At 40.7% G+C, this 71,863-nt stretch overlaps 2 protein-coding genes across 2 annotated transcripts; one reads left to right on the forward strand and one right to left on the reverse strand.

The window, feature by feature from the left end:
* Positions 1-3,843: 3,843 nt before the first annotated feature.
* On the forward strand, positions 3,844-36,302 carry SEL1L3 (sel-1 suppressor of lin-12-like 3 (C. elegans)). The gene is made up of 23 exons (XM_008938826.1): positions 3,844-4,399; positions 5,750-5,876; positions 8,442-8,563; positions 9,883-9,998; positions 12,620-12,675; positions 13,682-13,814; positions 14,416-14,548; positions 15,299-15,445; positions 15,873-16,078; positions 17,639-17,818; positions 18,950-19,069; positions 19,704-19,844; positions 20,502-20,564; positions 22,717-22,893; positions 24,475-24,602; positions 26,104-26,187; positions 28,947-29,037; positions 29,143-29,227; positions 31,313-31,422; positions 32,684-32,811; positions 34,528-34,630; positions 34,725-34,797; positions 36,136-36,302. Exons 1-23 carry the CDS (start codon positions 4,129-4,131, stop codon positions 36,300-36,302), a joined length of 2,961 nt encoding a protein of 986 aa, XP_008937074.1. The 5' UTR covers positions 3,844-4,128.
* A 16,314-nt stretch (positions 36,303-52,616) lies between these two features.
* SLC34A2 (solute carrier family 34 (type II sodium/phosphate contransporter), member 2) lies at positions 52,617-70,029 on the reverse strand. The gene is made up of 13 exons (XM_008938825.1): positions 69,931-70,029; positions 64,245-64,359; positions 63,991-64,128; positions 63,285-63,413; positions 62,248-62,391; positions 61,509-61,620; positions 60,218-60,413; positions 59,367-59,462; positions 56,839-56,959; positions 55,961-56,128; positions 55,169-55,285; positions 54,957-55,081; positions 52,617-53,350 (listed from the first exon to the last, which is right to left on the reverse strand). Exons 1-13 carry the CDS (start codon positions 70,027-70,029, stop codon positions 52,775-52,777), a joined length of 2,136 nt encoding a protein of 711 aa, XP_008937073.1. The 3' UTR covers positions 52,617-52,774.
* Between the last annotated feature and the right edge of the window lie 1,834 nt (positions 70,030-71,863).

Raw genomic sequence — 71,863 nt, forward strand, 5'->3', positions numbered from 1 at the left:
CTGTCTTACCGAGCTGGGGAACGTTAGGGCGTCACGTCCAGAGTGAGAAGGCTTCCCGTCGTAGGTGACGTCCAGTTTCGGGGCTTGAGAGAAGGGGGTGCCTTTGGTAGCCAAGCACAGGGGCACGGGTGCGTGCGGTGCTGCACTGGCTTACTGAGATAGATCTATTTTGGAGACATCTGCTACAGTACTTTTTCCTCCGTTATGCTGCTGCACACAAATTCCAGTTGAAGCCATTGTGTGCCTGTATGATATTGATGCTGACTGGGAGAAGATCAACAGCCTTTTTGGCATGTCTGCTTTTCACAGATCTTAAAATCTAGCATGACATGGCAGGCGTTCACAGATAAAGCACCACGGTTATCCTCACTTTGTGCAAGCAGGTGCCGTTCCTTAGGGTTACGTGGAGTTTCAGCAGGGGTGAGCTCAGGGAGGGTCCTGCTGAGATCTTATACTCAGGAGTGAAAGAATGGTTTCTCGTAATTTCTGTAATATTATGCTGCTGAAAATTTTCACATTCTACCGGTGGTTGTGATTGCCTCCCACAGTGGTTTTTACCCCAACACCTGATGCAGTGACATGCGCTAACTCCCTCAGATTCAGCAGGTTTTAAAAAAAAGATCATGGAAAAAAACTTCTACAGCTTTTGTGGTGAAGTTGTTCCATGCAACAAAGCTTCTATGTCTTTCTTATTGAATTCTGTCTAGTTTTTGGTAATGTTTTGAATCCAGTGTGGCTCGCCTCTTTACTGTGAGGAGGAACGGGTCTATTGAAATCCCATAATCACACTCGTGTAATCCTTTCATCCCTGCTGTCTGTAGTCAAAGGTGAATGCACAATTAACTCTGCCTCGTCAGAAATAATGGAGACAGAAGAACTGGGATTTCTCAGGGAGCAGGAGCATGTAGATAGTACACACACTATGAGGTGCACTGGGGAACACTGTGTTGGGGCAGCCAAGTGATAACACAGTCAGCTGTGGCCTGGAAGAGTTTACAGACTGCAGTCTCTGCCATGGCTGCATCAGGGGTCGCTGAGGGGTCTTTGCACCATGCTCCTTACTGGGCGAGCCTCCTGAAGGGTTTGTTAGGTATGGTGTGACAGCAGACCCTGACAGGCTTCATGCATTTTTGCAGGACGTGTCTTAACTAACACCCAGGCACCAAAGAATACAAAGGAAAGTTTCTTGAGTAACATTATGGGAGCTATTTAGTAGAACAGGCACTAAGGGGAAAGGCAGTAAGACTAGCACAGTCGAAGCTAACCTTATGCATCAGCAGTCATGTTACATCCTGTTCTAGGATCATCATGGAGTTTGTTCTACAAGGAACTGGCTTTGGGTTGCAGAACTTCCTACCTTGGAATCCCCACCACAAAATTTCTGCCACTCTGGAAACTGGATGGCCACATCATACACTGCTGCATCTTTATTAGTGCACAGTGGCCAGACACAAGCTGTCTTCGCTGGAGGCCAGCTCCCATGTCTCTGTATTGGCTAAGACCCTGAGAAAATGGAGAACTGGCTGTGTGCATTTTGACAGTAATGTGTGTATGTGGTAAGCACACTGTGGTAGTGGCTACCTGATTGACTTCTGCATTTTGTGATAGCCACGTGGCATTACTTTCATAATATATTACCATCTTCCTCATGACACAGCCCCCATATCGCAACGAGTAAGCTGTTTACAAGTACTCTCTGCTGTAAGATAAAAAAATGTAAAAAATGTGAATGATAACGATCAAGTGGAAGAGATTTAAAATAATTTGTGGCTGCTGCTATGTGCTTTTAATGCTTTTGAAGGTATCTGTAATCGAAGAACTATGTAGCAAATGTGAAATAATAGTGTCTTTGTCAAGTCAAGCTCTGAAAGATATTCAAATCACCATTAAAATCAAGGTTCTCTAATCAACTTTTATATCAGTGTTTTGCACGTGTGTCACTACATGATGTGGTGGTAACTTTTCAAATGGACACCGGCGTCCTATTGCTGTTCCATTTTTAGCCCCTTCAGTACACATCATTCTTCCAGAGTCCATTTTAGAGAATGGGAAATGAGCCAGAGAGGACGGCTGTCACTCTGAAGAGACTGCCTATTGTAGAAAGCCTAGATATGGACATTATGGAGTGTGTTGCATTTTATTTGTTCAAAGTGTATATCTTGGTGCTTGCACACTTGTTTATGAGTGTTCAGCATCACTGCGCTTCTGGCTGCCAGTGTCCTTTGTCGGACACAAGAAGATAAAGAGCACTCAGTGGTTCTTGTGGAAAATGGCTTATTCAGAAAGACCTCAGAACCTTAAATAAATTTAGTTATCTAGAGTTACCCAGGTGCTAGCAATGATAGCCAACTTTCTCATCCAAAAGCTCCCTCATTCCCTTGAGTCTTCCAGCTTCTGCCTTAAATAAAGTCAAGATCTTGGAGTAACTAGTATCCTCTATGCACAGTTGTGTTCCAGTTGCAACCCTAGCACACTTTTGTGCCTTTAAGAAGGCAGAGATCGGGCAAAAAATAGCATCTAATCACATAGTTAAATCGAAAATCCTCATCTATAGGAACAAGGAAGTAGTATAAGTAACATTAGTTCTGAGTTTTCCTAATATTTATGCCCTCACAGGTGTTACTGGCTTGATTTTTTTTCAGTGTAGTCCTCAAGGAGTGTCAACATAAAATGAAAAATAATTTCTTTTGTGAGGGGTTTTTACTGATCTGCATATTGGGTCGTGGGCAAGGTCTTGTCCTCCAGGTGCACAGCACATAATTCAGGTAATTAGGAATGTGCTAATGAGTTGGCCCAAGCTTTTAAATATTTTGAGAATCATAGTGAAAAAGCCATCAATCCAAGGTAGATATTCAAGATATATTTCAGTCTGATTTATTTAAATTTAACAAAGTTAAAAGTCACCCAGGAGAGATCTTCTCATTTTAAGCAATCTTAACAACCAGCTTCCCTGGTAATCCTAAGAGACAATTCTGAATATTTCAGAGGGATCAGGGGACCTGGCAGAAGTGCTGTGCTGGTGGCTGGTCCTCTGAGCTGAGTAATCCTCGGTATCCTTGGCAGTGCATGAAGCTGGACACTGACTGCAGAGCAGACAGAAAAGAAGCTGTTTGAGGCCTTAGTGACAAGAACTTCAGCATGGAGGATAATCCTGGTGTGTGTCCAAGTGCTCACTCTCAAAGTATATTATAATGCACATAACTGTGGAGAGCAAAAGCTGGGCAAATGCCTGCTAGTCTTGCTGCTCAGATTTCTAAGTCCATCTTCAGGACAGGAACATTTCAATAATAGGCTCCTTCACAAACATTCATTCATTCTGAGGAAACCATTATGAGCTGCCACAGTTGTTATTCTGCCCTTCAGGTACCTGCAGGAGAGGTAACAAAATTAGCTAACTTTTTAAACACAGAGAGAAACGTCAGGCTGTGGCAGTGCTAGTGCAGAGCAGTGTGGTGAATAACTGCTGGTACCTTTTCGTGTGTAGCCTTGAGGCCGATGTGTGAACACATGAGGTGTGACCCAGTATCTCAGAGCGGATCCGGCTGGCGGAAGGGCTGGAGGGTGCACCCAGCAAATACGGGCTGTTTGTAGAAGCGTGCGTAACTCCGAGAATTTGATTTAGGGGAGTTGCTGCCATTAAAACCTGGGGTGGCAGCTCTCCCGTAACCCACGGCTGCCTGCTGCGTGAAAGAACTCTGGGATTTTGGAGTTCGAGTGTGGTATATAAACGTTCTGCTCGTGCAGGGCTCTGTTGTTGCTACAAGTATGTTAGTAATCACATAAGCTTAGATTCTCTGGTTAACATATTTTGTGGTTTGGGTTTTTTTCCAGAATTTTGTGCCAGCCTCTGGAAAGGAGACATTTCGGACAACGGCAGTTACTCCACAGTTTGAACAAAACATAAATTATGTGGACTTCATTCATTTAAACATTTTAGAAAAGAAAGTTCTTAATAATTCTGTGGTTTCAGTTCAGTATTTATGTTCTAAGCCTTGTATCATCAACTTGGAAGCTGTAGCTTCCTCTGAGTTCAGGACTGGTGTACCAGTGTATAGAAGGAGATGGAAGGATGAGAAGAACCTTTATGTTAGCAGAACTCGACAAGTACATTTGAAATTTCCAAGCGTCATGGTTTACAGAGATGATTATATCATCAGAAACTCAATAATAGTGCACAGTGTGATATTATATGCATGGATTAGTCACAAATCAGTTAGTGGCTATGATGTGGAGCAGAATGAAGACTACCAGGATGCAGTTGCCAAGAATTACACGTTTTTGGAAGCAGTTCCCCCTTTTGAGCGCCCATATAAGGACCACAAACTTTGTCTTCAGTGGGGTGCTGACTATTTATGGATGCTCCAGGCAAACAGGATACCTCAGTGCCCTCATGAAAGTGGTAGGTATAATGTCATGTTTTTCCCTAAGGAAACTAACATAACATAACATCTTTGTTTTGCAGGTAAAAAGTCCAGACCTGTAGTAATTGGTAAATGTTACATTAGAATGATTTACTGGACAAACACTGTGGGGTTACAGCTGAAAATGAGTGAAGCCATCATGTCCTCAGAGCTGGCTTATTTCACCTGGCCTGGAGATGTGTAGCAGCCTGGCCTTCTCTTCTAAGTGTTTTCAGACAACTTTATTTGAAACCCACTGATGTCAGTAGACATTATTCCTTTGACTTCAGAGAGACTTGTTCAGTCCCTTACTTTGTTATTTCAGGGTCAGTCCTGCAGCTTTTATGTACATAATTCTCACACACCTAGTTGGTCTACTTCTGCTTAAGAGGATGGCCATACACTCAGAAACACATTTTTAAGTCTTTATAGTGCAATAAACTGTATGTTGGGTTTTTTTTCCCCAAATGATTTTTATTTTCAGTGTATGTCTAAAACAGCACCTATAAGGAAAAAGAAAATTTACTTCTAAAGGGTTCTTTGCTAGAAAATCCCATAGTACTAATTGCGTCATTTATTTTGGAACGGGGAAGCAATGGTGCTGTTTCCTTCCAAGGCTTTCCAAAATACTTGTTGGAGACAGCATGTGATCTCTGACAACACTGTGAAACATCTTGTATTATAGACAAAAACAGTGTAACAAGAAATAGGAGGAAATAACATTTAATTTGAATTTATTTTTTAAAATAATCTTACAAGAAATTGCTTGGCTTTTGGGTTTGGTTTAGTTTTGTTTTGGTGGTTTTTCTAGGAAGGCTCATGACACATCATGGCCTTGAAGATGTTTTTCCTGTTTCTTAAAAGGGGCAGCTTTATGAGATTTGTTACAGGGTTATGCATATCAGTTAAGAACAGAATTGGTATCTGTTCATAGATACAGTATAAAATGGAGAGCTGAGAATGGAGAGCAAGTCCAAGAGTGGTGGAGTAGTGTCACATAGGCATAACCAAAGATAGGATGAGATTTAAGTGAGTAACAGAAATGGAAGGTTTGTTCCTTTCTAGCTGGTTCCTTTAACTATCTTGGATTTAAATAAGCCTGTTCCTTCCCTGCTTCTAATACCATCTGGAAGTGGACTCCACTGCACTCCACTTCACTTTCCAGGGGTTATTTGGTCCAAGACTGTAATGTAGTTAATAACAGTGAGTGAAGTTCTTCTTAAGGACTTAATGAAGGTTTGTGTTAATTTTTAATCTTTTGTGTGATTCAAATGTTTGACTGTACGAGTGTGAGCTAATTACTACCAATGCTTGTTGTCTGGCAGATTAAGAAAGATTGTATTTTGCAGATGATGTCCAGATTCTCCACTTTATATATGCTTCCAGTGGGGAGAAAACAGGAATCGTGAAGAAATTTGAACAATTTGAAAACAGAGAACTTGAGACAGTCAGACAACATCAGATTGATTATCCCATGTAAGTATAGGCAACTAATTGAAGTGGGCTGTAATTGATTATTGAAGGCTATAGAATGTACTTAAACTCTTAAGCTATACCACAAGTTAAAAGAATACTGCCTACTAATTTAAGGAAAGGCTCGTGAGGAACTGGTTAGCAATTCCTTCTGTTCTCTGGTGTCATTTTTGGGGAGGCTTAAGCTGAACCTCAGAAAGATACTTGCAGTGGGTGTCAGTGCAGTGCTGTGTCAGAGGTGCCAGTAGCAGGTGTAACTGAGCTGGTTAGGTGCAGTTAGGTGCAGTTAGGTGCAGAGGGTGAGTTAGCAGTTAGGTGCTGTCATGTCTGTCTCATGACTAGCTAGCCCGGGGTTTTCTGCATGACAGAGATCTGCATTTCAAACACGGTTGGCAGACTTAAGTCCAGAGTACAGTTTCTTGCAAGGGCAAGCAATGTGGAGCAGCTTTTTCCTTATAAATTCACACTCTAGTTTATTTTGCATCTGACATGCCATTAGTGATAGAGTCTCCAGCCTAGGTAAGTCTCCCAGCTTGAGCTTACACTGTCTCCTTTCACCATCACTGTGTAAACTGTCCTAGCTGGACTGGAGTAAAGGAGTAAAGCCCCTTAGCCCCTGCATGTTCTTCAGTTACAGAAGCATCACTCTGGGAAGATCATCTTTCTCTGCTCTTCCCTCCCCAGATTGTGACAAGTGTTCTGTCATATTTTGCAACTTTAGAGGAAGAAGTATATAGAGAGATAAATAAATATATCTCCCTTCCACCAGATGCTGTTATCCTGGCAACATTATTATAGAAATAGGAAATGATTGCAGGAACTGGAACTTGCCTGCTCGTTTGTGTTTGGGCTGTGACCACAATGAGTGCCAAAGAAGGCTTGCTAGATAGTCTAGGTTGCATACAAATTATTAGCCCTCAAACTATAGCCCTGAAGTCGTAAGTACAGAGGAATTTTTAGCTCCTGGCCTCTTCTGGATGGGTGAGAGCCTGGTTTGCACAGCCCACTGCTCACCAGCATGCTTGCATTCTGCTTCTGGCATTGAGGCACGCAAACTCTGGTTGAGAATATATGGCATGAATTTATGCAGGTCTTTACCTGCTCCCCACAGTTCCACCTTCTCGTGGCTTTGGGTGGTGTCTCCTGTGTCTAACCCAAAGCATTGCCTGAGTGCTACGGTCGTGTGAGTGGCAGCCTGGGGTAGCTCTGTTAGGAAGAAGAAGAGCGTTTTTGTTCAGTTCTCCGCATGTGGGCAGTGGTTCCCTGGTGCACCAGCAGGCCAATAGATGCAGATGGGTCTAACTCGTTTGATTTCAGTCAGGGATTTGTAAAGAAAGAGGACTGGAGACAGACAGCTGCCGTTTGGGGTAGCTGCCAGCGGGCGGCCCGCAGTAAGGACAGGCTGGGACTGTGAGGGGCGGCTCACGCCGTACAGAATGCATTCTGCAGCAGCAGCTGGGGGAAAGGAGTCAGCATTATCCCAACTCTGCCCCGAGACGTTTGTCCAGAACAAATTATGTGTTCAGACTGGCAATCAAGGCCTAAATGGAGGCTGTGGCATTGAAGCTTGCTGTATTGCCAGAGATGAAAGATGAAAAGAGAGCTACATGAGCATAAGCAGTATTTCTGGAAGCACAGTGTTTGCCTGTAGGTTGTAAGAATCAATAAACAGGTGATTGTGATTTGAAAACCCTTCTACCTCAAGCATGTACCATCTCTGGAGGATATGGAGTTATTAGTTGTTTGAGTTATAGACTCTATTGGGGAAAACTTCACCACCCTTGCATCTTTTTTAAGCAAGAGAGCAGGTCTTAGGCTTTCAGACCTATATTGGTTTAGTTCAGGAAAAGATACAAGGTACTCTGTGTTCAGCAGCTTCTTGAGAGAGAAGCAAGGCAAGCTGACCCAATTCTAAAGCATTATAAACAATTCAAACATTATAAACTGAAATTAATAGGTAGATAGTGTTGTCAGGTCTTCGGGTTTTTATTTTGCACTGCTCCATAGTTTGCACAGGTTCCACCTTTATTTATCCTGTGATGGCTCTGTGACAGCTCTTCATACCTATCTGTACTACCCAGATGCTGGATTAATTTTTAATTGCTTCTCCCGAGCACATTTTCACAGTTGGCATTTAGTGTATAAGACACAGCTTAGTTCTTCCTGGCTTCCACAACCAAGATTACAAGACCATGCATTTGGGGATTTTGTACTGTAGCCTGCATGCAGGGGGGTTGGCTTCAGGTCATCTTGGTCGTGTTTTCAGTTCCCTATTGATGTGGGATCCGGCAGTAGCTCTGACCCAACATTCTGGAATTGATTCAGATAACACTCCCTTACTCTCCTCTCATGTTGTTACCACAAAAGTGCGTGGTTAAAAGGAGATTACAGATCCAAGAGTCTTAAATACTGTTGCTCTGAAGATTTTTCACTGCAGAGGATGTATTCTATTCTGAAGATTACATGTGTGAAACAGGTTTGCTAAATTAAAGTGAAATGCATGCTTTTCAAATTCTATAGGGAGATTTCTCATGAGGAGTGGATTTTTTTTTATTTTTGCCCATGCAGGTTCACCGTTTCAATCTGGCTGTATTTACTCCATCACTGTGAAAAGGATCTATGTGGTATACTCTATTTTATTGATCCAAAAGAAATGTATAGTACTCCTGCTGTATTTCTAAATGAGGAAGGTAAGTGGTGTTATTCATGGCCTTTGGAAGGGGTCTAATATAGTCTTTAAAGATTTGTACTTAAGAATAGCATTTATAAATATATTATCAGACCTATTTTGTGAATCTGACCCCTTGGAAAATGTTCCTTTTTGACTATAGTGTCTCAGGAGGAAAGTAGCTACTAATTAAATAAGGTAAAACTGAGAAATAGTTGCATACCATCTAGTCTTGGCTAATAGACTCAATCTACAGGACAGGAAAACACACAGGTTTTAAAGAGTCTTATCTCAATGAACAACCTTTGCTATTCTTATTAAAATAATATTATTTTAATATTATTCTCAATCCTTCTATAGACACTACATTAAAATCTTTGGAAATTTTAAATAGCCTCAGAAAAAGTCCAAATGATTCAAGATCTTGCCTATATTGCAGTGCTCAAGAAGCACAGTTTGTTTCCCTGATCCATAAAAAAGTTAAGAGGTAGCACTGTCATAGTCTAGCAACACTTGTAGTAGAGGAATGTTCTGCCAGAAGACAGCTCTTCAGCCTCTGATGGAGATTGAAGTTCAGCAGCTGGGGGCTGGCTGGCAGGCTCATAGAGGACGTAAGTGGGCAGATTTGGCTGGCTTTCTCATAAGACATTATTTTTTTCCCCCTTCTTAAGTTTCACAACCAATCTTTTCTTATCTATTATTCTTACTATTTCCATCTTTTTCTGTCTAGATTAATTAATCTAGATTATTAATCTGTCCATTTTAAATTGGATGCTTTTCTTTGAAGAACAAATGGCAACTCTACTGGGAGTTAGCCCCTTGACAAGAGATTTGCTTGAAGAGGTTTTAGGGCCAGTTTTATTCTCAGCGTTAGACTAGAGTATCATAGTAGCCTCTTCTGCTCGTTGGAGCTCGGACCACAAGTGCAGCTTCTGCAAGTCCAAGTAGTGGAGGGTAGTCATTTCATGCTTGATCATTGCATTCTCCTGTGCTAGTGGTTGAGTGTTGAGTAGATACCATTGTCTGCTGTTTGCTGCAAGCCATGTCTGCTTTCTGATGCTTGAGATCAATTGTGGTACCCTCCCTGTTTGCCTTATGTTTAGTGTGTTTATCCTTCCAGCAGCTGGTTTTGAGTCCGTGGTTTCACGTGAGAGTCTGGGCATTAGCATCTGAGATGTGTAACTGAAATGTGGAGTGTTTACCTCATGAGTGCCAAGATCTCTGGTGGTGAAGAAGATGAAGTAGATAGAATCACTGTGAATAATACATTAGGAAGCCCATTTTTAATGTTGATACTTCTGTGGTGTTTATTTCCTTTTTCTCTGTTTGTTGCTCTGTCAGGTTATGTGCATATACAGGTGCACCTCATGAGAGGAGATGACCTTGCAGTGAAAACTAGCTTCAGCCTTCCTCTGAGGCAGTGGTTTCGACTGGATCTCTCTTTCAAGGGTGGACAGGTATGCCTGCTGCTGAATTACAGGATCAAGGCTGAGATTTGTCTAATTTGATTATGCCTTTGACAAACCTCTTAATAGCTGAGAGAATTACGTACATGCATGAGCAAAAGAATGAAAAATCTAAAACTATTCAGATATTCAGAGCAGCTTAGATGGTTGAGCTAGGAGCCTAGAATTACTGTGTGTTCAGTGGCTATCTTAGCAAACACTTGCTCTCCAGAGATTTTATTGACTGTACAGGCAACCAGGACTCTTGGTTTAGATACCTTATGAAGATACTTTTAAGTTATATGGTGTTAATAGCTGTGAAGGGCTTTGGACTTGGAGGCTTAGGCCTTTTTACTATCCTGATATGGAAATTTAAGTGTCTGGGCTTCTCTACAGCAGCATGGCTCTTGCCTAGATGTATTATCTAACAGGAGGCATGTGCAGTTTCTAAAGTTTGCATATTTGGCAAAGTGGCGTACAATTGACTACCATTAAAAATCTGAAAAAATATTGCAGTATTGCTCTGTAGTAGATGAAATACATAGTTTTCATTTTCACAAATCACAAATGTTTTTTCACAAAACCTTCCAAAAGCAGCTTGGAAAACACTGGTTCCTTGCCTGAGTTCTTGTCTGAACCTCCAGCTATTAAGATATTAGGGCATGAAAATAATCAAAGTGCTTAGTCTTCTCTTTCTAAACTTTTTTCTCCTTGAAAATTATTTAATAGATTACATTCTGAATTGTAAAAATAATTGCTAATTAATAGCAAGAACAACTAAGCAAATTCCAAATATGAGGTAAATGACTGATAAGGCTGAAGCAATGCTGTACTGAGAGAGAAATGTACAGGCTAAATTACTGCTGTTCTTTTTGCAAGCCACCTTTTTTAAATAAGTAAGTGGTAAGCAGACTTTCAAGAAAATTGGGTAGAAATGTGTATTTACTTTTATTATAATATGCTTTAAATATGTTGTTAAAAGGAAAAGTGAAAAAAGTATTTTATAGAATCAGAACTGTCTTTTTCTGCTTGTTTAAATTGTAGTTATAGTTTAAGTCCATTGGAAAGGGAAGACCCTATAGATCTTGAAGCTCAGCTTCAGCTGCAAGCATGAGAGTTACTGTCAGTAGTGATACAGGGTGTATTAGTCTTGACTTGATGGAAATTTGAGGATTTCTTATATGATTGGATTAAGCAAAAATATTCTTCCATCAGAGAGCAGAGTGAATTTGTCAAGTGTAAGATAAAAAATGTGCTTAATAAATGTTCACTTCTGGACAAAATAAGGTAAAAAAGAGGAAGTGGAACTGAACTTCTAAACATTTCATTACTTAGAGCCATTCTCTGGAACAGATAAAGCTGTGGTTCATTTCTGTCTTATTGACGTGTCTTCCTGTAGTAAGGTTTTAAATGCTACGATCCTCAAAAGGTAATGAGGAATCTTCTTAGTGGCACTTTGTGTCCAAAGAAGAGTAATGAATTTTGTGAAGGGTCTGGAGAACAAGTCTTATGAGGAGTGGCTGAGGGAGCTGGGCTTGTTTAGCCTGGAGAAAAAGAGGCTCAGGGGAGACCTTATCACTCTCTACCTGAAACTAGGTTGTAGAAGCAGGGGGTCAGTCTGTTCTTCCAAGCAGCAAGTGACAGGACAAGAAGAAATTGCCTCAAGTTGTGCCAGGGGAGGATTGGGTTGGATATTAGGAAAAATTTCTTCCCTGAAAGACTAGTTATGCACTGGAACAGGCTGCTCAGGGAAGTGATTGAGTCACCCTGGAGGTGTTTAAAAGACGTGTAGATGTGGTGCTGAGGGACATGGTTGAGTGGTGACCTGGCAGTGCTGGGTTAGTGGTTGGACTCAGTGGTCTTAAAGGTCTTTTCCAATCTAAATGATTCTATGATTATTTCACTTACATTAATTAGATACATTTAGTCCAGCATTATCTAAGATAAAATATATAAATTAGGGAAGATTGGGAAATTAAGGGAAACTAGGAGCCAGATTTTGAGAGCATCTGAAGGTACAGATGAATCCTTAAAAATTTTGCAGGGTTGCTTTGTGAGTCCTAAGGCAATTTTTTACAATACCAAACATGTTAAAATCTTACCTTGTCTTCTTGGGCATCTGAACTCCTTTAACCATTCTGGCACTGAAAGTCTCTGATGCACTGAAAGTATATCTCCTGTAGGAGCTGAACCCAGATTTTTTAAAATCATGACCTGCTACATTAGCTTTGTGACTACTCTCCAGCTGTAAGCTACAAGTTCTTGAGATCGGTATTTGCTTCGTTTAGCATCTCTGCTATATGAAATCAAGCAGCCTTTCACACTTTGGCAAATAAAAGCTTCAGCAAAGTACTGATGTCTTGTAACTGAACACAGGAGTGAAATAGCTGACGTAGGCAACATCTGTGCTACTTTTGCTATTTTTCCGCTCTCATGCTTCTCCAGGACAGACCAGTGCTTATGCTTTCCCTGAAAACTCTTCTGACACATACTGGGTACATGACAGTATCCCCTAGTGCAGAAGAGATGCCTCAAGCTGAAGCTGTAATCTTTAGAACTATGAATTGAAATGGCTTAATAAATGTACCTTGTGATATTTTGTTTATTATAATTAACATTATGTGTTCTTTTAGATAGAAGCAAGCAGTGTTGGGAAGAATTTGAAAATACATCATCATCAGTCTTTTAAGTAAGCAGCATTTTCCCCTTTGTTGAGTAATGTATGTGTATGTCTTCTGATAGGGAAAATGGGAGCAGGAGAGCACAAGATTGTAACTGAGATTCCAGATGACTTTCAAAATGTCTGTGGTCTTTCTCCACTCCATGCTTTCAAAACCAGTTTGCATTAGTGTGCTTACACTGAGCGTGAGTTGAATAGTTTTGTTAGTGCCATGAGCTAGCTGAGTTAACATGCTATATGATCCTAGTACTAGAGTCTGATAACTCTTACTAAAAGCTGATGGCAAGGTTAGTGGCATTAGGATCAGTCTTCAAATGAAGTCTTGGCCTTACCTAAATCAAGGGACATTTTGCTGTTGCTGTGAAAGCTAGAATTTCACTAGTGAAGCTGTTGCCTGCTTTGCTTAGGCAGAGAGAAAGATTTCTACCAAAAATATACTTGCTCTATCATTTATTCTAAGTAACAGAATATTTTTTTTTAATGGATCTTTAATTGTTCTCTTTCACTGTAATTTAAGATTGACTCTTTCTTGTTTACAAGAACACCAAACTTTGAATATGGAAACTATGTAACAGTAAATTGCATGGCAGACTGCAATTTTGTTCCTTCTCTGCTGTGGTTTACAAACCAGAAATCATAAATTTTCAGGTAGTAACTCTAGGAGACAGATAACTTAAATTTTCATACAGCAATTTTAGAAAAGTGCATGGGAGAGCTGGAACTGAAATCTTTGAGGTTGTGTAGTGATTCATAAAACACCAGAAGATACCTACAGGTCAGAAAAATAAACACCCTGCTGGTTTAATATGTTTGTAGACAAGGGATTTGTTAAATTCACTCTAGAATTTATCACACTAAGTTGCAGAGTAGATTTTGAGATTCAACAGATGAGAAAAGAAAAAGATACTGGTAGTGAATTTAAGGCTGTCAATTACAGAAATTCTGAGATACAAATTTCTTTTTTTTTTCTTTCATAATACCTCATGGTAACCAACTTCTCTTTCATGTCGTCAAGTTTTAGGGAAGATTTTTATTATGATGACACTGCTGGATACTTTGTTCTTGGAGGCAGCGGGTATGTAAATGGTATTGAAGGATTCTTTGGACCTGTGAAATATTATCGTCTCAAGGTGCTGGAAACAGAACAGGTAAACAAAAGCAGTATTTGGAAGTGCTTAAGTATTAGCAGCTAGATATGAATGTATGGGTTGGGTTTTTTTAACTGAAGCTCTTACCAAATGATAAACTTACTATGAAGCATAATAGTACTTGGGAATATAGAAACAAAATATGGTCTTATCCTCTTGAAATCTAGGAATGATAGTTACCACTTCAAATGCTAAGAGATAAAACAGAATTCTAGAAGTGACTATGTAAAGCAATGTTCCTAAATCTATAATTTACTATGGACTTATTTTCAGTATTGCTTTGATTCCCAGAGTTTTTGATGGTACAGTATTGAACACATTTTGTCAATTTATGGGTTTGTTGAGATTGGTGGTAAAAGTCACATAGACTTGGTCAATTTTGGAAGTTCATTCATGGTTTCTTGGATTATACTGACTGTTTAAAGTCACAGTCTCTTGTGGCCAGCATCAGGTTGTCTGGAACATTAACATGACGTACCAGATAAGCTGACTGTACTAAATAATCTGGGATTTTGTTAGTTGCCTACAACATTTCTTATAACCAAGCGTGGACAGCAAGAGATACTGTAGATGCCATTTATCCATCATTTGCCTTTTATAGATTTCTAACCCTCTTCATGACAAAGAAACAATGGAACAAATTGAACTCTACTATGAGAGATGTATGGACATTCAAGAACTAGTTTATGAGTACAGATATATTGTAAGGCAAGGCGAAAAAGTGCAAAGAAATTGTAAGTGTTGATCTGTGAGATATGAATTTTAAACTGTCATCTCTGGAGACCTGTTTTCTTTCCTCTTACCAGAATCTGGATAACAGTCATCAAAAGTAAACTTCAATTCAGCCATAACAAGAATAAAGGCAATTTGAAGAGTTTAGCCTTCTTACAGGTAGCTAAAATTGTGGGTTTGTCCCTGCAAAGACTTTTGTGCCATGGTACACAAACTTAATATCACGTTCTTGATATTTATTCTCTAATAAGACAGGTGCATAAAGGGACAAAGAGACGTTTGCAAGCTTACATGTGAACTGTTCAGTTGCCTTTCTTCTATTTCATACCCAAATGACCCTGAAGGCATATGTATGTTAAGCCCTTTCCCCAAAATGGGTGTTTTTTTCTTTAGTATGTTTCTGTCACTGTTGCCTAAAGTGCAGTAGGCAACAGGTTTATACCAAAGCAACCACTTTGGTGAAAGAAGAGTAATGTACCTTAAATGTGTGCTGAAAAATAGCTTATGTTCCAATAAGAATTCAACCACATGTATTGTTACCAGGGTATGGAAGAAAGTAGAAGAAATCTCATGTATTTGTAAGTGGCCTGTGCTGGCTGTATAAGTTTTTAGCACTACTTTTTGTTAAGGGTGTGCTTACCTTGTTCATGAATTTTTGGTTTACCCTAGAAACATCTTTCTTTTCTACCAGAAACTATTTTTGAAGACCAGCCAAATCAGTTTTCATGTCTTAATTATGCTGTTTTCTCTAGGTTACTATGAAAACTATTATTTGGAGCTGATGCACAAATATGGAGAAAAATCCAAATGTGATGCCTTCACGTGGGGAAAAGAGCTCAAGGAGAAGTACCACACTTTGTTCAAACTGTTACAAGAGATGGATTTCAGTGTTTCAGATGGTAATGGTATTTTATTTCACTGTTCTTGAATAACTCCACAATATATGTCATGTGAGTTAGTATGCTTTGACTTCAGTTCATGTTTTATACTTTTTTTGTTTTATATCAGCTAACTTAATAAAGGAGTGACATGTGGCTTATATGTTTTGCTGCAAATGGGGGATGGAATATTATGTAGAAGGAAATCAAGATACACTTAATTTTTAGTGATTAGTTACTTTGAGACAGTTTTCTGGATTTTTATTCACCTTTCCTATTCAATAGTACCTTGTATCTCTAGGAATTTTGGTTGTCTGCATTGAGAATATCACTCAGTATGAGTAATAACAGAGTCTGTCTCAATCCCATTGAAGTAAGGAGGGTAAATCTGTTCCTGATTTTAACTCTTGCAATAACTGTGTGTCCTGTGTTTTGTTCTTAGTGTTAGAAGATGGAAGTGATGCAGTTCTAGAAGTTGGCCAGAGGATATTTGAGAAGGTTGCAAAGGGTCTGTCCAGCGCTGATGGCCTCAGCAATATGGGCTACTTTGTCCCTCTCTTGGTGGATTCCAGTTGTTGTGGATACCATAAGGCTTCCTATTTCCTTGCAGTTATATTTGAAACAGGGCTTGGTGTGTCTTTGGATCGTACAAAGGTAATATATTTAGTATGTTTGGTTATTATTACCAAATTATGAAATTAATTACCTTTAAAGGCAGTTTAGAGATGGGATGAATTTATGATCAGTTGAATAAAAAATGTGAAATGGCCTCGATATCTGGGCTGTGGTTGAAGGGATTCCCCAAACAGCTCAATGGCAGTGAAGTCTCTATGAAGTCCTGATGGTGAGAGTCTGCTCATCCAGAACAAGGCAATAATGATTAAGAACTAAAAATGATGGTAAGGGGAACAACATGGAACATACTGCTTTTCCCAGTCGCTGAGGAGGTAGGGTGAGGTAATAACCCTCGAGTCACTCACAGTCATTTGTAGATAGCTGTGAAAAAAGTCTCTGATCAGGCAAATTTCTGAAGGGGAAAGGTTGCATACTATAGTCAGATAAGAAGAACTGTTTTACAGTATGCATAAATGTGTCACTGAACATATTATGGTCAGTGGATTGCAGGTAAACAAAGCAGAACAGTTTTCTTTTGGAAATAAACTGACCATGCTTCAGCTGAGCAACTGCCATGCATGTGAGCTCCTGACCTTTTAGGCAAGTTGGAAGTAACTGAAATATTTTTGTGTGATTCTGTTGCAAGGTGAAATAAAGAGGAAGTGAAATAAGTGATTTATATGTCACTGGCAGAGGGCTATGCTGAAATTGCCAACAGAGATTTAATTGTGACATAACAGTGTAATATAAAATGCTCATAAAGAATAGCAGATCTGCCTGATGTGGTTACAAGATGATAAATCAGAAGAACCCCTGAGAGGCCAGTCTGAGACCAAACTCACTCTGGTTTATCAAACACAACATACCTTAGACAGGATCCTTTTTTATACCCTAATTATGGAGTATACCTAGTGCTAATTACGGAGGCCCAGTAATTTCTTTATTGGATTCACCTCAGATAGTGTAGGAAATCATTTAATATCCAGCACAGATGGGACACCACTGTTTTTATTACTGTGTGGATGAAAAATAATAGTAGTGCTGGAAATGGTTTTGGCAAATGTGCAGTACCTCGACTATTTCTAGCACCAATTAATTTGTACCTCAAGGGAGCTTTGTGCTGAAACCTTGTCAGCCACAAGTCCCATCCTTCTAGTCCTGTCAGATCCTTAGGGTAAGATTTTCAAGTGCAGCTTGTTACCTTCCATATGTTTCCCTTTAATTCAGTGTGAAAACTCCAGTTGACATGAGTGAGACTAGTTTAGCCACTGCCGAGTATAAAAAGTGTCAGAGTATAATTAACACTATAATAAAATGGCATTAAAAGAACGCTGTATACTTAATGGTGGCAGAATAAGTGCAGTGCTTGAAAAGTATTTTAGAGAGTCTAGTTTTTCTTTAAAATCTTTCTATACATATAGAAGACATTTTAACTACTTTAGGGCTGTGCTTGATTCTGTAACTGTGGTTATATAGGGTATAGCTAGTATATCAGCTACCCGTATGAACACTCTTTTCCCTGTAAATCTCCACCAAAGTGCTAAACGTGTGAGATGTGCAGTGAATTTACTCTTGTTTATGTCTGTTGATTTTTGCCAGGGACTGCTGTACAGTTTGGTTGGTGCTCAGGGAAACGAGAGACTTGCTGCGATGAATCTTGGCTATAAACATTACCAAGGCATTAATAATTATCCACTTGATTTGGAGCTGTCATATGCTTATTACAGTAATATTGCAATAAAGACATCATTGGATCAACACACTATAAAAGGGGAACAGGTAAAAAAGTTACAAGTTCATCTGAATTTGTTTTCTGTGTAAATGACTATACATATATTAATATTAATTAGGTGGCCTAAACATTTTTGTCTGGATTTACAAATATTAGCTCATCTGATTGATGTCCCTGCCCATGGCAGGGATGTTGGACTAAATGATCTGTGGAAGTCCCTTCCAACCCAAATCATTCTGTGATTCTGTGATTGTTACACAGTTCTCCAAATTATTTGTACATATCACTGCCCCATTTCTTAGCAAGAGGGGAACCAAATCGAAGTTAGTCTCAAATCCTCAGAATTGTCCATATGTCTGCCTTTCAGTTAAGGTGTAAGTGTTATTCTTGGGCCCTAATTCCTCACTCAGTTTTTTGATTGCTGATATAATTGAAAGTGTCCATTAAGCAACTGATCTGCTCTTTCAGTAGCCAAACATCACAAAGTTCACACAAAAGATGAATTGTTCTCTTAATACTTAAACCTTTTCTATAATCCAAGGTGAAGGTTTGGCTGTTAAATAGCTATTTGATGAGACACAGTTACAGTAAAATGATTTTAGTCATTAAACAGGAGGTAACATGACTTTATCTGTAAAGAATACTAAAGGTAGGCCAGTACTAGGATCCTGGCTTGTCAGAAAGAACAACGGTTGTACAAAAAATAGAGGTATTTTGATTGCTGAAGAACTAAAAATCAGCAGACAGCCACCTAGATAAGAGTGCTGTGGGACAGGTCTTCAAACTTTCTGCCAGCCTTTTATTTTAATCTTTTGAGAGAGATTTCTATAGGAGTTAAAAATCCTTAAAAGACTTGAAAGCACTCCTTTGCCATTATTAAGTGCTTTTAAAACTACAAAGATGGTGGGTTTTTTTCAGCTGTTGACATCTTAGCACATCTTTTCCAATGTAGAGTGGACTTACAGTTTTGTACTGTAACAAAGCTGTAGATGGCTTTTACAGTAGATGTAAGGATGGTTCTTAATGCACTGGCCAGCAAAGGGGTGGTGAGAATTTTAAAACCCAGAACTAATCATGAATTTTTAGGGATAAATAGAAAATGGGCAACATTTTCGTTTTGGTGGCAGATGTATGAATTCATTGTGTAATGTTTTTTTTCCTGTTCATCTGCTCTTCAGGCATTTGTTGAAACTATAAGGCTGATGGATGATGAACTGCTAAAAGCCCAAACAAAAGAAAATGGTGATGTCTTTATGTGGCTAAAACATGAAGCAACAAGAGGAAATGCAGCTGCACAGGTATAAAGTAATACATTTCCCCTTTCTTGGTTTTATATGCATATCACATAGGTACATCTATGGGCTATATAGGAAAGTTGTGGAGGACGGTGAAGCAGACAGATGTTTTACCTTTCCACCCAGAATTGCTTCTTTTTTATGATCTTGATCTATGTCCCATGTTTCTGTCTGATAATATCCGGAGAGCATGCAAAAAGCTATAACGATGACACAATGAGGGAAGTGCTGTCAAGACTTAACAACCTCCTTCTCTGATCATTTTCCCTGGGTTTGCATTTGGCACAGTGCCATTATTGCTGCTGATCTGAGACCAGCAGCAATATGTTGTAACACTGGCCCATTTGCGTGCATCAGGCCTGCCTTTATCACTTACCTCTGCACTTAAATGAAGCCACACTTCTGTGGTACTGACAGCTGTTAAAAATGAATCTGCTGTAGACTTAATATCAGTACGATTCACCACTGGGAAGCCCTCTGAATATTCATGATAACAAATTGTTTTCAAACTGTTGAGGACGTGTAACTAGTTTCTTCACATATTTAAAATCCATTTAAGCCTGCAAAAGTATGCTCCTACAACTCCAGTTTCAATACTAGCGTTTATAACAGTAGTGCTTGTGTTGTTTCCTTTTAGCAACGATTGGCTCAGATGCTGTTTTGGGGCCAACAAGGAGTAGCAAAAAATCCTGAAGCTGCAATAGAATGGTATGCAAAGGGTGCAATAGAAACAGAAGATCCAGTGTTAATATATGATTATGCCATTGTGTTATTTAAGGTAAGTCATGTTTCATATTTTCACTTCAAAAAAATCATTCCTATGGTGTGGACATTTGTAAGTTATCTGCAGTGACACACTGCAGTGCTTTCAGATTTACTCTGTAGCAATAACAATATTAGTGAAGAACAGTTAGGTCTTCATCTCACTCCTTTGACACTGGAGGGCTGTTCCCTACAAAATGCTTGCTTCAGTTTTGCTTCTGTTAGTTTTGAGCATCCATAGTGTGTTTGACCTGTGTCTGGAATTAATTTATATGAACATTGTCAGTATGAGATCTGTGTACTTCCTCTAGAGACACTCTGACATCCTTTTCCAGGAAAGCTCAGAGCTCTTAACTCATTGCCAAATCTATGCACCTTTGAATGCTATTCAGCCTTACTTGCCCAAAATTAAAAGATTTGTGATGTTATTTACCTGTCAAAATCACTTGAGTTGACTGGTGACATAATTTTTCCTAGACTGAATCATTCAGATTTTGTAAAGCTGTGAAAGGAGGATGAGCACAGGGCTGCTTGCTTTGTTGTAGCTGTTTAAAGCCAAATAACACCTAGTAAATAATAGTATCAATGCTAAAAGGCATTTTGAATGTGTATATGTGAATTTTCATCTACCTGTATTTGTAAACAATGGTTGTTTCACATATCCATTTCCTAGGGCCAAGGTGTGAAGAAGAATACAAAACTTGCTTTGGAACTGATGAAGAAAGCAGCAGCCAAGGTGAGATGTGATAAATAGTTTCTTGTAAAAGTTCTATACCAAGTGCTAATAATAATGAACTCTGATTTATATAAAATACCTATTACTGTAAATCTGGGTAAATACTGGTTGCTTCTCCTAGTGTGTTCACCATGAATGGTTAAAGCCTTATTTTCCCAAATTGAAAAGACCACACAAAATCAACTACAGTTTCTATGGAAGAAAAAGATTTCTCTCTACTTGCATCTTTTGGAACTTGATGATAGTTAAGTGACTTGATCCAGAAGTATGTTTTTGCCTCATGCTTGTAAGCATTTTCTCCTAGACTATACAAGGTATGTTTTTCATAGGTGTGCCTGCCAGGCTTGAGCTTTTGTCATGGTGATCTCTCCAGAGTCAAGCAGAGATAACTGTTGTTGTTGAAAATCCATGCCAGCAGGCTTTGCTATAGTAACAGAGCATCTTAATTAAGTTGTAATGTGAACGAAGAAGAGTAAAAACTGTGGTTGGGGTTATACTTTCACCGTCTGCACTGAGTGACTGCATTTCTGCACCACAAGAGCCAAATGCAGAAGAATGGTGGCTTCCTGCCCCACACCAGAGCTGGGGTGGTTTATGGTTAGTTCTCTCTGCTTAGAGTTAGAACTCTTCCAGGGGATGCTAGTGACTGGAAAAAGACCGTATGCACTGGCTCTGGGCAGCTCTTCTCTACTTCAGGGAGAAGACCTGGATGTTACAAATCCGTCTTTTTTTTTTCCGTAATAGGGGGAAATGTTGACAGGCACCACAGAGAGGAGGACCCTCACTCCATATAACGACCTAGTAGAGTCAGATTACCCAGGCCAGGACCTGGTCCTTAGCATAAAAATACAAGAGTACCTAGACCTTGAATACCTTCCTAGCTCTAGAAGCAGAAATAGTTAAATTAGCAGTAATGACAATAGGACTTCACTGCTGACCACCATCAGTATAGAGTTGTGCTGGTTCTGTCATTCCTCTGAAACAGGAGAGACCACCTGTTCTACTGCCTGGTTGGGAAAGGCTTGAATAAACTGAGTGGCTTTCACTGTGTCATCAAAATTCTCATGACTCAGGATCTGAGGAGCAGATTTCAGGAAGCATCCCGGATACAATTTCCTGACTCTCCTTGAACCCCAATACTTAGTTTTTAAGCTCTGATGTGCATTTTCTAGAAACACCACCATAGGTATTGAAAAATTGAATTGCTTTTGCATTTTAATGGATAAGTTAGTAACACTGTTTAAACCTGAAAGGCAAAGGAAATCTTTCTAGAGGGCCTTTGTAAGTCCAGTAGCATGTGGCTCTTTATACAGAAATTACAGAAGACTGGTGTAGAAGTCAACAGTAGCAAGCAAATAACTTGTATTTGTGCTCTGAGATTTTTTTAAGGTATTTTTTGCCTTATGTCTCTGTTTTGGCATGGTTGCTATTAAGCATACATTATAAACCAGGAGTAAATAGTATGTTCACATTTATTAGTACAGAGTAATTTGAACTGCTGGCATATTTACAACCACCATATGATCCACCAGTTTATGCAAGGAGACAGTGACTCATTGCAACTAAAATAAAAACTGTCCCAGGAAGATTTCTCCTCTTGATCCATAATTACTGATGTAAACATTCACTTGGTAGCACTGTCTTAACCAGATCTGTATGATGTTTGTCAAGTACATTTTAAAAACAGCATCGCAAAGGTCAATGTTCATTGCTTCATATTTTTAATTAGGGAAATGTTCTACTTTAAAAGAAGTGAAGTTTTGATTGCTAATCCTGTCAGCCAAGTTCTGGGAGTTCGCAAGAATAAGTGCCCCATTTTGGCTTTGCAGACAAAACAGGTGAAAAATGGTCAGTTTGTTTTTGTCAGCAGGTACCAATCTGAGTGCAGACACAGCTGAGACTCTATAGAACAAGTCAATGCTGGAGTCTTATTTCTTGCTCTCCGTATGAGGCCACAAGGAAGAGTAGTGTGAAGAAAAAGCCAGCAAAGCTTTCTATCCCTTAGTCCCAGATCAGTATAATTCAGCTGGATCCTTATGCCAGATATTTAGAATTTAGGCAAGGTCACAGGAGCACTCTAAGCAGGTTGGTATTGCAAAGTGACCCAAAGCAGAAAGAAATGTGTGACCTGAGACTGCTCTTTTTCCCTAAGGGCTTGCCCCAGGCAGTGAATGGATTGGGATGGTATTACCACAATTTTAAAAGAGACTACAGAAAAGCAGCTGAACACTGGTTAATTGCTGAAGAATTGGGAAATCCAGATGCGTCATACAACCTCGGAGTCCTTTATTTAGATGGGATCTACCCTGGAGTAGCTGGTAGAAATCAAGTGAGTAAATGTTTAATAGTACTATTTCTTACATTAGGGCCCAGTTCAGAAGTTTTTGCTTCAATCTTGGGACTGCTGTGTTCAATCTGAATGGGGTTTTGATACCTTTTATCACAAAGAAGGGTGTTACTGGGGAATTCAGTCAGATTGCTTAGAGAGGTTACATAAGTATCTCAGTCATACTTCTGTGTGTTTGTGTTCCTTTAATTTAGAAACAAAGCAGGTGCACGTTTAGCTCCAGGGACTATCCTCCCAGTGACAGCAGCCAGGATAGTGTGTGTTCTCACATCGTGTAATCCTTTTGGTTTCTCTCAGTTCTAGATTGGAAAGCGTGTAGTGAAAGGATACTTTCCACAATAAATGAAAGCAGCAGAACCTTGTCCCTGAACTTGTGAACAGCTATGCTACATTCACCCAGCTTCTGTAATCCTCAGAAATGCAGGGAGAGACCTTCAAGGCAGACTTGCAAATGTAGCCATTTAATACAGTCGTGGTAGACTGTAGTATTTTGGTTTGTCTTTCTGTGACACAGACCATTTTTTAACTTGCCTCGTTGACATGTGCAAAATTAACTTTTCTCTAAGAGGTACAATCTACTTTGGTTATATTTCTTTTAGTTAGCTGTGTAGTTTACAACCAACAGCACAAACACAGTGAGGCAGGCCATCGTAAATGCAAGCAGGAGTTGTACTTGGAGCTAAAAGATGTTTCCAGTGTGGCCTGTGAGTTGTGAGATCTGGATATACTCGAGACAGTGAGCATTTCTGCTGCCAACAACAGCAGTACTCCCCAGCATGTGCATTTGGCAAACACATTTTCCTTCCCTGGGGACCAAAATACACATTTCGGAGTGGACTGATTGTATGAATACACCCCTAAAAGTGCCCAGGTTTATTTATTCACCAAAACCATGGGCAAGCAGAAGCACTTTGCTATGGTTGTGATGGATACTCTGAAGTCCATGCTCAGAGAAAACATATATGTAGTTAAAAATTTCCTGAAATCTATTATTTCAGGCTGTACTCTGCTTTGGTTTACACAATACGGATCCCTGTTTCTGAGGGTAACACATGGAGAGCCTCCTGCTTCTGCAGCTCTGGCCCTGCCTGTGTTACCTTGTATAAACCAGTTCTAGAGGCTTGAGCCCTGTGGTTGTGCAGGGCTGGACGTGCTGAGCACTGCTGCTCCCCAGCCTCCACTTAGGCATCGCCAGGACAAAAGTCCTGTGCTGTGTCCCTCCTCCAGGATCCATCAGTAATCTCCCTCCTAGTGGATGACTCGTTTCTTTGTCCATGCACACAAGACTTGTGTGCTACCAGATGTTAATCACACATCTAGACACTTTTCTGTTTGACATTCCATATATTACAGGAATTTATGTTTTTAAAAAACCTTTTTCCAGCCTAAACTATTAAAAAATTAGAAGAAAGGAATTCATTTCACATGATACACTAGAAGTAGTTAAACCAGCTTGTCCTCATTAGCCAATTGCTTCTTTGAATTAATTTACTGAAGTGAGTCCCAGGAAACAACTCCATAAACAATAATGCCAAATTGCTAATTGTGTCTTGTTTCTCACAGACAGTTGCTGCACGCTACTTCTATAAGGCTGCCCAAGGAGGACACATAGAAGGGACTTTACGATGCTCTCTGTACTACATCACAGGAAATATGGAAGACTTCCCCAGAGATCCAGAAAAAGCTGTAATGTAAGGAGTGAAACCATTTGTTAAAGGAGAATGTGTTTCTGGTGGAATTATTTTGATTATTAGTGATTTTTAAGTCCACAGTCTAAGTATTTGTGCTTTATGGTACTTAGCAGGATGCTATCCACAGGGACCTAGACATGGCATCTGGATGCCGTCCAGAGGGACCTGGACAAGCTTCAGAAGTGGGCCTGTGTGAACCTCAGGAGGTTCAGCAAGGCCAAGTGCAAGGTCCTGCACCTGGGTCAGGGCAACTCCCTGATATCAGTACAGGCTGGGGGATGAAGGGATTCAGAGCAGCCCTGAGGAGAAGGACTTGGGGGTACTGGTGGATGAAAATCTAGATATGAGCTGGAAGGCCAACTGTATCCTGGGCTGCATCAAAAGAAGTATGGCCAGCAGGTCGAGGGAGCTGATTGTGCTGCTATACGTCACTCTGGTGAGACCTCACGTGGAGTACTGTGTCCAGCTCTGGAGTCCTCAGCACAGAAGAGACCTGTTGGAGCAGGTCCAGAGTGGGGCCACAAAAGTGATCAGAGGGCTGGAACACCTCTTCTATGACAAAAGGCTGAAAGAATTTGGGTTGTTCAGCCTGGAGAAGAAAAGGCTCTGAGGAGACCTTATTGTGGCCTTTCAGTATTTAAAGGAGCCTATAAGAAAGATGAGGACAATATTCTTAGCAGGGGCTGTTGTGACAGGACAAGGGGTAATGGTTTTAAACTCAATGAGGCAGATTTAGACTAGATACAAGGAAGAAATTTTTTATGATGAGGGTGGTCAAACACTTGAATGTGTTTCCCAGGGATGTGGTAGACGCTCCATCCCCAGCAGCATTCAAGGTCAGGTTGGATGGGGCTCTGAGCAACCTGATCTAAGTGAAGATGTCCCTGCTCACTACAATGGGGTTGGACTAGATGACCTTTAAAAATCCCTCCCAACCAAAACCATTCTAGGATTCTACCTCCTCATCAAAAGGTTCTTCTGCAGTAACATTTGATCCTCATGAATATGTGTTGTTTAAATGACCGGTAGATTTGGAGGGATGATGAGTACTTCTAGTGTTCTTTTTTCCCAGAACAGCTCAGAGAGATTGTATCAAACAACTCTGAGAGATTGTATCTAACAAAGCTATGCTTATTTGATGTTCAAGAAATAGTAGGCTCCTCATGTGGTAGAACTGGTGTTTTGCATCTAAAAAAAGGCAAATAATTAGTTGTAGCACTTATATTTATTTTATATTTGTTTTCTTAAAAAAAAAAGAAAAAAGTAGTTTTGCCAAGGAAAAAATCACAGGGTGTTGTTAGTGGCAAGGAATGGAGAAAACGTTCTCGTTCAGTCAACAGTCATGAGGCTGATGCACCAGTTACTGTGAAATCCCACAGTTTTGTCTTGTGGAAGAAGTTAGAAGGCGGTCCTATATCCTTTTGTGTCCTTTGAGTCGGTGTGAGTTGGGATAACATTCCTGCACAGCTGTTCAGTTCTTATTGGTTGTTCTTTTCTACAGCTGGGCAAAACACGTTGCAGAGAAGAACGGCTACTTAGGTCATGTCATCAGAAAAGCTCTCAATGCTTATCTGGAACTTTCATGGTATGTTGGTGCTGTTCTTTTTCTATTTTTTCACTTACTTTATGGCATAACATGATTAACACTGGGCCATCACCTCAAAAAAAAAAAAACCACAAATAGCAGCATCGCTGAAATTGGTAGCAAAACACCTGTTGGCATAAAGCAGGATTTGACTCAAAGCATAATTCAACAGTTCTGACAGAATCAATTAAAAAAAGGAGTTTTTAGAATGAAGTAAGGTTGTATCTGCTCTCTGTGATTTTCATCCCATAGCATGTAATGCGCACTGGGTTAGCCAGAAGAACACCTGTCACTTTTAATATTCCCTCTGTTAAAAATAAACATACCTTGCTTTCTCTCTTGTATATAATTCCATGTCATGAAAACTCAGACTGATTGATTAGATTTGGTCTTTTTGTGCATATGGTTAATACTGTCATTTCTGTAAGGTATAATAGGAGGCTACAATATCTAGGGAGCCAAACAAGAGGATATTATCATTAATGGGCAACACATGAGCCAGATCCCTCCCTCTGGTCTTAGATCATATGCAAGAGACCCAAGGTGGCCCACCACCAGAGGCGTGAATAGACCGATGTATTCACTCACAACACATAACACAGCAAAGAAGGAAGCAAGTCAGTTCCAAAACCAAGCCATGGGGGACGGAAGGACCCAGGCAATCAGCCCAATCTAAATCATATAGTAACTGCCAGGAGAAAGCCCCATAATTCCTTTCCCATCTCAATCTTACTGCATGGTTACCGAGAACTCTACTTACTGTGAAGAGTCAGGGAGCCCTTTCAAGAACTAGAATTCCCACATCCACTGTACAAACAAGCCTCCCAACCTGCAAGCACAGTCAGCTCTTACAGAGGTGGCTTCTTGCCCCACCTCCAAGTTAATCTGGAAGGTGGGGGCACCTAGTGGTGATTGTCCTAATTGGTTCCCACCCAAGGCTGGCCAGACCCTGGGTGAAAAGCAATCAGGAGGATCTTTCTTACCTGGTTGTGGACATCATCCATATGCTAACCCTCATTCAGGGCTGGGGATTTAACCCCAGCACTTCAAGCCTCCCCCTGTTAGTATTTAATTAGTACTTCAGGCTTAGGACATCCTCAAAAAACTGTCAGTGTGACTGTTCTGGAGTAACCCATTCCTAGAAGAAGCTTCCCTTTATTTAGTCCACCACAGACATTTCTCCTGAGACACGATTTCACTTTTTCAACACTGAAAAACTCTCAGTTAGCATTTTTGTAGAAGTCTGTCACTCTACCCACACGTGGAAGTCCTGTGAACATGATATTAACATCCCAGAAGATCTGGTCTCAACAGCTAGGAGGAAAAATCTGCTGGAGTCCCAGTGGAGGTGCCAGTGACTGGGATTGTGTGGGTAGTTGCTTACAAATACTCTGGTTTTAGGAGTATGTTCATGTTGAAGTCTTTACTTCTGAGTATTTCTTGCACATAGTAAGTTGTTAAACTGCCAAGCAAGCCAAGTGATACACATTCCTCAGTCACTGGTGTTAGCAGCCTCGTATTTTACTCATGTTAGTCATGGTAGTTTGGTCTTCAGAAATTGATTTAAATTAATTAAATGTAGTTTCTTTTCTGAATTGCCCTTTGAGACTTGAGGATAAGAAGAACTGACTCCCCACTTTAGGTATCCTGAATTCCTTCTGTGGTGTCAGGTGTTCATTGTCCTAGATGTTTTTACAGGACAAGTACAAGAAGAATTTATAATCTTGCAGGAACAGTTAGGAAACAGGAGATTACACCTGCTCATTCTGTAAGGACAGCTGCTTTCACAATTTCATTTAAAGTTTCTTTGCTTAAGCACCTACTCTTGAAGTCAAATGCACACTTAAGTGTGTTTTCTTCCAGTTAAACAAACTATTGAACCCTGAATCTTGCCATACTTTCAGCTTTGTGATGTGGACAAAACCACTGGAAGCTTGATCCTTCATTAGGAAGATTTAGTAGGAAAAAAGTACAGCAAGTGTTTTTCTTCTCATGTAATTTTAAAACCAAACGTGATTTTAAAGACTTTCTCTTAATTTTGAATTCTTAGTGTTCATAATACTGAGTAGATGAGTGACTGAGAACATGAAAGAGATGTTCTTCTCTAGAATCATGGACATAGTTGTACCACTGTACTGCAATACTGAATTATTATACTGCAAACACAGATTTGGCATTTATTACTTGCTTTACAGTCAGTGAAGTGCCTAGAGTCCATAGGGGGTCTGAGTCTGTTCTTTTATTCACACATTCAGATATAATGAGAGACAATTCCTGTTCCAAAGAGCTCATAGTCTGAAAAGACAAGTCATAGAAATAGAAGGATAAAGCATACCAAAGCAGTACCCAGATGAATGTTTGACAGATACATACACAGCTAAGTTAATTAGAAAACTTTTAAGTGGAGGAGGTTGGAGTCGTTTAAGAACGTTTTAGCTGAAACATTTAAACATATTATTTGGCTTGATAACAATTCATCATCAGTCTTGCACTTAGAGTAAATCCACACTGGAGCCGATTTAGCTTCAATGGAACAGGGAGAAATCTGCAAATTCCTGAGATCCACCGTGGATTGTTACACCAAGCTCTGCCATTAGATGTAGCTGTTGTATGGGCTTGCTAGCCTCTGACTTTAAAACCTTGTACCAAAATTTTGCTCCAAGGTGATTGTATCCATTTATTTAGTGGGTTTTTAACTGTAACTAAAATGCATATTATTTATGTAAGGTTTTTCACTAATTTATTTTATCTAACATTAGGCATGAAGCTTTGCTGCATTACGTTTTAGCAGCTGAAACTGGGATTGAAGTGTCACAGTCAAATTTAGCACACATCTGTGAAGAAAGACCAGTAAGTAAATGTATTCACAACTCAAGATCCTAAAAGGAATGCTTTTTAATAATGGCATCCTAATCTCTTACCTGTGATATGAATGGATCGCTTCTTTCTTTCCAGGACCTAGCAAGGAAATACTTAGCAACTGATTGTGTTTGGAGATACTACAATTTCTCTGTTTCTCAAGTCAGTGCACCATCATTTGGTATGTATAAGGAATTCTTCCTGAATTTCAATTTTACCTTTTTTTACATTTCAAAAGCTGTATTTGTTACAAATTCTGCATGAGTGAGCAAGGTGAGGGAGGAATAATCCCTGCTTATCATACATTTCCTTTTTAGTGTTTTGATAGAAAAACAAGGGCGGAATAAAGGTATTTTAAGTGGTGTGTTTCAGCACAGCTTTTCTGAGAATTTCCTTTTTATGGCATAAAATGAATAAAGTAAAATAAAAAAGCTGAGCCCTGAGAAGGGCCTAGATATTTAGGACCCTGAGCAATTGACTCAAGGTTTAAGGAAAAAAATAACAGTAGACTTTAGGAACTCGTGCTGTTCAGTTTATCAAAGAGAAAATCCAAAAGCAAATATATTTCAATATCCTAATTGAGTCATGAGAAAATAATGAAGTTTGTCAACGTTGGCACAGCTTACCTTGGGGAACTAAAAGATTGTCTGTTAAGAAACTAAAAAAAAAAAAAAAAAAAAAAAAAAAAAAAAAAAGGGGTTATTTTACATATAGGGTACGTTTCTCTGGCCTTAGATTTTACTCCCATCTGAGACTTCAGTGACTGTCCATTTGGTGCCTTTGAAAGATTTATTCAATAATTGAAAACATTGATCTGATTGTCTCATAGGAAGCTTTTAAGTGCTTTGTAATAAGCACATGGAAAAGTGGAGTGTAAAAGTAATTCAAGCTACTCATTTAAATACAGAGCAGCGTGGAAACTGAATGCCACATTGATACAGCCTGAAGCCACAGGAGCTGACAAACTGTTAGCTTTTGTGAGGAGTTTGTAGATGCCCTAGAAAGGTGCAGTTTGGTTGACTCTTTGGCAGATGCACCGGTACAATCTTACATTACAGAAGCTTCTGAAGGTCAGACTCATGAGACGAGACTGCAATTCCATTCAGTAAAGGAGAGGAGACTTGCTGGGTTCAACAGAGGAAGGATTTTATTATTTCATCTCTTCCTCACACAAGTAGCATAAGGGGAGTTTTATCTCGCCCCCCTCTCTGCAGTAGTGGAGGATCAAATCCCCAGTGTAGGGCCTGGGACAGAGTCTAACCCTGGCAGCAGGGATTTCTAGGGCTACATTATCAGTGCAAGGCAGTGACCTCAAGGCTACTGCCGACGGTGGGAGTGCTCCCCAGGCCAGGGCTGGAATGAAGCAGTTGGTATGGTTGAGGGGAACTCTTTAATTGAGGATTCACTAGGTTGTTCATGGACTGCCACTCGGCGTCTGTGCCATCCTGTCCTTGTAGTCTTTCTCCCTTTGCTGTTGGGGTAGTTACCAACTTGCTTCCTGGAAGAGCTAGTCCACTCTAAAACCAGTCAGGATTTCTTGGCAGCTGCTCTAGACACACAAGGCAACGTGTAGAAGTATTTCAAACCATCTGGGGAGAGCTTAGGTCAGGTAAGTGCAGACACAGTCTTGGGAGCTTTTCAGATCTTCAGCATAGATTAGTCCAATGTCATGCTTGCTCCTGACAGGGTCAGTGCCCACTCTGTTGATGCACATTACTGTGCAATAACACAGAAAGATATTTGGAAAATATTTGCTGGGCATTGCTTCCTTCTAGACAAGGAAAATTCTATACCTACTATTGTCCTGGATTGGGTTGGACTTTAAACTAATGAAACTATCGTCAGCAAAGTTCTGTGACTTTTGGGATGAGTTCAGCCAGGTATAGTGACAGGTACAGAACAAACACTTAGCATATCTCTAAGTCTCATTAAGTTAGTAGGGATAACCTGAATGTTAAGGCTACAGGTTATCCAAGGACAGATTCAGCAAGTGAAGAAGGAACACAGTATAAGTCTCAATTTTTGTAAAAGTAGCAATATCATGCACTAAATTAATTAACCATGATAAATTTCATTCAGGATAAATATTTTCACTGGGCAGGCTGTTGTAAAGTAGCCACAGAGACAACCAGAGAGAAGAAGTATCCTTTTTTTTTTTATGTGGTGCTTTAAGTATAATTACTAGTAACTTCTCCATGACGTTAATAGTTAGTTGATTCTGTCTCTACAAATACTCTAAATGATCTGCCACTGGCTTCTTCCACAGCTTATTTGAAGATGGGTGATTTCTACTACTATGGTTACCAGAACCACTCTAAAGACCTTGAGCTCTCAATGCGGATGTATGCACAAGCTGCATTAGAGGGAGATTCCCAGGTGGGTCTGCAGCTGTAATCTGTTTATAAAACATCAGAGTTTAGAACAGTCTGAGAATTTATTTGAGACTGGTTATTCTGCTTGGCTACCTTGGCACTGAAGAAACCTGCTAGAATAAGTTACAATTATTTCAAAATACCTTGTGAGCCTGTTTGATGGTAATAGAAGGTAAACCTAGCATAGATGGACAGTCCTAGAATTAGGCTGTTTTGAAAGCTGAAGGTGAATGGCTGAATTAAGTGCTACCTTACCTTGGCACAGCTGATTCTTTTGTGACCTTGGTATTTTTGCTGCTGCAAGGGGAAGAATTAACAGACTATTGAGTTGTATTCCAGTCCTATCATCATCTGTTTTAGGATATGAATAAGAAATCTGGCCTATTTCCCTTGGTATATTGAGTGAATCCTAGGGTGAAGTTTGTTCACTCCGCCAACAAAAGCTTCATCTTAAAATCCTTTATAATTAAAAGCTACAGTATCTCACCTTACCAAAGACATGCAGTATTGCAACACTGAATTTCCTGCCCTCAGACCCTCCTAAAGCATCCAGGGTGCAATATTCTGTTCTTCCAGTGTCTTGTATGTGAATTTATTAGAGGTAGCATAGTTGGATTCTGTTTTGAGAATATTGGAACAAAACATTACTGCTAAACTAGCAAAGGGAAGAAGAGATGCACAGTTACTTTAAAGTATGAAAGCCAAACTGATGGGGAATCCTGTAATATGTGTCACTTGTAGTCATCTTCATGGCTCTGAAGAGACACAGGGATGCCTAAGACTTGTCCAAATAGGCAAAACTGTAAGATTTAAGGACCTAAATTGTCTGGATGAAATTTCTGCTCTCAGTTTAACTATTCAGGTTGCTGTTGCCCCATAGAGTTAGGTGGAGGAGAATTAAACTGTAACAGAACAGGAATCCATTTCCACCTTTAGTCTGTATTTCCCTAGTATCTAAAAGATTACAGTTGCATATGGTGGCTGTGTTTAAAGAACAACTGAAGATGAGAAACCTCAGATCTTTTTGCAGTTGGTTTCTAGAAAATCAGGGTCACAACAAATGAATACTAACTCTTCTGCATTTTCAGTATTTACCAGGGTATATGGTTAGGAGGGAAGACTCTCATAATTATTCAGTGAAGACCACATATCAAATGAATTTATAGAAGGCAGATATAATTATTTAGCTACTTGATGCTTACAGTAGAACTTAAATATACATATGAAAATTTTTTAAAAAGCATGTATGCTTTTTTTATTGTTAGGGTTTCTTTAATTTGGCCCTTGTCATAGAAGAGGGCAACTCCATACCTTCCTACATCCTGGATCACCTGGAAATTGATCGGGCATTGCATTCTAGTAATACATCCCTTCTTCAGGAACTCTATTACAGGTGAGTCTTTTTTCCTCTTAATCAGCAGCCGCTGGTTTACCATGTGAGTAGCACTTAGTCTGGAGAACAGCAACTCCTGTAACTCCTAACCTCGTTCACTTGTATAATTTAGGGCAGGTTATAGTCAACATGGTTGAAATACTTAAATTACCTAAATATAATTCAGTTTATGCCCTTTAAAGAGACTTGATTACTTATACCAGAAGTAGCAGGGACTGGATTTTATGATCCAGGAGGTCTTTTCCAATTCAATGTATTTAAGTTCCTAAGTTAGGCCCTGGAGTTTGATACAGTCCAAAACCTATCTTTTAATTATAAATAGAGTATAATTTAACACAGAACTTAAAAGTATGTAACTGGGATGGTAGGAGTCCTTCCTATTTATTCTGCAAAGATGTTCCAACTTGGCACAACACAGATGCTGTGGCAGAGAATATTAGATATGTGAGGAGGTTACAGATCTGCTGCCTGTGCTAGCACTGTTCATGCACAAACCACTTAGAGACCTGGTTCCTCTACAGAACTTAGGTTTCCATGTGTTGGAAAGCACAGTGGAAATGGGAAGCTTACACAATATTTGGTGGATTTGTGGAATCGCCTTTCAGATATTTAAAGGAGTAGTTAACAGTTAATACATGAGGCTGTGAATCAAGAATGAGTGGTTTATTTTCTATTTTGCTTTTGAGCATTGTGTGAGCCCCAAAAAATGGAGATTATGTCAACATTGAAACATCATTTGTTGATTCACCAACAATCCACTGAAACTGTTCTTCACTGCAGTTAACCTGAACCTAAATCGCCTCCATTCCACATGAAGTTACCAGTCAGATAAACAGGGCATCTGGGCCAGCTGGTCCATCTGGGATTGTAAGCTTGAGCCTGAATTGTGCCTTCACTTGGGTTGAGTCTATCTGCTTTGCAGTGAGAGTAACTCCAGAGTTGACAGTGCTGCAGGATTTTCCCATCGTGGTACACTTTTGTCCAGAAGGGCACATAATTTTACATATACACAGAGAGAGAGATAAAAGTAAATCATATATAATTATACATATTTATGTATTTTAAAAAAAAAAAATGCGTATCTCTATAAACACCCTACTCCCACTCACCCCTCCTAACTCAGCTTAAAGCTCACAATTGTAGCTTGAGGTGGGTGCCTGTGATTTAGCTGTCTGAACTCCATTAGTAGGTGAAGTCCGAAGTGATGGAACTGAGAAAGCTACTCGGCTCACCCTACAAGAGATCCCTGGTAGCTAGTCAGCTAATGCACTTTTTAAGCTCCAACTGCATTGTGTGGCACTCCATTGCCTCTAAAGGGGTTTAGGCACCAATGTCCTGCATAGGCAACTAAATTGGGTACATCTAATCTTAAATCAAGTCCTACTGCTGTTGACTCACATTAGTTAGAACAAACTATCTTGGGTACGACCTTGTACTGTCACTGCTTGACAGGAGTAGCCTGGATGCTTAGAGCCATTGTTGACTAATAAGAAAATTAAAAAAAAAAAAACACTCTTAAGGTGTTCAGTACTTAATGAGTTTAATCTGGTATTTTTATGAACTTTCACTTCACCATCTGTGAGATAGCAATGATAATATCCACTTGTTTTTCTGGGTTACTGAGGTTTGCTGCAAATCCACTTGATATTCCTAGACGACAGATGCCACAAAATTGTAAAGGAGGACTAATTAGTTGTTTTAAACTTCTTGTTGTAGGTGCTGGAATACTAGTAACCAGGAATCAATTAGTCCGTGCTCATTAGCATTGCTTTATTTTTACACGAGAGTTTTCTGGAACAATATTGTACAGTCTACTCTGGTAGGTATTGCTCCTTTGATGCATACACAGTTCATGTGGAGCACTACCTTAGCTTTGCACTACTCTAATGATGTTTTTAAACTTACTGTCATAGATCTACTTCATGGGAACCCTTCTTTTGTCAATTCTGGTTGCATTTGCAGTGCAGTATTTTCAGCCTTTATCTGGTAAGTATAAGTCATAATAAAATCAAAGAGAGAAGAGATCTTTCTATTTCAGTAAAAACTTCAAAAATAAAAGCAGGAATTCTAGATTTGGTGGAGGTACCTCTGAACAGAAACTTCTTTGGCATGCAAATCATTTTTTCATCACTGAAAATGGATGAATGAAGTGAGACCTAGGTTTAAACTTGTTGGTTTCTGGAGAATATCCCTGGATAAAGGAGATTCCTAATAAAAACATTAGCTGCAGGAGATAATGGCTGGAAATGCAGGATTAGTTCCCATCTCTGCACATGCGGTATTGTTAGAGGAATTACACTCCTGATATCACACCTTGTTTCTGCAACATGCAATGAGTCTGTGTCCCCTGCTGCATGTGATTTGATCTACGGAGATACAAGCTGGAGAAAAAGCGAAGTTCAGAGAACTGGTACGTGGAGTAACCTGGAAGGAAGCAGTTCAGCCTCTTCAGACCAGGCACAGAGTCAGTAAATACGTTCAGTCAGCATTTGCACACCTCCTGACAAAGCAGAAGGGTTTGCTGTGTGTTCTGTTTTCTGGTGGAACAGAGAATATTAAGGGACAGAAAACCAAATGCCAGACTTCTGCCTGTTAAAACTCTCATTATTTTTTGAAATAATGAGATTGAAAGAGATACCAGAAACAAAACTTCTTGCTTAGGAAAGGGGGGGGGGGGGCAGGGAGGGAATCCATCACATGCAAAAATAATGAGTCGTCATTTAAAAGGCATTGCCAGCTTCAACCAAGTGCTTCAGTTCAAATCACAAGATCTTGATAGAATCAAGATGTTGTGAAATGAATATTACCAGTTATGAAAATAATTTCTTCCACTAAATACATTTTCTTCTGTTGTGATTTAGCCCCAGTAGGCAGCTTAAGCCCATGTCAGAAAATACTGATTTCTGACATATTTCTGTAATGAGATAGAGGGAAGAAAAAAAAAAAATTACTTTCCACATTGACAACTAATACCTATAGGGAATAGTACTTAGAAAAAAAAACAAAACACCACTAATATAAAAATATTATTTGAATTTTATAATTCCTAAATGGCATTTAAGACATGTGAATAATATGCTGACTATGAAAATAATTCTGAAACTCTGCTTTCTTTTCTTACTAGCTATAATTTATGTAACTTAGGAATCATACTATATACGTACAAAGTATATCAAGTTACAGCTACTCTTTCAGTATTTCTTAACCTTTGAGTATTATCCTTATATGTGATTTTATATCCACGTAATACTTAAATATTGACAAATAGACTTTGTAGATGCAGTGGGGCCTTTTTTAATAATTTCTTTTGACATTTTTCTGAAGCCCGTAGTTCTCCTGGAAGAAGATCAGGACCATTGTCAGATGAACCTCTTTCCTCAGGGAACAGCAACGAGAACTCTACCAGACTAGTGCAGCAAGATGAATCTACGTTTTCAAACGATTTAGCACAGCAGGACTTAGACCCTCAGAATCCTCTTGTTACAAGCTGAAGTGTAGTTTTCTAAGGGTTCATATCCCAATAGGAAGATGGGATATGAACAACCACAAATCCAAGAACTGGCAACCAACCCTATCAGTGGCATTAATCATGCAGTTCAACAGCCAAAACTGTCTGGAAATTCACTGATCTCATTTCTCCACTATAGAGGAAAACCATCCCTATAATTTATTGAACACTCCTAACAGATAGAGCAGATATCCCACTATACCAAACACATGATCATATTGTATTTCATTGAAGGACTGGAAGGAAACAAACAAAGTCTTTGCCTAATTTAAGAATGAGCAAACTTCCCACTGATTTTGATGAAGTTTTACTCACATATCTAATACCTTACTAAATTGCCTTTACTTCATTTGAGCTTATTTTACTGGTGAAGTCACCAGAGTTTTCCAAGTTGGAAGCATGGAAATTCCATGAAAATGAAACCCAGCCACCAGTGCTTTCCAACTTCCACGGCATGCCAGCCAGGACTTCGGTACATGCAGTGATAACAGTTAGGCCTTTGGCATTTTGTATTCCATCCTAACTCTCTGATGTGAAAGTGTTCTGGTTTGAAATAAAAACACCAGGAAGATTTGCAATATGATCATAACATAGTAGTTCTGCTGGCCAACCCTTGGTCAAAGTTTCACAAGTGCCAGCAGTTCCCTGGTGGACACAAGAAAATGTTTTGGCCTTGCGAAGAGCCACTGATCAGAGAAAGCAGCTTCCTTAATGAATAAATAAAAGAATATTTAAGTGTGAACAGGTGACACAAAGTGAATGAACAATGTATTTTTGGATTCTTCCATAGATAACATTGGCAAGGATTTATTTTGTGCTCTACAGTAAGTCTTCAAGACAGCTGTTTAAGCAATGGTTTACTTGATAAATGTTAGCTGGGATATATGGATAACAAGTATGGAGAGAAAATGCCTCCTGTCTGATTTAATGCTGTCTGGTAAGTGGCTGTAGGAAAAGTCTGACTTTTAAAGCAGTTGTGCATGCACCTCTGCAAAACGATGTAGATCACAGACTACAAATTGCATCAATCTATGCATTATTGAGGGTTAAATCCACTCTCCTTGCACTACATTATTTACTCTTGTAAATAAAAATATTTTTCTAATTCAGCCTGTATGTGAAGGATTTTTCTTTTAAAAGCACCTGTCAGATGAAATAGTATCTTACTGTGGCAAGTTCCCAAGCACATTATTTAGGTGTCTGTTCTCTTAGCTTCAAATGGGACAATCCACCCGGCTTTCTTTGAGGAATGCAGCACTCACAGAGCACACCTTGGGAGAGTTTTGGGTTTGTTTTTCAATCAAGACAGAGGAGTTTAGAGAAAGAAAGGAATTAAAAGGGAAAAAAATTCTCCAGCCTTCAAAAGATTTTTATATATATATATATATATGTGTGTGTATACATACACATATCATCAGGGTATGTTTCACTTGCAGAAAACTGAAAATTCAAGTGTTTGGAGAAGAGTTCCTGCTCAAAGGCAGCAGTTCCACTGAGTAAGCAGGAAAAAAGAGATGTTGAAGCTTCTCTGCACCCTCCACCCATATAATCAGGAAGTGAATGGTGTACCAAATCACTGAGTTTTTAATTTAAATGAGCAAGAACGGTGCAAAGAGTACATTTTGTTCTTAGTGCAGTTGTAGATACATATTTTGCTCTTTTCATGTATAGCTAAATATTCCAAGTATTACAAAGAAATTTCACTTTTACATACTAAACTGTTGTCATCTTGCTGAGACTACACTAACAATTTTTTAGTCTGTTTTGAATTGCAAAAACGCATGCAACTAAATTTGATTATATCAAATTCCTTTACACAAATATGTGGGTATTTCAAGATTTTTCTGAAGTTCACTTTTATCACCTAATAAAATATCGTGCAGTTGTATTAAAACTGGGGCAGGTTTAGATGATAAACCCAAAACTATTGCAAAAAGTTGAGTGCAGCCTTCGAAGACAAGTAAACAATTGTCACAGCATAGGCATGGTGTTAGGTACCAAATGGCATATACAGTTAGGTGGCCAGAAGAAAACTATTTGGACATGCATATGGGAAATCTTGCTTATAGTAAGCAATGTGCAAGATGTATTTTACTGCCTATGTCATATGTAGCAACACTGAAGCCCCTACTGAAATACTAATCCTATGGGAGTTTGTCAGTGGTGACATGACTACAACTTGTGTGTTGAAATCATGGGGTTCTTGGGTAGCAGTGGTTTAAGCTGTGTACATATGGGTCAGAGTTAAGTGCTGGCAGTCAGGTTGATTGCATTTTCCTTTCCAAAGTAAACCTGTGTTCTCAACTTCACTAGTTAACTAATTTGAGGAGGTTTGCCAGAAACATTATTTCACATCTGTATTTCAGAAGACAATTGCTGAGGCTGCAATGTATTTCTTGACGCCAGCAGTTAATAGTTAGGTCTTTGTTTGTTGTTATCTATGACATCAGAAGTTCTACCAAAGTATATTTAAAGTATGTTGATAAGCAGCTTTTCACAATAAACTGGCAATACTTAAGTAAGTCTGAAATAATAATAGTTACATCATTATCCTTCACTTTTAATAAGATATAAGGGGCTATTTATTTGACAACCTGGAGAATCAAACTGTTCCTGGTGTGAAAGAGAGGATGGTTAGTAAAGCAAAGCGGCTACATAGGTCTGCTACATGCACAAGGGAAAATAAAGAGAAGGAAAAAAAAGGAGTTGCTGTATCAAGAATAATTTTTCATAAATTGAAACAAAACTACTGAGGTTTATAGTTAATGCAGCCTGTGCTGAGCAGTCAGGATGGAAGGGGGGAAATATACTACAAGTGTAGAGCTAAAATGCTGCTTTCTTATACACAGGCAGCCTAAGTGACGCCTGTTTTTCTCTTTCACCCTTGGTTCAGCCCAGAGTAATCTTCAGCAAATAAACTAGAGACAAAGAATTTCAGTGTGGTTATTTGCAAAATAGGTGCCTAAATACCTAAAATTAATGCTGTTTACACCAACTTAAATAAATGTGCACTACAGTGAGTGACAGGGGAGAGAAGGCATTACACACAATATATCAAAGTACTGTGAAAAAAGTAAGAATTAGATACCACCTACAGAGGTAGGTGAAGATAACCTTAAAAAAAGCCCTCATAGTTCTGAGTGGTTAATGACTTTAAGGTTATGTACTAGGCAATTCAAACTGGTTATGCAAAATCTGCAGCCATGCTGAGAAGTTTGTTCAGTTTTGGATTACATAGCAAGGTAGCAGCAGGACAGACCTGAATGGGTATCCTCATGTAGGTGACTTTGTAACCATGGCACGTGTTGCTTCCCAGTCCAAACAGCCATGAACGTTACATCCCACTACACAGGCATGAGTGCATGCTTGAGGTTATATATTCATACATGTTAAAGCGTCATACCTTGCAAAAGAAATTGTGTTCAGTGATAAAGGGGCTAACACACGAGAATTAGTCACAGAGTACTGATTATGCATTCTAAGTATACCCTCTGTTGGGATTTTTCTATTCCCATTTGAGCTACTGGGAAAGCATAGACAGCCTTTAAAAGCATGTAGGAAGCATGGATTGTGTGTGGAGAGATTTGTTTTATAGCAGATTCTTGTCTGCATGAGCTGTCCCCATTGACTACTGGACTATGACACTTAACACTGGCTGACTGTTGACCCTTACCCTGGAAGAAAAGCAGAACAAAGGTACAAAACATGTTGAATAAGCTTTGACTGAGGAATTGCACCCACACACCCTTTCCTCCCTCCCATAAATGCATACATGGCATTAAAAGACTGGGATGTAGAAAGAGAACAGACGTGAAATAAAAAGCTAGAATTTTTGAAGAACAAGCCCAAGTATAAAGAAGCTAAAGAATGACAAAGGGAATCCAAGCATGGAGCAATTTCCTATGTTGTCTTCCAAGATCTAGGTGACAGGAGCAATTAGAACATTGTACATTAAGAAAAAGCAGCTACTAGGATATAGGTGTGCTGGAAATGCATCACAGCTTGGATGTTTATGAAAAGACCTAATTCCTATGCCAAAAGGACAAATTATTACACACAGTAAAAAAATTAACAGTGAGTCTATGCCTAAATACAAGATACCGGCATTAAAAGTAGCCACGTACAGATCAGTGAGCAGCAAAACCAAAAAAGATCATGAATAATGAGTAACTAAAAAGGAAAGGAGATCACTTGCATAGTTGCGGTACGTTCTTATGTTACAGTGACCATAAGATGTGTTTGAAAAAAAAAAAAAAAAAAAACACAAAACAAAACAATAAACCCCAGCCACTTGCAGTAGATTAGATATTCTGAAGCACTGCGGTTCCAAACAAACTGCAGCCGTGCTATGTGCCCACTGGCTTAAGGGGCTTGGGTTGCTTGGTAAGTGCTATCAGATACCCATCCACCTTTGTGTATCTTAATAACCTCTTAGAGGAAAACTGGCTGCAACAGGTTCGTTTATAGCTCTGTGTTTGGTGATCTTTCCTCTTTGCAAATGTACTCCTTGACCTTGCTACCCTCTCCAGTTCACTTATGATTCTTGTTCACCTTCATTTGTCCCTATTGACCTCTCCTTAATCACCCATCAACCTTCTAGATAGATAGCTCTTGATACTCGGCATTGCTTTTTGCTCTTACCAGCTCTGCCAGGTGAACAGGAGAAAGCACAAGTCCATTAGCAGAGCCTAGCAAGGTTTCAAGACAGTCCACCCAAGTAGGAACCAAGATACCTGCATGGTATTTTCTGTCTGTTCATTATGGCACGGCCCGAGTCGTGGATTTACGCAGCAAGTATCTTTAATTGTGTAAGTTAGAAGCAAATCTCCCTGGCTATATTTGTATTAAGAAACTTAGGAAGGCAAAGCTCTGCTATCTGCCTGTGAGTAGTTAAACTCTTCCTGGGAATCTGGTTGCTTCAAGCATTGCTCGTTGGGACCAGTCCTGCTCCATAAAACCCCCAAATGGTGCCTGGCTGTTGTCTAGGAGGATTCTACTCAAACAGGCTCATGTTAGGGCAGGAAGTATTCCACTAAATGGCTGAGCTGATCGTGAGCCAGTGCCCAAGCACATCCTTCAGGCCTCGTTTAGATTCATTGTGTAGAGGGACTGAAGCTGCTGGCTTCTGATGCAAGGTACAAGACTCCATTCCACCCCCAAGCAATTACTGTAAGGTTAGTCCCCCTGTTTTCACCAGCCTGTTTATCAATGTGTTACTTCCAGCAGTCTAAACATGTTCAGAGCTTTTTGAAGCCTTGCCTTCTTGAGAGCAATGCTCCACAGGTGTTTGTAGACCACAGGGCAGCCTTTCCAAAACACACCAGTGCAGACTGACTAGAATAAGTCAAAGTCTCTGGTTCTAGGAAGACCAAAGCATCATTTCCCCCTTCTGCTCTGCAGAGTTAACTGGTTAGTGGCAATAATGCTGTCCCTGCCAACTCAGTCTGCTGTCCTACCCACCTAACAAACAAACCAGTTGCACATGGACAGTTCTTCTGATTTCATTTTTGAGTCAACCACAGCATGCCAGTCCCAGAAAACAAGTTAACTATTTCAACTCTGTCAGTTATCAATAGTGGAAATTCAGATACACCTACTCAAATGATGAGAGCATAGCATTTTCTACATGAAATCAATGTGGGAAATTGTGGAGGACCAGAAATATTTCCTCTAGATATTTTTAAATCTTTACTGCTCTGCTGTGTGTGATCCCAGGCAATAATAAGTTGTATATTAAAATCACCAGCAGCCTTCAGAAGCACCAATAGGCCCATATTTAAGGAGTTGATTTACTGACCTGAAAAGCTGCCATAAAATTGAGAGATGAATGCAAATATTCCATAGCCTAGAATAATTCTGGCCACATTCTTCAGATACCCAACTCAGACCAACAGAATTAGAAGTGGTGATCTACTCTCATTGGGAGCACGTAGAGGTCCTTAGAGAGGTTGAAATCCACAACAGAAGTGACAGCCATGCAGAGAGAACCATGGCAAGTGCAGATGTGACCTCAGAGGCTCCTGGGGCCAGGGTCCAGAAGCAGTCTTGGCAGCGATGTTGCTGCACAGCTCTGCTAGGGCAAACTCTTCTGTCCCATGTGGCACTGCATTAGCATGCTCTGCAAACATACCCTCTGTGCCTTTCCAATGGTAAAAGGAGATAAAAAGCTTCGTTTTCATATCTCACGTATCCAGTGAAGATACACCGGAGCTCCTTGGCACCTGAATCCTATCAGCCCCACACGGGTTTAAGCAGAGGAACAGCATATGACAGAGGTGGTTACACTGGTGCTGACATCAGGGACAGGAAACACCTTGCTCAGCATTTTGAGTAATAAAATACCTATACACCTTTCCAAGAAAGCTTTATTACCCTATGTGCTAATCCAGTTAACGAGAGGAAAAAAATTTTGAAACCAAAAATAATCAGGCCCCCCTCCAAACCCCTACCTCGTGCCTGTTTGTACCTTGTGCCCCAGCAGGAGCACCCAGGCTAGCTCACAGTAAGATGGAGTCCCTGAAGCAGTATTGCCACCTCACATCATCACAGCAGTAACAAGCCACACACAGAGCAGTGCCATGCAGTATATAGGCTGTGCTGCTTGTAGGTAGTACTGGAGCTGCCTGGCGCTAGGCTAGAGGATCTCGTCTCAGCATCACGTTCCACTAACCCTCACCTCTCCAATGGATGGCTTCCCTTGCCACGTGGCAGTTCCTCTCTTAGCTGTTTAACTTACCTTCCTTTGCACAGAGGTGCTCAAATGACTGAAACCAGGCAGCATAATTCCAAAGGTTGTGGTGCTTCAGCTTGCCTTCCAGGACAGGAATTCTACTGCTCGAGGCAAAGCAAAGCAGGTGGACTTTTTGCTATAGTAAACACTGTATCGCCTCACAAACTTGTGTTAACCATAAAGTAGTATTTGTCAACTCCATGTTGTGTCTGTAATCCACTTACTGCATACATTTTTAGTGAAAGACTTCCAGGTAATAAATAACATGTTATGAGCCTTCAGCGCGTCAAGACCTTTGCTACAATAATAATTTCTGCACATTTATTATGGTGTGTGATTTGTTCAGAACAGTAGTATCAGTAAGTGACTATCTGATTCTTAGGCCGTTTGGTCGGAACCTGGCCTGATCTCCTGTCATAAAGTCCTTCTGGCCATTTACTCCTAGCACTGTTAATCAGCAGTTCTCGCTGTCTGCCTGTGGGCTGTTCTGTCAGCTATCAGCCCTGCGTGGCACAATCCCAATGCCATCCATCCAGAGGTCCACCTAAGCAGAAAGTGTCTAAGTTAGGTTGTAAAGACTGCTTTGCAACCTCATTTAAGGCTCACAGCCACTTCAATCCATTAGAGAGACCAGCACTCCTTCTGAACCACTCCACAGCCGAGAAAGCCATATCCCTTTAAAGCATTTTATTGCACAATAAAAATGCAAGGCTGGTTCAATTCCCACTACTTTTTATGGGCTTAGAGAGCCCCAGGTGACACTAGTTTGGTTCAGAGCCCCTCTACTGGCACAGTACAAGCTAGGTCTGCTGCGAATAGGCTGGGCCAATTTTAGTTGATGGCCCTGGGCAAAGACAACAGGCAGCTGAACAGACATTGGCCTGCATGAGTGTGATTTCCTCAAGGAAATGATTTTCCTCATTCAGGCCTATCCCTCCTTCCTACGTTTCCCCCTTCTACAAGGGCAAGCACTGTTGAGGGGTGGATACTGGTGGAACAAGTACAAAACCTCAGCACTTGGCCTTGTTGAATCTCATACAATGGGCCTCAAAGAATCGATCCCTTTTAAGAGACTTTCTACCCTCGAGCAGATCAGCCTTCCTGCTCAACATGGTGTCATCTGCATACTTCCTGATGGAGTACTCAATGCCCTCCCTGGAGGTATTTAAAACACATGTAAGCCATGGCACTTAGGGTTTACTGGTGGACTTAGCAGTGTTAGGTTTACAGTTGAACTTGATGATCTTGATCTTTTCCAACCTAAATGATTCTATGATTCTCTATCCATCCTCAACTAGAGCTCTCAGCACCTCAGTTCCTCCAACATAGTTTAGCTACATTCCTATTATGTTATGGTTAGCCAAGTTTTATGCCTTTCCCCCCCAGAAAAAAAAGTGCATGCTTTCTTCAGAAAGACAAGCATTCTGTTCTGTATTTAGTAGTACCCAAAGCACAAAAATCTGATCCACCCCTCCTAAAGCACTATAACAATAATGAGCAGTAAGTACACGTGGATATTTGTTGCCATACTTCTTTTTTATAATTTTCTCTCCTACAGATAGATAGAATAAATATTTATCCATCATGTCCACTACACAGCTAGCTGAGCCAGTTTTAATTGTACATAAAAACTTTCACAGAAGTTACCTCATGACTAGGGAAAAGAGAGGAAAGAATAACACTACTGCAATAAAAATCAGTAAAAAAATCCTCAATGAATACATCTTTCAGCACACCACTGATGTACCCAAAATGCTCCCCCCTTCCCACAGGTCTCCTCTGGTTCAAGCAAATACCAGAGTATTTTCTATCCAGAAATAGAAACCCCATTCCCTGCTGCTATAGTACAATGGATTCAGATCAACTAACTGGTACCAAATGATGAGAGAAAAAAAAAAAAAAAAAAACACCACAACTCCTCATTCAACAGCCACAGTTTCAGGCTGTATGTCTCCAAGAGTATACTTACCTACCCCAAGCTAATCTTCAAACGCTTCAGCAGCTATAGCAGTGTCTAGATCATACCCTTAAGCACAAAGCAAGGGATTTTTATTGTTTTCTGCAGTCACTTTTCAGCTGTTTTCAATCACTTTGTTTTGCTTTAAACGGTCACCTGCTGTGCCCTAGGAGCCCTGATTTAGCTATTTGAGATACTTTATCTCTCCAGGGTATTTATTTCTCATCCATTCTAAGCTGAAAAGCTGTTTGAATCTTTTAGGTGAAAAAAAAAATCCCTAGCCCAGCTTAGATGGTGTTAGTTTGTAACCCAACAGGTAATATTTTGAGTGTTTAGTAGTTTTCATTTCTACTTCATTTGCTTGTTTACATGCACTGAAATACACATTATTATTTAAAAAACAAAACAATTAGGACTGCTTGTGTTATCTTAAACAGCACCAGTTATCCTACTAGTCATTTGCAGACCTAAGAGTGAGTGATGCCTATGGTGCAGTGCACACATGCAGGCACAGGCACGCTTTGAACGTTATGCCCTACGAAGGCTAATGTCAGTGCCTGTTCCCAAGGTTCCATTCTACTGTTCAGAGGGGAACTTAATTCTCAGCACTGTGATATTTTCTGTTAACTATAGCCTGCTTTGTTGAAGATGCTGTACATATGCTGAAGGAATTCTGCCATGCAGTCTCCCCTGTAATCTTTTAAAAGGCTGCTAAAACTTCTAAATGCTAAATGTGATGTGAAAAGGGCTCACTTTGCAAAATTGATCTATTTGAAATTTTGGCTTAAATCTGCTCCTGAGCAAGAGAGGGGAGCCCTCACAGCACTCCCTCCAAGTGCTGCCCTGTGCCTGAGCCAGCCCCAAGCCCCGAATGCGGGTGGTTGAACCCCTGGGAAGCGTGGGGGGCCCCGAGGCCCGGCAGCTCTGCCGTGCTGCTGAGGTGAGCGTGGGCACTGCCCCAGGAGAGCACGCCCGCTGCCCCATCCTGCCACCTCTCCCATGCCTTCCCTGCCACGGGGAGGCCCTAACACACAGCACAGGCTCTGATTTGCTTTTATGGGTGCTCTGGCTGAGTGACCCTTCCAGCTCTCCAGCTCAGGTTTTTGACCCAAAATAGTTTCTGAGATGTTATCTATAGTGTTGCTGCAGTAAGATTTTTCATTGACTGAACCTCTAATTAATTAGCCTTATTAAAAAATTGCCCTGTGGTGTGTCCTGAAGCAGATTATTAATTAGAGTGACAATGGCTGAGTAAACGTAGCTTCCAACGTGCCTCCCAGTACAGCGTGGCAGGGCTTCCCCCACAAGGACAACAAGATGCACAACAAGCTGATAGGATGCATGAAAGCCCCAAAGCTTGCAACAAACTGTGGTATGCTGCAGTTCCTCCCTGTCACCTGTTACACGTGGCTGAGACATCCTTATAGCTTTAAAAGTTGCCTTTCAGGGTTTACACCTCTCCGATTCACATCCAAGAGGGACAGCTGAATATGGCTAGGGAGCAAGTCAGTCTTACTAACAGAGGAGGAGTGTTCCTGCTGCTCTAAGGTGTGTCCATCACAGGGCAACTAGCTGCAACAGCAGACCACTTAACAAGCACCGTCTCCAAATTCACTGGGAAAGAGAGCTCTCGTTTTCTGGAGGAGCAGATGATGATGGTAGTCTCTTGCCTGACTAGGAGGTGTGGACAGGAGGTGCTCCATCACATCCATGACCATGAGGTAGCTAGAGAAGTCCTGCCAGCTCTGAGAGACTGGGTTTAGGATGCCTCACTGGGTTCACTAGCCATTTTGATTTACTCCAAAGGAAGTAAAACAGATTCCTTTCTCTGCATTTCAAGCTAGTGTTGAAATTGCTGCTGATTAATCTGAAGTGATCCCTGCCTGCTGTGATGTACACGCAGTCATTTAACCACCAGGTTCAACCTGTCACCCAGCCCCAGTATCAATTTCACCTCATCCAACCCTGAGAAGTCCTGCCCTATTTTGGAGCTCTCTTCCTCTAGCCCCACTCCTGCTCTGTCTGCAATTCATCAACCCCCAACATCCCAGACTTACAAAGTGGAAAAAAGATGGGACAAAAAAAAAATATATATATCATTCCCTGCCCCTATTTTTCTTAAGCTGAGTGAACATCAGTATGGAGGTTCCTTGGTTCAGCCGTATTGGCATGTTTGAGAGGAAGGGAGAAGAGCGGGCCCAAGCACAGAGGACTGAAGGCAGAGAGGGGATCCCACCTGAGCCATCATGAGCTGCCTTTTTCATCAGAAATGCTTCTTCTGTTACACATCCTCCAGCACAGGCCAAAGGATGTTCTGCACCTAGCAGCTAGGAGTAGCCATATGCTTCCCACTCTGCTGGGGATTGTTTGAGACTGTGTTCTAGCACAGTCTTTGAGGAAGACAGAGAAATTACACTGATAGGTAGCTTTAAGAATATCTTTTCAGGCAATATAATAGTGGGAAGCAACAAGCAAGAGTCAATACCATATGTTTGTGTTTGTATTATATGGCAACAGCAGAGCTAGCCGCCTGCTGGCAACCATTCGAGATCCACTGCCTGAGGCCATTGCATTACTCAGTTAAAACAGAGCTTAATGCTATCCTAGTTCACACGTGCACCAATTTCCCTAATGTCAGTTATGGCTTTACGTTGCCTAACCAGGGGCATCATTTGGTCTATAAATTGTTTGCATGTCCTGTAATTTATGTTTTGTGCATTGTGTAAAGAGCCCAATCTATCAGCTGTGCTGTTGGTTGCAAAATATCTTCTCCTGTAATTACTCTGGTTGTTTATGTTGTCTTAAGGTGCTCCTACACATTGTGCCGCGCAAAAATATTGATACACCCCAAAAGTGTAAATGGCAATTAGGGAATTTCATCAGGTGCTGAGTAAGAGGAGATGTTTGTGTTTTGTTTAATGCTAACCTTAGCTTTGTTTCTTCATCTTGTTGAAACACTTGGATCTCAGTTGTTAGAGGAAACCTGCTTAGGGACAGCTCAACGAAAATCAGTGTAATTACTATCCAATACGTAAGGTAAACACTCAGCTCTCTCGTATGAATCATGTGTTTCCTTTGTGGTAGAATTGTAACAAAGGGACTAAGATCCACAGAGTACTCACTATAAAAATATCATGAGCGGCTTCATACATACGGTGTCATGCCTTTGGCATGTGGCAACACCAGGATTGGCCATTAGCTAGAGGAAAAAACATCCGAATGCAGGTAAAGCGATTGCATGGAAGCACAACGTGTTGAACTTATCCAATTGAAGTGTGGCCTGGCATTCCCTGGTATGTGTACAGAGTATATCCTCCCTCATGCAGCTCTTGAAGTAATGGATTTTTGTTCAGTGCTGCTTGCTATTTATTTTTCACTGACCAGATCAGATCCTTTGCTATTGTGTGTTGGTGAAGCTACTGCCAATGGTACCACGCCAGTCTTCCAAACTCGAATAATTTTCTCTAAATCAGAGAACAGCCTTTCTAAATGGCATGCAGCAGGTCTTGAGGAGCTGACTAGATGCCAACAGCTACACAGTAAGCCGAAGAAAGAGATGATGAAACATTCTGCATTTCTGACTGAGGAGAACCCTTCACACTGGTAAGCCTGTTGCAGTTAAATGCAGTGTTGTCAAGAATTTGAAACTGGAGGAAGCAAACGTGAAGCCTCAGCAGAGGATAAATAGCACAGGAGCACCAGAAGGAGTCCTGGAGTGGACAGCATGGTTAGGTCACGAGCAAAGAGGACTGAGACCAGCTGCAGGAGCAACTGAGAAATTAGCTGCAGCATTATTTTGAACGTTTTGAAAGCTTCTGATCGGTGCAGCACCTCATGACATAGCTGCTGTGAAATACCTTTCGGCATTGCTGAACTTTGCCCTGGGTAGCTCTGCAAAGGGCTTGGACACGGAAAGGTGGACGGCACAACCTGTGTTTCCTGGATGCGCTGTGACTCCAGACAGACAGTGACTCATGGAGGGTGATTGGCATGTACAGATACAATATTTCTGCATGGGTGTAAGAAGCTGTAAGTTTTAAATCATGGGCCCATGCTGGGAACTGTTTATTGCATCTTTAGAAGGCAGTTTACACTGTAGTGCATAAATATTTGTGTTACAGGAAATACTTCTGCTATATTCATTTGACTGTAATAGGGTGTAGTTGGGAGTGACACTTGCTTTCAGAGCTGGTTCCTCAGCTACTGCTGAGCTCATAGTTAGGAATTCTAATGACCCTTTAAAATAGTCTTGAAGGCGCATTTCAGTACTTTTTATTTCTCTCTCTCTTTGTTTAATTTTAAGCTCCATAGGTCAAGTGTGTTTAAAAAAAGAGTAAGATGATATTTTTGCCCAATTATAAGCCAGACATCATTCAGGTCATGTTGTATAAGGAGCATTTTGGAAACACTCTATTTGCCCTCCTTCATGGAGGAGGGAGAATCTGAGCCTAGCACAGTGATACAGAGCTTTTTTTATAACTCATCATACATCCTGTTGTTAGAACAGCACTGGCTTTGCTCTTCCGTGCTTAGCTTCTCTGAGAACAGTCTGCAGAACCCTGACAGAAAATACCTTGACCCACACAATTGCCGTGAGCAATTAGTTTGGTTTTCTTCCATATGAAAATGACACACAGGCCTCTGGTGGTTTTCTTTAGTACTTGATGCTAACTGTATTTCTTGTGCATTTACATCAGCTCAGACTGGAATTTGTCTGCATGCTTATTTTTCTACAGGCTTCCATTATATGTATATAAATGGATATTACGAAAAGATCCCATTTTTTTAAAACTTCTCTTTATTTTTACATTCAATGCACGAGGACAGACAAGATGAATATTCATGACAAAGTATAAAGCCATATACGGTCCTCAAAACAGTTAAAAGTTATAGTGTTTAAGAGTTTAAAAAAAAAGTATTTTAGAAACCTTGTATTTCCAAAATTCCTTATGACAGCAAATTGAGATCTTTTAGAAAAGTGGAGTTCAACATCCTTGTGCATTAAGCCGTATTATGAAAGTATGTATGTGATTTTCATCTTTACTGCAAGAATTCTGTCTCTGCATTGCTAGCAATCTTTACGTAGCCTAATGGTGGAGCCAACAGCCTCCACAATATGCAGTATACACAGTTACAAACAATTTGAAAAGTTATATTACAAAATATACAGTAGTTCCTTTTTACATTTTTATAGATAAACATTGCATAGTTTTCAAATATGTGATATATAACACAATTGTGAGACTTCTTCTGTATAACTTACGAAAAATTCTGTACACTCAAATAATTATAAATAAAGTGTAAATATCTTTTGGTAAGAGTGGGGAGGACATACACCGGGACATATTGTGCTGTCAAGTGTTTAACAGAAATCTTTGTCAGAATCTGCCTAAAACAATGGCACAATATGGCCTGGAGCAAGGAGAGAGGAGAGTAAGAACCGAACAGGTCAGAGAGGGAAAACGTTACAATGAGGAACCATAAAGTACTGATATGACTATTAATTATTACCCTGATTATTTTGTAAAAACTGCTTTCCCACAGCTATTATCGCTGTGCTTGATGGCTTTGCTTCAAGATGCAAAATAAGGTGCACGTTGTTTAAGAAATGAGTTAAAATAGATTAAAATGTTTCCTGCTTCAGTGGGTGGTCAATGGAAATTTGTGATAAGTTGGAAAGAATTCTGGATATTTTTCTCATCTTTCTCAAAAAAAACAGAGCATGGGAAATGCACAATGAGATTTAAAGAAACAGATTCTGATAGCATCCAGAACTGTGAGAATAAAATTAAGAAGAATTACTGAAGATATAAAAATTCTGCCTTGAAAATGAGATGCCAACAAAATTGTTTCAGCTTGAAAGCTGAAGGACATGAAGGACATGGAAAATAATCTCTTAAATAACAGTTTGCCATAGTTCTGCTCTCTGCTACTAAACTCCAAAGAGCAGAATTGTCCCAAAATTAGATGCTTTTGGAAATTCACTCTGATGCTAAGCATTTTGTCAGTGGCTCACAGTTACAGAAACACTTGGAATTTCAGTATGAATGCAATTTACAAACATGTTTTCAGCAACACAGTTTGTTTAAATGCCAGTTTAAAAAAGTAAATTAAAACAATTTTCACTTCTAAAATGTACATATTTATCAGATAGCCAAATTCAACCTACTGAATTCCAGAGCTCTGCAGAAAACAAACTATTCAGAAGTAAATGTGTTCTAGCTGCACTGAGAGTCTGTGTTAAACTAAGGGTCTCCTCAGGGTTTTCTTTACAAATTTAATCTGCAACTCAGCCACGTAAATTGGCTTTAAATGACACTTGGCCTACAGCCAGCCACTTGATTTTTTTTAGCGCTACTGTGTGGACTTCAGATATTATCCCATACTCACTGATATCTCAGCTACTGAAGGCCAGCAGAAGTACGCAGTCCATCTTTGAAATGCTCTTCTTCTGACAGTGAAATGATGCCTCGTGTCAGCCCATGATTTAGAGCAGTCTCACAAGGATTTATTAAAACATCAGTAACGGTGAGATCTAAGCACAAGAAGCTTCCCAGCAAGAGCTACACTACCTATGGACTGACCATACATGGTAGAGACTACACTTCCTATGGGTTGGATTTGGATTGCTATATATAATTGCCAGTAAAATTCACATTTCTGAGGAGGGTGGTTCAGAGCACAAAGTGATGGTGCAGAGTGAACACTCTTTTCTCTCCAGTGAACATTACCACGTGTCCCGTGCTAGTCCTAGTCTGCTCTTCAGGTTCCCTCTTTTGCAGCTTTAAAGCCAGTCTCAACTGCTACTCTGAAAAGTCATTTTGTGGTTCAGCCAAACGGAGCCACAGTTGCACTCAGATCTTCTGGCACCAGCCCGGCCTTGGGTGGCTGTCTCCTCCCCTACACTGGCCACTTGTCCTCCCACCTACACCCTTCCTCTGATTGTAGGGTTACATGGTGACCAGGATTGGAGAGGGCCATCTAGAGAGAGGGATGGCCACACAACCACATCCTGAGCCCATGAAGCCCTTTAGTAACCACCCAGTTTCTTCAAACCCAGTGTTTAACCTTGAGCAGGCAGAAGGATCAGCAATTAACTTTTATGGCCTTTAGCTTGAGAGAGCAAAAGATTATAACTCCTGTACTTAGTGTTAAAGGAGACAGAGAGGGCTCAAAATGAGCTTACGCACACCCTTATGCCAGAGCAGGTCTCCTAGAGAGCTTTGGAAGGATGTCCCAGCGTTTTCTTTTCCTTCACACACATAGATTTTGTCCATACTGGGTTCTGTTTTGACCACTGCAGAAAGGCCAATGAAAATACTTGGATCTTTTTTTTTTCCCATTTCCAGAGCTTTTTAGCTATTATAAAGTAACTTCTGATGAATAAGCCAGTAGGTCAGAAAGGCTGTTCTACAAGTGCATTGTTTGTTTGCTTGTCTTTTAATGAAGTTTGAACTGATCACTACTCCTTTCATCCCTCTCTTCATGGGACTATAACAGGATTTCTTTTGTTTGTTACTGATAGCGTTGGATGAAGGTACCGCATAGTAGAACCTCCGTAAGCAAATCTGTTATTAGCTTTTCAAGTGATCACAGATTTTGTAGGGACTCTGTCAAGCTTGTTTGACTCCGTTCCTTGATGAGCAACATATCGCTGGCTGCAGGAAGCTAACACAACATTCACTCTGTCCTCAGTGCATTGTCCAAGGTGGTTTTCAAGAGCCTGACTGTCCTAAGTGTATCTCTGTTAATATGGCTTGAGCCATTACTATAAGGCCGTGTTGTTTGTGCCTGTTTTTTCAACAGAAGCTGCAGCTGGTGCCCTTCTTCCACCTCTTTCTTCATCAGCCATTGCAATGGTGTTTTCATAAACCTCCATAGTTTTTAGCTGCTTGTCTTTGGCAGCTTCCTGTTCTGTATTGACCTTGCAGCACTTGCAGAAGCCGCAGCAGTGTTTCCCACAGAAGGAGAGCGAAGACATAATTATATTGTCCCAGGGCTCTAGAGAGTGCATCCAGATAGGTAGGAAATCCCAGTTTTGGAGCTTCTCAGGCAGTGAATGTGGTCGCTTCGACTGCATAATATTAATTACAATCACAGCAATAAAAAGAGCAAACAGGGGAAGGCAAACACCCAGAAGGACTGGCCAGCCTGCCAGTGACAGACCAAATATAAACAAAGGCAAAAGAAAAAAGCAGACTAGAAGATAAAATATAGCAAACCATCTGTACTGGGCTGTTATGTTTCCCAGGGTCTTGCACATTCGGATTGGCAGACGGGTAAAAGGTAGTGGGTAAAACAGAATAATCCCAGAGACATTGAAGAAAAAGTGGCACAAGGCAATCTGGAAGCAAAAACATTTGAGAAGCTCATTAGCTAAAATGCCTTTAAATGCTCTTACCCACACGATAGTAACTTCCATTGGCACTAAGGCTCCACAGTTTGCCCTCCCCTCGCCCTCCACTGTTTTCTCTTATCTTTTGAGCTGTTATTTCACTGCAGGGACTTTCCTAGCATAAAGCAAGGACTTGATAATGCCTCACACATTGTAAAGATCACTGCCTACAAACGGGGGATATAGCATTTGGACACAAGACAAGCCTAGGGGGGATGGCGTATCTCCCCACAGATGGAGAAGTCTTGAAATGCAGCTTTCAGCTGCAAGAAATAAAGCTGACAAACCAAACAGCCCTCAGGAAACAGTCCTGGTGTTAGTGAAGCATGAGAACTGCTCAGTATTGGGTTCTGCAGCCAGAAGTTTTCAGTGAAATGATAGGAAGTATAAATTAGATATTGCTATTGATAAGTTGTTAATAGTATGAATCTGGATTTTACAAAAATTAGCTTAAAGTTTGTAGGGCACTGAGGAGATTTCTGGAACGTGATTTTTGTCTGGGTTTTGTAATAATAATTTGATTCACATACTGCTACGTTTTTTTTTTTAAAACAGGAACATGAAGAGATACCTACTTGCTAAAGCTTCCAGAAGCTGTTTTAGCAGAATAAACATATACTGAACAAACCCATACAGTCCCTGCTCACCTTTCTATAACTGTTATCCGACTAAAGTAAATATGAAAACACAGGAGTTTATTTTTAAAGTATGTTATAAAAACAACAAGTTATCATGAAATCTGAGCTGGTTCAACAGAGTATCTTCTCATTATTGTATCTATTCTATCACGCCTGAAGACAATGAACAGACTTCTGTAATTTCTGGCTTGATTGTGGCTAGTAAAAAATACTTACTTGTCCTATTCACAAAGGAAACTTCATTATCTTTTAATTCCTTGATGTAAGGGGTTCCTTCAAATATTACCTGCTACCTGGAATGTTCTTTACTGGGTGGTAAGTGGGAGCCCAAAGCCAGGCTGCCTACTTTTCAAATAGTCTGGCACAATAAGGAATTAATTAAAACCCACTCAGATTAGATTTACAATGAGAAAATAGATGCCATGATGCACACTGCAACCTCAGGTAGGTAGACAGCTTGCTGTCTTAAGGGTTGTACCCCCTCCACTTAGGTTACATGAGTCTCTGTACGTCTGTACACTACATGAACAGAGTTAGGGTCCTGAGAAGGGACTTACAGAAATTAGTAACCCTCATAGGGGACTACCTAAGAGGGTTGTCAGAGATGTGGGCACTGAATTCCAAGCTGCAGGGACACACACACACTCAGGGGTCAAGTGGCCCACCCTGTCTCAGTTCTGAGCTAATTCGATCAGCACAATTTACAAAAGCAAGGTTTCCTGTATGTTGACATTCTGGAAATGGTAATGCAAACTTTTTGCTCTAGCAGTTGAAAAGAACGAGCTGTCATTAGTAGCACACAAAATCAGGCACGATATCCATGGCATATTTGCATCAGAGCCAATTTTGTCGGGTTTTTTCCTTCAGAAAAGTTGCAGCTTCTAAATGAAGTCAAGGAAGCATTGGTTTACACTGACCTGTAATGAATATTTTAATGTACTCCCTGGACTTGCTAAAGCTGCAAGTATAGCTGTTGTGGTTGTGCCAATGTTAGCTCCTAAGGTAAGAGGATAAGAGCGCTCGACGCTTATGACACCAATGCCTAGGAGAAAAGAAACAGGACTGAGCGGTTTCAGAATGATGGAGAAGGCAAAACATGAGGAAAAAGAAGGCAGTATTGACAACTCACCAACAAGGGGTGTAATAGCAGATGTGAAAACAGAACTACTTTGGACAACGAAGGTCATACCAGCCCCTGCAAGCATAGCCAGGTATCCAGCTAGCCAAGTGAATGGAAATGGGAAATCTAAAAAAATAGAGGGAGAACATTGTCTTTAGCATATGAGAATGCTCTATGTAACAGGACCACAGAAGTGAAAAGACTATCAAGCATTTCAAAGGTAGATGTATTGTTTGCATATTGTCTCTTAAATGACGATTTTTGAGTCAGAGTAAAATAAACACATTTGCATCAATGGATCCAGGCTGAAAAAACACCTGGAGAACACAGGGAAAGACAGAAAGTACCACTATGCAGGGCTGCCTTATTTAGCTGCCGAGAGGGTTAACAGAGGGCAAGCAAGGGGAATTAGATCACAAATCACTACAAACTTTTTTTCAACTTACTTTAGAAGAAACATGCAGACTCTGTGCCAGAGAACACGACCTCAGCATTTCAGTGCTATCTTTTGAGGATGGGAACGTTACATTTTGAACTGGTAATGATTATACATCAAGAAACAGAGTCTGGACTTTGGTCTCTGTTGCTGTTAATCTGCTGCAGTTTTCAAGGAAGCTGTTCACTAATAGATTTTTAAAAGTAAGAAAATAACATGCTTGGGAGAAGTCTTGGGGGGGCAGGGGTGAAGTGATTTTTTCTTTAAACTGTTCTATAATACCTGCCAGAACAGGAGATATTAATAAATGTGCTCAGTGTCCTTGTCATTCCTGAAAACAATCTTCATGAAAAGCAGATAATTACCAGTGTTGATTGTCTTCTTGATAACGCTGGCCACTTGTCCTTTAAGAACAGAGTTCAATAGCTTAACGATCATCACTAAACAGGAGCACAGAACAAGCAGGGACAAAGCCAGAAGGATGAGACCAATGGCAAGATCAGGCAGGTTTGCGTTTGCAAAGAGATGCTGGCCTGAAAAAAAAGAATAGGAAAACCACATTTTTGTTTCTGATCCCAAGCTCAGCTCTGGTTCTCATACATGACCCTAAGAAAATGGGACCATAACACACAGAACTTGAGGAGGTGACACAAATAGTGAAAATGCTGCTTCCTTTGGCTCCACAAAGGCCATGTCTGAGAGGGCGTCTTGTAGGGATAAGTTTACAAAATAGACAGTGGGCACCCCTGCAGGGCACGCAGGAGCTGGGTGACCACGTGCAAGGGAGAGGGATACAAGAGGGTGAGGAAATTCTGGTGTGCTCCAGGCTGGATGGCGGGTTGGCTCTTCCCCGAGGCGGCTGCATGCCTGAGAAGGGCTGTTGAAAGTCCTGCAGGGCATGCATAGTAATGGAGATATCCGAGCAACCATTACAGCAGAGTAACTGTAGCTCCGAGTCACCTGAACAGCGGGGGGTGACATGATACTGAAGACCTCAATTACTGGTATCAGGGAGCATGGAAAGAGATCCATGTGCAGCCAGATACCGTGATGATGCTGGTAACTCCAGCTGTAGCTCTAACAGGGCATGGGCTTGCGCTGACAGCACCTGCCGCAGGACCTTCTTTCCACATACAGGCGAGTGCCTCTTCATGTCCCTCTGATATACTACCTGCTAACACCATGAGAAAGCTGTACAAGTTTGTAAATCTATTACTGAAGGAGAAATAGTCCTACTACTTACATTTACTGATATTTTCTGTTTCAGTTACATTCTTGATGGTCCATGTCTTATTTCCGTCAGTCCAGCACTGGTCAGAAGATGTGCAGTTTTCTGAAGGTGAAATCGTGACATTCTGCAGTGTCTAAATAATGTCAGACAAAGCAGATTAGTTCATTCACCTACAACACTTCATTAAGAGCTTATGCAAGGCTCTAGTTTTTTCCTACAACCAAGCATTTATCGACTAAATGCAGATTTGTAAACTGGAGTGCAAGCTAGCACCACGTTAATGACAAGGCAACATTTTTTGCATTCTTAAAATAAATGGTTGTGCTGTTACCCAAGTCAATCAGTTTAACATTTAAAGATTAAAATATCCCCAAAACCTTTTACATCGTAATAAAAATAGCACCAAGTCATCAGTAGCTAAGAATGTTAACTACTGAAGTCTGAGTTTGTGGAATGAGGTTTCTGTCTGGCTGCAGCTGGGGAACAGTGGCATTTCTTTTCCAGCTAGTGCCACAGCGTCCTTGGGTCAAAGACAGACCTCTTTACAGTCATCTCAGCTGCAATTCATGGCCTGGAGAGTACTGCACAGGAGTGTGATCCCGTGTTCCTTGTCTGTAGAGATAGGGGTGCTGCTACCACTTTCCTTTTTAAAGCTCAAATGCTACAAACTAATTACTAGCACTATGATTAGCATCAGCATTACTGAGCTGAACCGGAATTTCAATTTATACCACAATAAAACCTCCCTTATAAGATCTCCTAGCCCAGATTTCTTGCATTCTGACACTAGGTCCATAAGTCCTTACGCAGATTAAGGAAGAGTTTGCTGACTGAACTGTACGTCCCCACAAGAGCAGCTAACAGCCAAATGGACTCTGAATCACACTGCTGAACAGGAGGTATCTTAAAGATGTGTTTGAGTGATCTTCTTTTGCAAAAACAGAGAAAGAGAAATCAAATTTTCTTGCTGGGCACTGCCTGCAGACACCCACATTTGCATTCCCCCTCCAGCTGATGCAGCTTGGAAAAGCCGAGGTGGATCCAGTGCCCCCCCCATCTTTAGGGAGCACCTGGTCTCCGGCCTCCTCAACAAATCAGCCTTTACAAACACAACACAACGTTGTTTCTTGCCTTCCTGAAATGGTTTCAGACATTTGAGTTTCAAAGCAGCTGCATTAAATCAGAATGTTTATTCTTATGTTTTACCTTAAACGTATGGGGTCTGCATGTTTTTATCCCTCCCATAAGTGGCTTTAATCATTTGTGCTAGAAATCAGTTTAACCTGCTAGGAATGTAAATAATTTCAGTGATCTTCCTGTTCCCCTACCAAGTTCAAGTCAAGCTTGTAGGGGTATCATGTGTTTTTGTAATCTGACTATGTGCTTGGGCAATACTTACACTGACAAAACATAGACAAATAGAGAAAAAAATGTGTATATGGAAATGAAACCCTCAGCCTACACTTTCCATATAGTTGCTTGTCTTCTGGGGAGGGGGAGACAGTAGGACTCAGGGGCTGAGATCTCACAGAGACTTGGGCTGTGCCTGCCCAGGCAGGTCAGCGACGGGCTGGCCAAGTGCGAGCTGGGGGCCCGGCAGCAGGAGAGCTGCCCAAGCAGCACACCTCTCCCAGAGGTGAAATACCCAGCTCCTCAGCAGCCTGACCCAGCAGAGTTTCACAGCTCTTCACAGAGCTCTTCACAGAGTTAGCACAGCTCTGCTCCTGGAACAATCTCCCTAGCAGGATTTCACAGGCCATCCAGATTGTCCTTCCACAGCAGCTGGGCTCCTCTAAAAACCCAAACACTTAATTTTAGCCTCCACTGTGTCTCCTTAAGTATCTTCTGCCTCAGGACTTCAGAAAATACTTTTCTACAGGTACCAACAAATAGAATAATCTAATTAGAGATCCAAGGGATATTTAGTGCTCTAATTGTTAGTTAGCTGAACAACACAAACCAAAGACTCAGTTCCACGGTTTCCCAAGATACTCATTGGTGTTGATCTGGGCAGGAGATACCTTCAAGCTGCAGTGTTGCTTGGGTGAAGAACAATGGGACATAGCCCCACAGAGGCTTTCTCTGAGGGCAGTTTTCCAAGAAAGCTGCAAATAACCAGCTGCCACCAGATCACCCTAAAGCTCATGAGACTAAAGCTGCTTATATCAATAGATAGATAGTGGACAAAAAGATCTTTTCATTGGCCTATACTGCACATTTTTTCCACTTTCAGGGAGTTGGTAGGAGTGTTTAAAGGCACTCAGATGTCAAGGGAGCAAAAGGCTTGGCTCCAAACCACCAGTTCTGATAAGCAAGAGCCTGCCTGGTACCGAAAACAACTAGGTCAAGCTCACCACTTGTATCACATACTTGGTTTAAGGGGAGCAAAAGCTACATTAAATTGTTCTCATTCTTTTTCTGCTGCAAAAGAAAATACTCGTTTAAAAATCTAAATTCATGGTCTTATGATAAGGAGTGTCAGGTATAGAACAGTAATATATTTCCCTAGGAACCTGCAATGAATTTAGCATGATACTCACCACATTGGTTTTAGTTACACACCAGACCTTTACCAGGCTTTTGTTTTTTGCTGATTCATCATTTGTAGCAATTGCATTTATTACAGATTTATCAAGCTTTAAAAAAAAAAAAAAATAAAAAAATCAGAAGAAGCATTATTCCAACTTGCACAGACACTTCTGTTCAGCTCTGCTCAAATAAATCCCTTTGGAAGCTCAGTCATGTAAAGCCTGCAAGACTGTCTCTAATGCTGGAGCTGCTGCCCAACAGGTAGGAGCGGGTTTACTCCCAGAGAAAGGTACCACTCTACATGCACAAACACTGTCTCACTCTTCCCAAATCATCCATCACCACATCTCAGCCTTTCTGTTTAAATAACTACACTGACATAACTGCCTTAATACATCTACTGTCATCTTAGGAGCTGTGCACATCCCCTCTGGCCTCCATCTGTCTTTCTAAATGTGTACAAGTTTTCTGCCATTTCAGTGTCACCCCTTCGAGTCCTATGCAGATCTTCTGGATGTGCTAGGTTGTCTCAGCTGGTACGATCTGTCCATGTCTAGGCAACAGGCTGCCATCCCATTCTTCCCACATGGCTGTATTTGTCCTCAGCTGCCTTTCCAGTCCTCCTAGACAGGTCTGTGATCATTAAAGTGCAATGTGGGGGGGAATAGAAATAGGAAATATAGAGATGGGGCTTTATGAAATGTGAATAAAAAGAAGAGTCCATCTGATAACAACCTTTACCTCAAGGACACAGAGATGTGAGTAGGAACAGCAAACTCCACACAGCCCCCATATTCAGAGTATTTTGATTAGCTGTGACTGAATAAAGTAAGCAGCTTCCTTGAAGAGATAAAGAGCTTACCTCAATGATGAGCTTTGTAAAAGGGTCTGTGATAACTTTTAGTAGCTCAGGGGCATCCTCACCACTTTCAAGATGAAAGGATTCAACGATAACATTGGTGAGATGGTAAAGATAGCCAGAAATAACTTCAATGGGCAACAGTGCAAATACAGCAAGCCAGTTAAAGAAATCGTGGATCGTTGCCCCAGCAAAGGCCCTGGAAGAAGAAATCAAAACACAGAGCTGCTGTGAACAGCATGTGCACAACATCAGTTAAATATGAAACCATAGCAGCGGGGTCAGGATGGGAGTTATTTCTTTTCTGGGGGCACAGGAGAGGGCTATTTTGCTAAGTTGTCTCCACATCACCAACTGACTGAGAGAGCCAGCCAAGGTGAGTTGAAACAAGACAAAACAGAAAAGGCAAAAGTGATCTTTTACACGAGGCTGCCGAGAGTACTTGTCTGAAGAGAGAAGTGGCTGTACAGCACACATTGCTTTGGCTCTCACCCATTTTTGGTACATTTTTAATCCTCAGTCAGGTATTGGCTCTGGGACCTGTTCTCCATCACTCATGGGGGAAAATGGCTCTTTGCGGCCCTCTCACACGTTCTTGCAAACTGTTGGTGCACATCTCCCTTCCAGTGTCTCCTCCACACCCTGAGATGTCACAGCTCTTTCCTCAGAGGCTTTGGCTAAGCATATTTCATGTCTGGTATGCCAGAAATTACAAGATACCAATGTCTTATATCCCTCCCGTGTTTACTGCCCAGCTATGGTAAGCCATGAGCTCTCTCACTGATAATGTCAAGTGGCAGTATAAAAGTTGTCACTTTATATATTTGATAGCCAGAACACTTAATTTCTCTACAGTTATCAGCTCTTTTTTACCGTAAACGTAAAAAATCTCCAACCCTGAAGATTGTCGCTTTCAAGGAGAGTAGACCAAAACACTGTAATATTAATTTCTTGTACAGCTCTTCCCATAATTAAGAGACAATAAAAGGTGGGTGGTATGGTAGGAGCAGCTGAGAATTTATCCTTGTGCAAGATCTAATTAAAAAGGATGGATTTCTACAAAAACACAAAACTTTTAAAGGAACTCAGCACGCTTTTCTTTGTCTATATGAAGCTGTGTATCTAGACAGGATTATACTTTGGCCATGGCCATGCTTGTGACTTTCCTAACTAGACATTCAAATTTTGATCAATAGCAAGGTTCAATGGCTGGGGTAGCGATAAGAAATATAGAAGAAAACCTATGAAGAGAGAAGAAAAGCAGCTTCTCAGATCTAGTGTTTATGTACAATACCTTCTAAATTCATTCCTGTCCCCAGCTTGCATGAGTGCCACGATGGTGTTTGTAACTGAGGTGCCAATGTTTGCCCCCATTATAATAGGAATTGCCGATTGCACAGTCAGCACTGGAAAGCGGAAAAGGAAGCGTTGAATGAAAAAAAAACAAAAACAAAAACAAACAGATCATCACCAAGCTCTCTGCTCCAATGAAATTTAACATCTATTAATGTCACTGGGACCCTGACTTCTCTTGATGTAGATGGGACCAGGTGCTCCAATACATATGCTGTTTGCTCTACACAAGCCCCCAGGGAATGTGGTGCTTCCACAGTCCCCTGATACCCACTGAAACTGCAGCCCATGGTTATCCCTCTCAGCACACCTAGAGAGCCTGAGCAGGATAAAGTCTCCTTCAAAGGCATTTTCTCACTTACTGCAGAATTTTCAAATGATGCCACAGAAACAAATGTAGTTTGGCAACTGGGTAACATGACAAAAGTAGGCAGGTACTTCCAAGATTAATGTGTTCAATGCCAAGGCTTGCAATGATTGTAATTGCAGTTGTGGAAATAATATTATTCATTATTAATAATAATAATATTAAAATTTTTCTATATTTTATACAAAACAATTTTCCTGCAGTCTCTACTCTTACACCCAATGCTTCTACAACTCAAACACAGGTGGGAATGCTTGCATTGCAGATCAAGATTTATGACTGATCCCTAGGAAGATACTGTAAGCAGACTTACGTGTGGAGGACACCATGCTGACCACAATGGATGAAGAAGTGCTGGAGCTCTGGACCATAACGGTCACCAGAACTCCAATCACCAATCCCGCAACAGGATTAGACAGCACTGAATCATCTTTAAAAATGTCCCCTGCTGCCTTACCTACAAGAAACATATTCTCAGAGTGAGGGAAGTGCAACGTAAAGTCCATAGGAATTATCAGAGCATTTAATTAAAGATCATTCAACCATTCAGTCAATATATGTATAGCCTTTCTTGACAGCCAAAAAAATATACAAGATGATGTAGCACAGGGATCCAAATTCTGAATTCTGAGCTTCTCAGTTATCAGAGAATACTTTGTATTCTCTCATTTCAGTGGCTGAACCAGCTCCACTGAACTCTGCAGAGAAGCACATAAAACTACAGCCATCAGAGGAATGACTGTAGGACAGAAAAACAAACATGCATAGATTTAAAAGTTATTATTGCCTTGATATTCTTGGTTACTGCGTCAAGGAAAATTGCTTTAATAACTCTGAGTAATTCTGTTCCTCTGTCTTTCTGTGGTGCCAAAAATCAAAAATACCTCCACAGATGCTCACATATTTCTCTGATAACTGCTGCTGCATCCATCAGCAGAATTCAACCCATGGAAATAGGTAAATGTAAAAAATACTTTTCAATAGTTTACATCTTTGAAGAGTTTGGGGAACATTTCAGTGCTGGATGCTTTGACCAAGAGCAGAATTTTCATATTTCACCGCGTTGAAATGTATTTCACATGGGACAGATTTATGTATTCATGTAAACTGTCACAAAAGTAACAGGAACCCACTAAGAAATTGGGGCAAATAATCTCTACATTGATAGGTCTTTGGAATTTGGGAAACAAAGACCCTTTCAAACAAATGAAAGCAAGTCTTCAGCAGAGCTACATCCTTCTGAATCTATATCTCAACACATATATCTATGGAGAATGACCTTGAAGAGTGATACTTGTAATTTACGGCCTTATTCATAGTTTATTCTCAATGTTTTAGGCGTTTTCATACCTCCTACCAGTTGAAAAGCAGAGCTCAGTACATCCAGAGAACACACGAACAAGTAGAGTAATCCAAGTAACATAATAAACTTCCCTATCCCGTAGAGTACACGAATGATTTTCCCTTTTCTATCCAGTTCTGCAAAACAAATATATTATGCATAAAAGACTTGCTTGATGTACTTGTTCTCTCTGGAATAGTCTAGCAAACAAGCAGAGACTACAGAGTCAAAGACAGTGTTGTGACCCCAGACTGTGATTAAACCCAAAAGAATGTTCTTAATCAGATTTTAACTGCAGAAGTAGATAGTTTGTTACCTGGTTTTGCTATGTAAAAGCCTTTGGTATATGACAAAAGCCTTATGAAGTCTGAGATTGACCCTTGGTTTTACACAGTCATCCTACTGAGTAAAGAGAGACCAGTAGGAGCCTGTACATAAAATAATATTAGGTTTGGATTGTTCTCCATATACCTCCTTGTGTTTTAAGAAGGCTAATCAGTATGATTTCCAGATTCTCCTTAACTGACTAAATATAGTATCCTCATTCTCTAGAGGGGAAGGTGAGACAGAGTGTAAAGCCTACAGCTGAAAACTCCTCACATCTTAAATTCAGTTCTGCAGCAAATATAATTTTAGAAAAATGATAGAGACAAAGAGAGCAGAAATGGTGGAAAAAAATAAATGCAGGTATCTTATTTACTGAGAAATGGCTACCTGACCACTTGACCCCAGTGTCCTGCAGTTCTGGCAGAGCCCATGGGTCATCTTCTTCTGGCCTTGTCTCATCTATCAAGGCTATTGTGGAAAACGCAGGTTGAATTTCCCCTTTATTTGCAAGTGAAGTCACATTGCCTGATGAAATAGAACATAAAGAAAAAAAAAAAAAAAAATGCTTAATCACTGTCCCTTTTCTCCAAGAAGCCCCCAGACATATGTGTCTCTGTAACTCACAGGTAAGCACACGTTACCTTTGTGATTTTCTCCTTCTTTCCCAGCCATGTTCTGGTTTTGTTTGGATGAGTCCCCAATATAGTTATTGGTTTCAGGCTTTTCCACCTCAGGCCAGGGAGCCATGATCTGTGGCTAATAAAGAAGTGCTGACTAAAGTGCACATGCAGTCAAAATATTCAACTTACAACAAGGTATGTCAGAAATCTGATTAATTTTAAGAGCAAAAGAGATGGAAATGGAACAGAAGCAACTGATCCTTGAACATAGCTTTTTACTAATCCTTATGAATTATTACTTTATTCACAAAACTGATTTCTCAATTATTTCTTAAGTCACACAGTTGATTTATTTGTGCAGTTCATATGATTAAAAAAAAAACTATTCCCATCTTGTGCCTGTATTTTTGTTCACTTTTAATTGTCATGAAAGCAAATATTCTTCTGCTTTGCAAACTTAAGACATTTCTTAAATTAATTTTATATCCTTTCAGCAAGAAGTCAGAGGACTGTTTTACTTTTGTCCACATTCTGCATTTAACTGACTGCTTTTACCAAATCGGTAGTTCAACACGCAGACCACAGCAAAGAAAGTTCTTTCCTAAAGCATTGCCTAGTTTGGGTTGTTGCCTCTACTGGTTCATTCCCATGGAAGCATGGAGGGGAATGTGACCCTGGACAAGGTGCAGGAAGACCGCAGGGTTTTGATCTCTGGCATGGTGCCTGCTGAATGACTGGACAAAAGTGTATCAGACAGCAGCAGCCGTTTGAATGTCTATATCTGTCTGTAACCCACGGCTGATGCTGCAAGTGAAGCTGAGTTAGTGGCAGCAAGGTCAGGCCCACCCATCTCACGTAGGCTGTCTGAGCTTCCTCTTTCCTGAGCCCTTTTGAGCGTCTTTGACATGCACTGTAGTAACAACAAATAATTACTTGAAAAAGAAGATATTACATGGCCAAATCATGCCAGCACAGGTACAAGCATATGTGCCAGACCTAGCCCAGGCACAAGAGTAGGAGGCAGCAGCTGTTCCTTGAACCAAAACCCACAGGAGTCCTACGTATTTACCTCACCAGTATTGTCAGCCAGAGGGAGCAACATGAAAGAGGGAGGTGACCATGGGGAGCTACCTTTATTTCTGCCTTTCCCAGCTTGAAAAGGTGTTGGTCAGTTCAGCCAGTGTGACTGAAAACTCAGTGGAAAGGATGGAACAAGTTGACCCTATCCAGAAAAGCTTCAACTTCAGATCTGTCTCTTCCACTCTCTCTGCTACATGAATCGGTCAGTGTGCCAGGCAAAGCTGCCCCGTGGCCACCGCATCTGGCACCTAAATGGCTGAAACTTCAGTGACCAAATTTGCCTGCAATGCTCCTCATAAAGAGGGCACTTGTGCCCAGTCTCCAGAAGTCTGTGTTAGCATTGGTGTCATGCTGCTGTAAACAAGGTTCACCTGCATTTAACAGCCACTCTGAGGTATTGTTTTCTGGCCCTCAACAAATAAGAGAGTATCTTCCCTTCCACATTAGCAGGAAAAATTACTCTACAATCCCTTTAGCAAAAACTATGCTTTTACACATTCTTTATCTGTGGCGTAAGATCCAGAGCAGCTCCCAAGATACACAAAGCAAGATCTCAGAACAGATGGGATAAAATCACTCTTGCTTGTTTCAACAAGGGTTTCCATCTGCTTGGAGCAAATTCCAGTATTTTCCCCCATGCCAGAACAACCTCCAAGCCCCACCCATGCCAGAACACCTCTGTCTTGTTAAACAAGTTTCATTTATACATATTCAGCATTTAAAGAGCTCCAAAAAAAATAACTACTCAGCACAAGTGCTTCTTAAGTGAAGTGTGATCGTGAAAATACACTGGAAAGTCAGGTGTGAAGCTGCATTGACAACATATTCCTACCATGAAGAGACACAGAACATAATGGACACCACCAGCCCTAGAGACGCCATCAGTACTTTTACAGCTCTTCTAATATGTACAGCATGGAAATGAAGGATTCAGCCTGCGTGATCACTGTATGGAAACTGAGTTGATGCATTCACTGGAGAAACTGGAGCTTGAAAACTTCAGCAGACAAGCAGCCTCTATATCTACTAAATAAACTCTTCCCATTCAAGAATTCAGCAGGGTATTTTTTCATAAGCATCTCCTGTGTTCCCGAGGCGCTCAAGATCCCACAGGTATGTCATATATTATTAATTTTGCTTTATGTGATTAAACACCATAGAATGAGTGTTGACCACCTCTGCAGAGGAAGTTTTTTTGGAGGTATGCATAAAAATTTTTCATATGACCCCTAGTCAACCTCTGATTTCGGAAGGTGGACTTGAATACTAGAGGTCTTTACAGTGTTTGCCTTCTACATTTGGGTTTTCAGAGGTGTTACTAGAACAGCCCATTCTATGTGATTGGTATCAAGGCCTGATGAGAGCAGTACCATCTAGATCCTTGAAGTGCTACCAAAGCTGTCAGCTTTCTCCAGATCCCAACTCTTGTTAAGAGGGGTGGCTGAGAAAATAGTTTACAGCCACCTGATACTCTGTTTGCTAGAGTCCTGGCCGCAGCTACTTACTGTTAATTAACCAGTGTGACACAAGGATAGGCTACTTTCTGCAGTTTTCCCTTCAAAGAATTCTTCCTTGGCTCAAATACAGACATTAACACCTTGCAAAACCACTCAGAATAAAATCTGGGTGCTGTGGAGGAGCAGAGCGGTGGGTGGGCAGGCAAAGCTAACTGCATCGTTCCTTGGCAGTCGATAGGAGCCTTTGGAAAGGCTGACGTCAGGCGTGACACAAAAGACCAACGCTGTTGACACAAGATATAAATAACACCAAAACCCCCCATAGTGGTTTACTTTTCGTCACCAACATAACCACACCGGGTTACGTGAGAGAACGGGCAGAGGACGGGCTGGCGAGGACGCGCAGGGCAGCAAGGCGCGACGCTCGGCTGGGTGCCCCGCCCCGGGTCCAAAGGCAGGATGGGCACAGCTGCTGGAAGAGGTGCCCGGCGTGATGAGCTCTGCCCGTCCCCACGCCAGCCCCGGTGTCGCAGCGCTGCATCCGGCTCCCGGCTCAGCCGGCAGGACGCGGGCCAGGATGCTGGCACCCAGGGCGTAGCCCTGGAGCTCGGGGACGGATAAGCACCGGTGCTTTGAACACCCATCTGTTCGGAGCTGGGCTGAAATGGGAGCTAATGTCCTCCTGAAAGTGGCAGGTTAAAGTATGCTATGCATATTGCAAAGGTCTGAAAACTAATGCCTGCGCAAACTGTAATCCAGCCCCTTTTGGTGAAACCTCCTGGCAAATCCTCTCACACCATCCTGTGTGCTCCTTTTGTTGTAAGTATAGGCTTTCCTCACCTTCGGAAAATGCTAACTACCTGTGACATCCTTTCTAACTCCCAAAGAAACTGAAACCTCTTACTCCTAAGGGGGAGATAGATGGAAATCAATGCCATTGAAATTCTAAAATAAAACGTGAGAGAAAGTTGAAACTAAATTAGACTCTCATGGTTTTTATATTCATACTGATTCTCTCACTCTTTGCAGCATTTCAAAGAGTTAAAATCTCTGGGGAATTATCTGAGCAACACTAGGTGTCATGCAGTTGCCCTATGTTGCATTCCTCAGTGACTCACTGGACTGCAACAGCACTGCCTCTCTTGCAGGGCTAGACTCTCCGTGCTTCTCAGTTTTAAATCAGGACAGTTGTAAATTTATTTATTTTGCTGGACTTAACACAGAGAATACAAACTACCACTTGCATGTGCCTGGATGGTATTGTTTGTACCTCTCCACCCGTGACAGCTCACTTAAAGGCCACATTGTGCCTGAAGTAAGAACTGTGAAGCAGTAAGCCTTAAAGAAACCTCACCTTCAGGGGAACAGACCCAGTCAAACCAAGATGAAATAAAAGTTGCAGTATATTCAATACCAGCTAGTAATCACTGCGACAGCCACCAACATGACCGTACGTGTGCCTACAGGTTGCTCAAGAGATCCAAATCAAGTTTTGGGTTCAGGCAGACTTACTCCTGTCTTGCTCGCTGTCCTTCTCTCTCAACTCTTCTATAAACCCACATAGCTTTCTTGTCATTTACCACCAGGCTACAATTTTCATGTTAAGAACAGATTTATCAGCTAACCTGATATCTGACTTAAACATTAATATTTACCACACATACTTCATAGGAATAAATATCAAGCTACAAAGCAATCCTTCTTATACACAGTCTGGAGCAATAATGTCTTTTTCCCCTCGAAATGTATCATTTCCAACACAGAAGCACGTTACGTAAAGACAGGAAAGGAAATATCCTCAGCCAGCACAAAGTCATTCAGTAGCTTTACATCAGCTGAAAATTTTGCCCCAGAACCTGTTCCATGGCAGCCACAAAGCCCCAGGTGCAACAGAACCGGCAACGACTTAACGAAACACCAGCAATGATTCAGCCTTGCTAGGAGCAAGTCTTGTCTTTGCTCTGGCACCAGCCGCTTCCTTGGGGCTTTTTCTCTGAATAAGTAGGCAGACTTAGCCAGGATGTGAACTTTCAACTAATACAGCAGTAGAGGAAAAAATAGATGTGTGAAAGCTAAAAATAAAAGAGCATTGTGCTCACTACTTATTCCTATGGATCCCTATGACTTATTGCTCACAAGCTTGAATCTCACACATAACAAAACAAGCAGCAACAAGAACCAATTCCTAAGCAAGTGCATAAAGAAAACAAATCCCAAATATTAATTTTTGCATTTACATTGAAGCAAAGCACTGGACACTGCTAGGAAGGAACCAGAGCCAGGAAACATCAGTGAACTAATTGAAATGTCTAGTAGGTATTTAAATAAAACAATTACTTTTTTAGAATAAAACAACAACAACAAAATAATAACCCCACCAACATGGAAATACAACAGTTCTACCCCATCCTGAACATAAAGCACGCAGTAAGGAAATGAGAGACGAAAAAGTAATGACATTAAAAAGACTTACTGATCTAATGGAGGAGCTGCTAATAAAAGTTACTGAGAAACCAGTTGGTTTCTGCCTACTGCCACATTAGTTGAGCTAACTACATTAGACTAATGTATTCCTTTTACTTCCGTGTATCAAACCGAATTAGCATAAGAAAATGTTTCCATCAAGAATAGCCTGGCAGAGCCATAGTGCAGCACACAGACCTCACACACTATCTGTGCTAACACACCAACTGACAGTATTTCCTTCCAATGTTTCATTAATCGTATCCCAGACATTTTCCACTATCCAATACCACTGATTACTATGACTTAAAATCTCAATTCTTTTCAACCCAAATAACAGTTAAATCAGTACTTTCTTAGCCTACAAGCAGTTATTCCTGTGGGTTTTTGACAGCTGCTAATAAAATGCTTTTTCCTTTATCATATTATAGAAAAATAAATCTAGTTATTTGCAGACAAAAAGTGGCACCCTTTGTTTTTTAGAACTATGACTTTTTTAATCACGTCCTTAAAATATAAATGCAGTTGAAAGAGCAGAAGGTGAAATTGGTAACAAGTGGATGACATTTCACATGCCACTCCAGGTCCCCACCCTAGCTCTCTGTTGCAAAAGCAGAGCTTTGGATTTGTAAGCTAAATAATAAATAAATAAATAAATAAAAAAGAAAGAAAGAAAAGAAAACTTGGTCTTAGTTTTTCTTACTTACCGCTTCTATATTCCCAGACAACAGAGCGAACAGATCAACTGGGCAGCCACTGAAACCTGCAATATATATAGACAGGTGTTGAGCAAAGTTTGCTTTCATCACTGCACACTAACATTCCTATTTTATAGTCCAGAGGCACTGCCTACTTGCAACTTAATGATCACAATCAACCTTTTTTTAGCAGGAGTGGGCAGCAACGAAGACTGATAAAACTATGGACTATTTCACACTTATCACATTCTAAAAAATGTCCCATCAGCATTTAAGTACAAGTTACTTATGTGCTCATGTGAATGCTGGGGAACGGTTTGTTCCAGCCTGAAAAATTGCCGTCCGCCTGATTTCAGTAAATCTTTTTTCCAATAATAATTTTTAAAAAATATTCTGCAATCTCAAAAGTCTGTCAAAAGGGTGTGAAGAAAATATAGTACTGTTATTTGTCTGTTCGGGTGCCTATTAATCTGCCTAAGAACAGAAGCGAAAGAGAATCAGATAAAAAGCGGTGTAAGTAGGAAACACGTAAGAACTTCATTGCGAACAGAGGATGGAGTTTCATTCTTATCAGTGCTCAATGTTTACAATTAAGCGAGCTCATTAGCATTTTGGCTGCGGCTCTCTTTCTAAATGAGATTTAAAAATGTAAGGACACCTCTGATAATCGCATTCAGAACCCTAGGAAGCAAGAAGACCATATAATAAATAGATACTAAACAGAGTATGGTATTACAGATTAGGCAAAGCATTCACTAGCGCTGCTGCCTGTTTTAGTGATGAGCCTGATGGGGAGCTGGGAGGAGGCTGCATTAGGCACTGGACCTTTATTATCTTAGAGGATTTTTTTTTTCTGTTTCAACAGGCAGCTTATACTGAAAAAATAAGCTGTAAACCAGCAACCTAATCAGCAGATCTGCTTTGTCTGCGTGTACGCGGTCCTATCTCCCAGCAGCTTAGTGACTTAGTAACTCAGAAGAATAAAACTCTTGCTTTTTGCACCTTTCAGTCCCGCAGAGACACCCAGCCTTTGGAGCTGTGAGTCAGAACTGACGCCTCCCCTGCGTCCGCACCAGCACTGTTTAGTAAGCGGTGGTGGTAGAAGGCTCCGCAGCCCTGGACAGCATCGCGCGGCGGCAGCGGAGACGCTGCGCACCTGCCCTGGCCGCGGTGGCTCTGCCGGGGCAGACCCGCCAGCCTGCCATTGCCTTGGGCACGGAGGGGGCTGGGGGGAAGGATGTAAGCAGCAGCCCTGCCTCGCCCTTCCCAGCTGCAGTTTGCACAGAGATGGCTACGGAAAGGAAACAGATTTTAATTCTGTGAGAAGTGGAGAAACAGTCCAAAGTGAAAAAAAGTGATGGAAAATAGACACGAGGTCCACCTTCGTGATTCATAGGCTGTTTGCTTAACAAAAATGTACTTTAACATTGCATCTAAAAATAGTAGCTTTTAATTGATGCCATTTATGCAAGAAATCGGATGAAGATTTTAACTAGGAATACTTTTGTTTTTCTGAGCTGTGTCTTATTCTCTCCTGAGTCATTCTTTGTGAAAACCAGCTCTGACAGTGAGAAGGTATGAGATGGGCACATTCCAGGTACCCAGTTAGGGCTCAGCCAGCACATGGTGACATCTTCCACAGCATTTTTATTCCAATGCTGCTCATTCCACTTGCTAAGCACAATCCTATGTGCTGACCATGTTAATGTTTTAGGAAGGTAATATTCCTAGATCAGGCCCATCATATACGCACAAAAAAAACTTTAGGAAAGAAAAAACAGTTGCTCACACTGAGGCAGGTGATCTAAGGTCTGCCTTTGGAAGGCCAGGGTGGACCTCCCAGAGTCAGTCTGGAAGAGTTTCTGTAAGGACCTAGCCACAAGGGAAGAAGGTAGGTGTTGTTTGTCCCAGAAGCGTTTCCCTCAGTCAGGATAGAAGAAGC

This window comes from Merops nubicus, unplaced genomic scaffold (assembly GCF_000691845.1).
Source record: "Merops nubicus isolate BGI_N331 unplaced genomic scaffold, ASM69184v1 scaffold21384, whole genome shotgun sequence".
NCBI lineage: Eukaryota > Metazoa > Chordata > Aves > Coraciiformes > Meropidae > Merops > Merops nubicus.

Coding starts and splice junctions, on each gene's coding strand:
- SEL1L3 (XM_008938826.1), top strand. CDS start 4,129: ATGGTTTACAGAGATGATTATATCATCAGAAACTCAATAATAGTGCAC. Junction 8,564..9,882: donor TGTATTTCTAAATGAGGAAG/GTAAGTGGTGTT, acceptor TTGCTCTGTCAG/GTTATGTGCATATACAGGTG. Junction 9,999..12,619: donor TCTCTTTCAAGGGTGGACAG/GTATGCCTGCTG, acceptor GTGTTCTTTTAG/ATAGAAGCAAGCAGTGTTGG.
- SLC34A2 (XM_008938825.1), bottom strand. CDS start 70,029: ATGAAAGCAAACTTTGCTCAACACCTGTCTATATATATTGCAGGTTTC. Junction 64,129..64,244: donor AGAAGGAGAAAATCACAAAG/GTAACGTGTGCT, acceptor CTATTTCATCAG/GCAATGTGACTTCACTTGCA. Junction 63,414..63,990: donor CACTGGGGTCAAGTGGTCAG/GTAGCCATTTCT, acceptor TTTGTTTTGCAG/AACTGGATAGAAAAGGGAAA.